The following is a 60,948-nucleotide window of genomic DNA, read 5'->3' as shown; positions in this document are numbered from 1 at the left end:
AAACTGTCCAATATACATCACAATAATAACATGCTGTCACAGATAGCATAACGTTAATTGTCTCAAATGGGGAAATACAAACCTGTGACAAATTAAAGGTGTTAAAATATGAAAATTATCTGAATTAAATACTGTGGTCATCACAGTCACAGTCAAATGAAAACTTTAGGGAGATTTCGGAGTGACTTGTTAGACAAAACACCAAATGAGTGAGTGCCTTTTGGAAAAATGGTGTTCCAATAGAGTTTCTGACCGGGATACTTTGGGCAGACTTTTATTTGCCGGTCAGTCAGTCCACCACTTTGGTCTCGACTCACTTAGGTTTCTTGACCACTACTGGATGACTTGCCATGAAGTTTTGTACAGACATTTGTGTTCCCCAGAGGATGAATCCTACTGACTTTGATGACCCCCTAACATTTCCGCCACCATCATCATGAGGTCAGATCTTTGATTTGATCTTTGGTTTGTGACCAAATACCCACAAAACTGACTGCAATTCCCGTCAGCCTCAGCTGTACTTTGTGTTAAACACTGATATAAATATTAGCATGCTTTTTGTGACATTTGTTCACTTTTAACTACTTTGATTGTTTAGCTGTTGTCCAAAAGGTTTAAATTTAGGGTCATTTTGTCAGCCATATTGTTGTATTTAGCAATAACATGCCAATGTCATTATGGCAATGAAGAAACATTAGATCCTCTAACGCTGTCCAATACAACACTACCACAGAGTACAGCTTCAGAATATACCACTGAATGGAGTCTGGTAGTTTTCACTAAAACTAAACTTTTTTAAGTAAGGTAGCATTCATCACAGGGCTGTTGCATTGCATTACATCATACAGGTGCTTCTATTTTTCAGGACCCTCGTTGTACAAGAACATATCTATAAACAATAAATATTAAATCAAGTGCAAATATAAATAAAACACTTATAAATTCACACACAAACATGACTTCATATCATATTGCAGGGATACCTTGCACACGCCATGAAACCATCAATGTGACTGCCAAACATGAAGAGGTCAGTGGACACAAAGGCATGTTTAAACCTGATCACCCTCTGCTGGGGTTCTACCAGCTAAGAGACCTTGATATTTTGGGTGCAGAATACGTGCTGTGTCAGACACAAAGTGATCTAAGACAGACTGCTTGTGGATCAGGTAAAGAGGCAGGTGTTACTGAACTCCCGTCAAGCTCACGCAGTGTGTTTCCAGTCAAACGTCGACGTACATGTGAGAGGAAAGCGAGTTAAGGATTTGTTGAGTGAAGTACAGGCGTGATTTTGATCTTTTTTATATTTCAGATCAGTTTCGTTGCAACATTTCACAAATTTCTCTTTTTCAGCCTTGTGCACTGATAGATTGCCTTATATCAGATATATCAGAATATCTAATGGCATAAATATCAGAGTACATGTGATGGCACTGGCCTGCTGTGTACGAATGGTAATAAATAAGTGATGCCACTTAACAACAAAGGAACTACCTAAATCTCTGTTAAATGAAGCAGTGAATGAAAGCAGGCAAAAATCAACAATTGGCAATTGTGCACAAGCAGGGGAAGTTGCAAAGCGCCACTGATAGCATCATATCTGCCTCATTTACATCTGCATGCAAACCGCCTGGGACCTAACAGACGACTGACTTCAACAGCTATAACTTTTTCCGTCTGTAACAGTCGGAGATTTAGTCGCTCTATCTGATGAAAATACTTGGTTATCTGTGTCATTACAATGCTGATCTCCCTCATGGATTCCCCACAGTTCTCCTGGTTGCTCACGGATTTGAAATGAGTAGTTAAGCTGGTGAAATCTCACAGAAACAAATACAGGCATGAGCTCAGGGTATGACAAGTTTGGCCTGAAGAACTGGAGGATTTCTCCACAATGACAAGCATCTTCTCAACTCAAAAATAGCACCCTGGAGGAGCAACAGGTGGTGGGTGGATCTCTGGCTATGCACACGTGATAATACGAGTGTGCGTGTGCGAGAACAGTTGCGCATAAAGGCCATATTCATTGCACATCACATTACAACGGCCAAACAACAGTCTTTACTCACACACAAACACACACATTACACCTGACAACAACCTCCACTGTCCTGCCACCAAATCACTTTTGGTTGTTCTCTTTCATCTGAATCTGCACCCAAAGGAGATCCAAAGAAAGGATCTTATTGATGTCACAAACTGCGCCCTGTGTCCGATAACCCAGATCAGATAACCACTGACATAAGTTTCAGTGCACCGCGGCTGGTTGTCTTCACCAGTGCTGGCATGACATCACAGATGTCCAGTCATTCAGAGGAAGAAAAAAATGAACTGAAGGGAGATTAGTTTCCACTTTAGTTTGAAACCAGTGGCTCGTGAGCCAAAACGAAGCTGTTGGCTTCCACATAACTCTTTCTCCTCTGGAGAGAATGACCTTGAACAGACAACTAGTACAAAGATCACAGCTGAGGTGTTCCCTTATGAAAATATTCAGCTTGATACGTGTGTGTGTGTGTGTGTGTGTGTGTGTGTGTGTGTGTGTGTGTACAGCCTGCTTCCTCTGTTGCACCAGATTGTAAAAAGCTCTTCCTGCCATTCGTGTCATGAATGACACCGAGGGGCAGTGAGCACATCTTTAGCGAGCCTCTGTCGTGTCACAATGGAAATGTAGGCGATAGTAGTCAGAAGTTCTTAATTAGTTTCATTCCACTTTCCGACTGGACCTCATTAACTTTATGATGACATCATAATACAATGTAATACATATGGCCCTGCAATAGGACAGCAACACAAACTATTACCTTGAATTGGTGGGTCTGATAGTATCAAATGATTCAACATTAGCTTTAGGAAGCTTATTATTATCATGAGTACCATAGTTGGATTGGATTGGATAGCACTGTGTTGTACAGGTGGTACCCTTTCTGACCCCTGGACATGGTTGTGAGTAACCAGGTAACCATGTTGGGCCCCTTTTAATGTGTTTCCCACTTGTACAGTTTCTACATGCTAGAATATTAGATGGCTCCAGATTTGCTGTGTGGTACTTTGACTAAACATGAACTTTGGAATATGCAAAACCGAAACACAAAACTGAGCTAACAAAGGTCTTACAACTCCCTTTTTAACAAAGGGACCCTATTTGAGGACAGACCCTAACAGCAGGACCCCTGGAGGGCCTTCATGTCAGAGGTTATTGTGCTTTTTGATGCATATTCCCAAATACATGTCCAATAAAATGATCACTAGCCAGTTCACACATTGCAAACCTATAGCCTTTTAAGACAGTAATCTGTTTCAGCTCTGCCTGTTAGTAGTTAGTAGTTACAGTGGATATAAAAAGTCTACACGTCCCTGTTAAAATGTCACGTTTTTGTGATGTAAAAAAAAATGAGACCAAGATAAATCATTTCAGAACTTTTTCCACCTTTAATGTGACCTATAACCTGCACAACTCAATTGAAAAACAAACAGAAATCTTTTGGGGGGAGGGGGGTAAAAATAAAAAAAGTGTGCACACCCTCTTATAACTGGGGATGTGGCTGTGTTCAGAAAGAACCAATCACATTCAGAATCGTGTTAAATAAGAGTCAGTACACACCTGCCATCATTTTAAGGGCCTCTGATTAACTCCAAATAAAGTTCAGCTGTTCTAGGAGTCTTTTTCTGACATTTTTTTAGCTGCATCTTACAGCAAAAGCCATGGTCCGCACAGAGCTTCTAAAGTATCAGACGGATCTCATTGTTAAAAGGTATCAGTCAGGAGGAGGGTACAAAAGAAGTTCCAAGGCATAAGATATACCATGGAACACAGTGAAGACAGTCATCATCAAGTGGAGAAAACAGTGACAGTGACATTACCAAGAACTGGATGTCCCTCCAAAATTGATGAAAAGACAAGAAGAAAACTGGTCAGGGAGGCTGTCAAGAGGCCTACAGCAACATTAAAGGAGCTGTAGGAATTTCTGGCAAGTACTGGCTGTGTAGTACATGTGACAACAATCTCCCGTATTCTTCATGTGTCTGGGCTGTGGGGTAGGTTAGCAAGACGGAAGCCTTTTCTTACGAAGAAAAACATCCAAGCCCGGCTAAATTTTGCAAAAACACTTTTGAAGTCTCCCAAAAGCATGTGGGAAAATGCGTTATGGTCTGATGAAACCAAGGTTGAACTTTTTGGTCATAGATCCAAAAGGTATGTTTGGTGCAAAAACAACACTGCACATCACCAAAAGAACACCATACCCACAGTGAAGCATGGTGGTGGCAGCATCATGCTTTGGGGCTGTTTTTCTTCCACTAGAACCGGGGCCTTGGTCAAGGTGGAGGGAATTATGAACAGTTCAAATACCAGTCAATGTTGGCACAAAACCTTCAGGCTTCTGCTAGAAAGCTGAAGAGGAACTTCATCTTTCAGCATGACAACGACCCAAAGCATACATCCAAATCAACAAAAGAATGGCTTCACCAGAAGAAGATTAAAGTTTTGGACTGGCCCAGCCAGAGCCCAGACCTGACTGCAATTGAAAATCTGTGGGGTGATCTGAAGAGGACTGTGCACAGGAGATGCCCTCACAAGCGTTTTTGCAAACCGTGGGCAAATATTGCCAAGTCAAGATGTGCCATGCTGATAGACTCCTACCCAAAAAGACTGAGTGCTGTAATAAAATCAAAAGGTGCTTCAACAAAGTATTAGTTCAAGGGTGTGCAACCACATTATTTTTGGTTTTGGTTTGTTTTTCCCTGCAATCAGAAAAAAAGACTAATGTGATTCTGTGACTTCCTGTTTATAAATCATAAAATCATATTTTTCCATTGTATCAGCAAAACATGCTACAGTATAACAAAGAGTCACTTGTGGGATATTGTGTGATTCAGTAGCCACTGTTGCATTCTGGCAGTGTGTCAGCCTCTTCCTGCTTAACATATCAAATTATATTCGGCTTTATCGAGCTCTGTTTAGCCGCGCGCGTGTGTGTGTGTGTGTGTGTGTCAGGAGGACAATGCTGCGGTTCTTCGCCTTACGCGCGTCAACGGAATCCCGTAGTGCGTCATCGTACGTCTATTTTTCTCGAACGCGCGCTGTGATTGGCCGGAGGCTGGAAATCTCCCCGCCCACCGCCGGGCCTTGTATGGAAACGTTCTCTGACGTCATGGGTTCGCTAAAGCTCAGTATAAAAGGGAGGTGGAGGTGTGAGAGGAGGGACTGGTCTTCAGCTGGGAGACACTGAGGATGACTGACGGCCGTTTGAGGAGTACAGACAGTTCAAAACACCTGTAGACTGGCCTTCAGAGGTGAGAAATATTTATGGTTTTCAATACAGTCTGAACCTTATTATTAGATGTTTATATTATAACTGCAGCGGCACCTGTGCATTAAAATAATAATAGAATTATAGTAGAAAAATGCAATCTAAAGAGCAGCTGCTTTGCACGAATATAATGTATTTTTCCATCTATTTCCATCTGCACCAAAATGAGTTTAAGTTGTAGATTACAGCTTGGAAATTAAAGTGCAACAGGAGGTCGCCCCAGTCTTTTCCATGCGCCTCATATGTTGGTACTGTGCCTCTGTCTGCAAGCCAACCCCACTTACTGTACCTTCCAGGCATGTGCAGCTGACCATACTACATAGTAATGTATGACAAGATGATTAACTGTTGCTGCAGTGTGAAGAGCAGAGTACTCATAAAATGAAGAATGCTTATTAGTTTCTGTGCAGATTTCCAACTGGGGATCAGGACTCACCCCCCCCTAACTTAACCTGGAATTACATTTAATCTTTAAAACGTAACTGAATGTAGGAGGATGTGCACGATATATATATCATAATATCAACAGATATCAAGAAAGTTCTTGCATTATTATGTTATCTTGAAGCTTAAACTACTTCACAGCAAACCTAAACCTATATATTACAGCACATGAATACCGTGTACAGTACACAGAGAGGGGTAAAACCCAGCCACTCATTTTAGCCCCAGGGAGCCCTAACTGGCCCTGGCTTGAAGGTTAGCAATAAAATTGAATGTCTGAAAAACAAGCTTGTTTGGCTCTAACATTTTTGATTACGTCTTTTTCAGTCTTGCAGCCATGACTTGCATACACCCCCAGCATGGACCTCAGCCCTATGAGAACAGCCTTGGCAGCTCAGAGCTTCAAAGCACAGACTTTATCTCCAGGCTGGCTGTCGATATGAGCAGCCCACGGCACCACGTCTCTGCTCCATCCCTGCCAAGCATCAGCTCCTTGGTGGACACTAACGTGGGCAACATTGACGCATATTCATGCCAGTTTACTGCAGCCCCTGCCCACGCCGCTCTGTCGTCAGACCAGGAGACCTCCTTCAAGGATGACCTGCAAGTTTACGGCTGCTACCCTGGAACGTTCATGCTGAGTTACCCGGACGAGGCCGTGTCCCCTGCTGGATCTGATTATTTTGGCAGCCCTGCATCAGCCTCATCTCCTTCAACCCCCGGGTTCCAGAGTCAGCATGTGTCCACCTGGGATTCAGCCTTCGGACCTTTCTCACCAAGTCCAGGATACTGGGCGGCAGAGGAGACCTCAGTGTCACACACGCCCTCTTTCTTCACTTTTGCTTCAGGGTCTGTGGAGGATATGTCTCAGTTGGCTCAACCACGCTTAGGAGAGCAGGATCCTTTCACTTTGAACCACCCTCAAGCATCTACACTGGCCTTCCCCTCGTTGGTGGCAGAGCAAGCACGAAGTCTCGATGGCACCGACCAGCTGGAGGGAAGCACATCACCCAAGTTAAAAAGTCCCAGTGGAAACGAGGGCTGTGCTGTGTGTGGGGACAACGCCTCCTGTCAGCACTATGGGGTTCGCACCTGTGAGGGATGCAAAGGGTTTTTCAAGGTAATACAATCCGACTTGTCTATGCAGCCAGTTAAACCATATCAATACAAAGGCGTGAAACATGTGTCACCATTCTGGATGTTTTGTGCCAGTCTTTGACACGTGTCTAGAGTAATTCTTCTTGTCATTTCACAGCGTACAGTACAAAAAAATTCCAAATATGTTTGCCTGGCCAACAAGGACTGTCCTGTGGACAAGAGGAGGCGGAATCGGTGCCAGTTCTGCCGTTTCCAGAAGTGTCTAGTTGTAGGCATGGTGAGGGAAGGTGAGTTCAGTACAAACCCAGATGGATGGTGGTCCAGATGTATCAGGATGCTAACGCTGAACTGAAGGTAACGGTTGATGTCTCCATTCCTGTAGTCGTGAGAACGGATAGCCTGAAAGGACGAAGAGGTCGCCTGCCGTCTAAGCCTAAAGTTGCGCAGGAGGTGACGACTACTGTGTCCCCAGTGAGCATGATCGCTTCGCTCGTGAGGGCCCACATCGACTCAAACCCCAGCATTGGGAAACTGGATTACTCGAAGGTAAAAAAAAAATTAAGAAAATAAGTTATTTGGAAATATTTGATTACCAACTGAGGCATCTGCTTGAACTTGTCTGCTGTCTGTCTGTAATTTCAGTATAATGAGAAGGAGGTCAGACTGAACCTGAAAGAGGATGCTACTGACATCAAACGGTTTTATGACTTACTCACATCCTCCATGGAGGTCATCAGGAAGTGGGCGCTGAGCATCCCTGGTTTCTCTGAGTTCTGCTCAGAAGACCAGGAACTGCTGCTGGAATCTGCATTTGTTGAACTCTTCATCTTACGTCTTGCATATCGGTGAGTGCAAGTGCAGCTTCCTACAAAACCTTTGCGATAGATTTAAGCGGTAACAATAAACCAAAACAAGATGGATTATATAGTGTAAGTGTAGTATACCTGCTGCCTTGGATAAAATCAACACATGATGTCTTTTTTCTCTTTAAGTTCCAATCCTGAAATGGACAAGCTCATCTTCTGCAATGGGGCTGTGCTTCACAAAACGCAGTGTGTCCGGGGCTTTGGGGACTGGATTGACTCCATCTTGGAGTTTTCTCAAGGCCTCCATCGCATGAAGCTAGACGTTTCCTCCTTTTCGTGTCTCACCGCCCTGGTCATAATCACTGGTAAGTTTAACACCATTAAACACATCTAACTTCAGAAGCAAAGATATCACTTTAAGTCAGAATGAGAGTTGATCTCACGCAGCCTGGACAGCAGTTTGCATAAGGAATCTGGTGGACAATACAAGGCAGTTACACAATGCAAGATTGACACAGCAGGTGTTTGACAAAATGTAACACGACCTCACGTATAGTGTAGACAAGATGTAATGTATCACGGCGGACTAAACATAACCACAATGCAGGTTCACATTTGACGCCAAGAATTGTTCCCACATAGCAGTGTCGACACCACTGACAGCACTAGTGTGTCCACTTCAGCAGTGAAGCATTCGACTTGATACAGTGAATGTTTTGTATTAAGATTTTCCAAATACAAACCAGAGTTATGGTCTTTTTTATAGCTGAATATAATCAAATTATCAAAGAGGAAATTATTGGATTAAAAATCTGATTTGTCACTGCATGGTCTCAAGGTTTGTGTTATGTGTGTTTTGTATGGGGTAAAAATAATGAAGTATAAGGCTCTGAATCTAACTTGGGTTTTTTATTTTATTTTTCTTCTGCAGACCGACATGGTCTAAAGGAGCCAGACCGTGTGGAGGACTTGCAGAACCAGCTCATCACCTGCCTGAAAGATCACGTCTCTGGCTGCGGCGCTGACTCGCTGCGGCCCAACTACCTGTCCAGGCTTCTCGGGAAGCTGCCTGAGCTCAGGACTCTGTACACTCAGGGCCTCCAGCGCATCTTTTACCTTAAATTAGAAGATCTTGTTCCTCCACCGCCGATTGTGGACAAAATCTTCATGGACACACTTCCGTTTTGAGTGTGAGATGGGAAAATGACCATCTGTGATATGAAATCTGGAGTTTACATGAGAGCCAAAGAGGGGAAAAAGGGCTACTTCTGAAGTGGATGAGTTTTTACAACTCATGTTGCAGAAGCAACATGTGCGTGGAGCAATCAGAAAATGCTCTTCCTACTTTGTGTTTCGAGGATATTGTGAACTCTGCAGGTGGAATCAGACAGCTCATGGACCAAAAGGTGACTGTTTACACACAAGTTGCCATGAATGGAAATATTTCTGATGGAGGGAAGATGATTGCACTTTCCAAACAGTTATAACTGAGTACAAATAATATCTGCACCATCATTTCTAGTGAGCATAACTCCGCTTTTTTTGTAACAATCTTTTGTTGTGATTTTGATGACTGTAAATTGCACTTAAAATATCCAACAAAGCATTATAATGATATCTTAAGCTCAAGTATTAAAATGGTCATCATTATATCTCTATTTAGATCGAATATTTCAGGTGCTTCATTCATTATTTCACAGAAACATTTTATCACTGAAATACACTTTTCAGACCCCAAATGGATGTTTGGTGAGTTCATGAACATCAGCATCCAAAGCATGAGTCACTCAAACCTTCAATTTGCTTTATATTAAATGCCACCATTTCTATTTGGTGATAGTAACGTAGGTTAAACCTACAGAACTCTTCGGTCGTATCATTCATGTATCATGAATAAACATTGAGCAGCTAAAGATACTGTTTATCATCCAGTACAGTCTTATACACTGGTCTTGTATGTAAATTATTTTGAATCTGTTTTAAACCTGCTGGTGATTTTGACACATGAACTGCACTCTGCAGCCTGGGGAAAATGTAATTTTGTTTTGGCCCTGTTATTTTTACGTACTAAGAAGTTATATTTTACTGCAGCTAAACATGAAATAAAATTTAGAAATGCATATTCCAACTGCTTCTGTCATCTGTCACTTATAAAGGAGTATAATAAGTTTTAAACCATGATTTGCGTGACTGCAAATTGGGATTTAGCTGAGAAATTAAAAAATGTTTTCATATCATGTTAAAATTACAATATACAGTATAATTGTTTTTTGTGCGAGTAAGTCATGACGCATCATTTAGTTTGTGTGTAATAAAGTATATTCATCAATTTGACAAAAGACACACAAAGACACATTTCATTGTAATTGTAAATGATAAAGATTATTGTAAATGATAAAGATTATTCAAAGATTCAAAGCGTTTATTATCATGTGTACAGTGCAGAAACGGGTTTCCCTGTACAATGAAAATCTTACTTTGCCATCCACACTGAATGCCAAAGAGTAAAAAAGAAGAGGATAAAATATAAAATATAAATATAAACTACTATAAACTATAATATAAACTACTATTGCTATATATAGACTCAGTCTTTAGTTATAAAGACTGATAGAAATCTTTCTTATTTCATATTGAGTACGTAAGTCAACTGTTAATTCTTCTGTTGTGTGGCAGTGCTGAGTAACCTGCTGTGCCAGTTGCCTGTAAGCCTGAGTCAAGTGTAATTTCTTCTTTTGGCATCGGGTCAGAACATACTGCCGAAAAATGTACCCTCGTCCACCTCCCTCCCAGTTATGTGCCAGTCTCTTTTTAGAAGCTGATGGAATTCCCCGTCCGGTCTCAAGTGTCCCAGACTACTTCATCATTGTATAGTGCCACACTCTCACATGCACGTCAGAACATGAATGTACACCTTTTACTGCTTGAGGTAAATGTTATGGGACACTGCTACAAGTCAGGATAATAAAAGATTATTTATAGATGATAGGTTTTAGGTTATTATTCAAGTGCAGCTGTTAGTGGCACGTGGGTCTCTATCATTCACGATAACGGTACAAAATGGGAAAAGTAATCCATTTACCATCACCTATATGTATATATGTCAGCTGAGAAGACATTGCAGTAGAGAAATGTTAAAGATGTGTTTGAGTAATTTGAAGACTGTCTTCAGCACAGACAAATATTGACAAATTGACATTTGTCGACTGTAAAATGTTCCGGTTGGTGCAGATAAGATGAGATAAGATAATCCTTTATTGATCCCCATGGGGGAAATTCAGGTGTTGCAACAGCCAAGATACAAGTATACAGAGTTAAAAATACAAAATTAAAATCGCAATAGAAAAAGTACACACATTAAAAAGAAAGTGACAATTATGACAGTGACGTCATATGTAAGTAGCAGCAGGTTTGAAGAAAATATATCTTCATCACAGTTCTGAAATAACCAAACTTAAGGGATTTTTTGTTACCATTTTTTATATATAATATTGAAATCAGCCACAAAAGTACCAATCAGACTCTGTTTGCCACTTGGTTCACTTCATTGGCTGAGCCTGACATTGTGTTCGTGTTAGACGATTTGTTGAAATATCATAAAAAAAGGAGCGCCTTGGTAACTGAGCATTGTTGGTTCAACTCCAACCAACATTTGTCTGTTGGTGCCAAATATGCAGCAAGTATACAACACATTCTGTCTACCAAATAAAGACACTCTTTCTAAACGCTTGCTTTAAAGATCAGTTAGAACATTACTTCTTACTAGGCATTAGGTTGCCAGGCTGTGAACAAGCCGTTATAAAGTAATGTATTACAACTGATAAAGCCTTTATCAAGTCCATTTGTGTTCAAATAGTGTTTATTTAAAACTTCAAACATCCAGTATGATCCAATATAATTACCAAGCAGTACACTGGACTACTATGAGTCACTAAATGCACATCCATCTTCAGCTGCAGTCAGATTATGTAAACTGGGGGTGCAAGCCAACAGCGCATTGCTCTATTATGGAAAGCCGAAAGGGTCTCAATTCACTACAATTTCACTAGTGTTTTATGTATTTATAAACATCACCCGACATTTAGAAACACTGGCCTAAACGCCATCACGCTTTGTGGAAATGTTGGCTGCTGGCCAGTGTTATTTAAATGCCTGGTTGTGTTGACAGCCTGTCTCTGTAGTGTAATAGTTATGACAGCTGCCTTTTGTGCTAATGGTTCAAATGGTTCATTGGTTTTTTACTTTGATTTTGATTCAGGTTTATTTAACAACTAAATACTTAAAGTTCTAAACTTTCACACGGTTTGTTTTTTGTGGTATGAATTGATTGAATACTCGCAGTAAGATTTATATCGTTATTGTGGAAAAGATTTATCTTTTATTTCAGTGACAGTCTCTTACACTGTCGTTGTCCTATCTTGATTGGGTCTTGAACCAGTAAGGACATTAAAGGTAAAGCAAATGTCTTATCCATTACATTACACACCCAGGCATTTAAATGATAGTGGATGGAAGCCGGCATTTACATAACACCTGATGGAGTTTAGTACGGCATTTATGTTTGCATGAAATTCTGAGGAAATTGTGGTGAAATTTGATCCTGTAGGCTTTCCTTAATCTTATTTGAGTTCCTGTATATTTATTACACTTGGACTGAAGTGATTCCGATCTGTTTGTATAGACTCTTGGATCTGGAGGTAACTTAGAGCAAAATTATCTAAGGCAGCAACTCTTGAGTAATATCTATTAAAAATTCTCTGTCTGGTGTTGTAATGCAACTTAATATACAAGTTGAAGGACTTGATAAACTTTAATATAAAAGACTTAGGCAGCAAGAACAGCTGGGCCAAGTCAGCATCATCCTGACTGCAGAATATATGTGGGTGATGGTACATTGACAACAATAACATGGGAAGGGTAGCTCTCTTATGATCTACCCATCATGCCACAGTGGAAATTGGGGAAACTGAGAGCAACTTGAATGCAGTTTGTGTGAGTGGAGTATGACAAGCCGGTAATAAAAGAGGATCATGAGCTTCAGACAGAGTTACAGGATGAAAGGCCAGCTCCAGGGCACAAACTGTCCAGTAGATATTGTGCAGGACTCTTATGTCAGTGAGAATATGAGAATGTCACATTTATAAAAAACGATCGACAGAGAGGCTTTGGTTTCACTTGCAGGCGACAAGCTCGGGGTACGTGCCTAAAACTTGTTTGCAGAGCGTCCAGCAGCCAGCATGAGTGTGATGAGTTTCATGAGTCACATCTCAATGAGAGCAGCAATTCAACAGTAATAAGTCTGACCTCATGGTGGTGCTAGAGAAAAAGTCAGCGAATCACCTGGAAGTCATTAGGATTCATCCTCTGGGAACCATGAATGTCTGTACAAAATTTCATGGCAATTCCATCCAAAAAATTCAGCCTGGACCACAGTGGTGGACTGACATTGTCGGCATAGTTGGCTAAAATAATTTTTATTAGATATTATCTGAGCCATCTAAAGTGTCTTGACATTGTTTCGTGTTTTGTCACAACAAACAGTCTCCGCACACAGCAAAATAACAGAATGTGACTGAAGTGATTACGTGGATCAAATCAGCCCGTTTAAATAGGAGAGGGGAACAAGTATCTCTTGTGACTGACAATATAAGTTATTTTCTCAGCTCTAATAGGCTGAAAGTGGCTCTCCCACTGAAAGTGTCTTGTATTGGCCACTCAGTCTGGAACAGGATGCACTAAAGCTATTTAGTTTCATTTTATGTTGCTTGGCAGAAGAGTAAATGTGGATTTGGTATTAGATTTCTATCCAAAAAGGGGGAAGAGACTTTAAATCACTGATGTTTTGTTACTAACCAATAGCCACAACGATACTATTTCAGACTTCACTTTACTAAATAAGTATTTTCATACTAAACATATAATCATCAGGAAAAAACAGGATTATTGTTATATTTTAAACTACCCAACAGTATACAAAGTTTAAATTAGCTCCACATGGACAAGCTACGACATTTCAATACTACTTATTGGTATTGCTGGTTTTATTATCACCTTCCGTTTCATTTTATTATGTTTTAATATTATTTTACATTTGCTTGTGTTTCTTTTAGATCTTAATACTTTTTTATTTCATGTGGAAAGCACTTCAAGTTATTCTGTTGAAATAAACTTGCTATGCCTTGGCAAGACAAAGCACGACCTGATTTCATCACTGGACAGTGAAAAACAGAAAAATACATCCGTCTCATGTACTTAAACAGATTAAGGAGCTTCAGGAGCTACTGATTTAAATCTGATGAGACCAGCAGACTGAGCACTGAAGATTACCTAATTTCTGATGATTTTACCACGCGGAGAGACTTCAATCAGGAAACCTTCTTCCAAAAAAGGTTCTCATGAAGAGATATCAGAGATAAACACTCACAGTATTTAGGAATCAGGGACATCTGAAGAGTTGTTAATGTAGTGCATATCTTTTCATACAATGACATGGAGGTGTGGATTCTGTTTAGCACCATCACCTTGGGTTTTAAAGGGGGCGATGTGACATTTAAGTCTATCACAAGTTCAAAAGTTAAAACTAAGCACGAGCTTCTCCATGTCACTCAACAAACACTGTATGTATATAGATGTACAGCACACCCAAGAGGAGGCAGTGGTTCGATAGACACGACTCCTGTATGGACCCGAGGTCCTGCACGTACTCTACTCTGAGGAGCCATATCTCATCCTTACAGATAGTGACAGGGCGGCACAGGCCCCGTCTGAACACTTCCAATAATAGCCACAACTAAAATAGACAGTCATCACATGAAATCAATAATGCCACTTAGATATGACAGAGTGTGCTGGCTGGCCGCCTACGCACTGGGATTACCACTCATCAACCTTGGCTCACTCCTATAGCTTTCATCTGGAGCATTTTCTCACCATAAAAACTATTATCAGCTGCCTAATGTGGTGCTTTGTGCATGAAAAGTGTCCATGTTAAAGGTGTTTGATAGATGGAGGAGCTACTTGAACCACAAATAGATAATCAAATCAAAGGAACTGAGCTTCAGAAGGACTGGGAAGTAGGTAGAGATGGTGTTTGTCAGTGCTTGGGTCGCTTCTGGAGTAAGAAATTGGTGAATACTGCCAACCAGTGGCCATGTAGTGACAGTTACCATGTTTATACAGCTGCTTCCATGTCATGGAAGGCCATCCTAAATATGGACTATTCTCCACTATAATTCATTATTAAACATTTTTAAAGTGTGAGTTCAAACACCCAGTTAATTAGATATATGAAAAGTAATACAATGCAGGCATATATTTCTATTGTGAGGATATGCAATATCTGTTCCTCTTTTTTATATTTCACTCTTTGTTGACCAAGTGTGAGAATAAAGTGATACCTCACGTTAGTATCAGCGTCCGTCTGTACGGCATTATGGCTACTGTACTTGCATACTGACAGCAGCAGGTTTACACTTTCACCACTTTGGTGCTTTGGTCTGAAAAGCAATAAATATGCATTTGAAAGAAAATGTCTTTTTAGCAAAAGCTAAACAAAGTAATCTACACTCCCTGTGTTAAACTGTGAAATGACAGAAGGCTGGCAACAACACTGGTGCATGTTATTCACAAGTTATGATGAAACTATAAGAATTGACTATACATTCCCTTCACAACCACTTTCTCTTTTTGTCCTAAAGAGACAAAAAGAGTGTCCTTCTATTGTCACTGGGGCTAAATAGAATTTATCTTCCAAAATAAATTGAGGGGAAAACTCATCCCCATCCCAAATTGACAAACTTCTGCTATCAGCCACACAAACTTTGAAACAAACAAGTTTAATAGACAAACAAGTTTAATAAAAAAAACAAGCATGACCAGTTAAGAACATATTTAAAAAGAAATCTCCAAACATGCACATATAAAAATCTGGCCCACATTAAGCTTGTGCATACACAAAAAGCACAAACTATGGCTTACATGCTGGACCATGGGAGGGTATTTGGTGGTCTAAAGCTTGGACCGAGACTATTGGTGGGTCTGGTATCCGGTCTGCAGAGAGACAAGACAGCATGACCATTAAAAAGGACGAAGAAAATATAATAAAACGAGTGACAAAAGCTGAAGCCAGCCACTTACTTTTGATTCAAGACTGTGTTTACGCCCCACACAAACGGAGGAGCAGCATCGTCGGCCTCTGCAAGACAAAACATACCTTGAATATGTCAAAAATCAAGCACCGATTGTTTCTTTAAAGGGAATAACAGAAATTTTGTGAATCTGATATCTCTAATGTCTGTATAAATTTGCAGCAGCAAATGTTCATCTTAAATACTGGAACAAGCTAACAGATTACATTTAAAAAAAAAAAAAAAAAAAAAGGTGAAAAATCCACCTTCCCACACCTCTAAAAGCTCACCAACAGGTTACATCTCATTTGTCCAATACACAAAAATCAAAGTGAAAATAAGTTATGGTTAATAATGATACCTTTGTCCCAGTCCTCAGTCATGTCTGGGTTTATCCAAGTACTGACTGGGACCTGCCATTTACAGGGTCCATTGGTGCTTCCTCCTATCAACAGAGGATAATTCAGACTCAGACAGACACACTAAGCACATGTTGACTCTGCAGGGCAAAGAAAGACCAAATGATAATCTTACCATCTTCAGTGTCCACAGAAATTCTGTCCTCGCAGGTTTCAGTGTGGAGTGTCAGCTCATGCTTGGGGACCAGGTGGCGAGCGTTAAAAGGGCACGTTTTTAGCTCACTGGCCAGTTTTGGATGATTCTACATCAATGGGAGTCAAGTTTAGGAACAGTCAAACTTACCGTGTTAAGGCAAATAACCAGACAGTGAAATCTCAGCAACGGGCAGCCCTGTAAACTGAGCACTCTATATGAACAGCTACCAAATAAACCCTGTGGTGATATTTGTTTAGTCAACTTCCATTTAAGGGCAGGAAGATACTTTCTCAACATGATAAGGAGCTGATGGACGGCAATGATGGCAAAGGCAAAAAATGTACCAGGCATAAACTCAGTTCCCGTTTATTAGGTACACTTAACTAGAAGTAATGCAATATACAATAATAATGATACAGTCCTGCAATTAATCCTTCCTTCATGAAGGCTACGATGTTACGCTTTAGTTCAAACTATTTAACAGAGGTGTAGGTTTAATTCTGAGCATTGTGGGGGCTGCAGTTGTACTGCATTACACCACACACACACACGATTTAGCCTTCCCCAATTGATATAAACAACATGGACGACATTAAATGGCAGGATTTATTCCAGGGCCGCTTTGTTAAACTAGTAGTTTTAAATGAGTGTAGTTAATGTACATTTTAATAAAATAAGTTATGCAAGTAAATTAAGTAAATGCACAAACACCACTATGAGAAATGTTTTTTTGGTTTAACAATACAGAAGACACACCCCCTTGTACTCTGATCCAATGTGAATCTATTTTTCCCCATACCTGCAAGAAATAAGTGCTCGACTCACCTTCCGGCACTTTATAAGATGGTAGGGGAAGCGACAGGCACGAATCTGATGGTTCTGGTCAAAGGGGCACTGCAGAAGTTTGTCTGGGTCACAATTTCCTTTGTTGTCTTAAGTGAGAGAAGAACAAATGACTATATTCCCTCTTAACATTTATCTAGACCAAAATAGAAGACAATTCAAGCTTACGGAAATGCAAATAAATATATCTAAAGCATTACCATATTCCTCTGCCACCTGTGCCCTCCCAGCAGTGGCAATCTTGCGAGGATCACTGGAGTTTCCAAATCTGATTTTGGTCGTCATTACTGGAGGGCAGAGAGGGGAAAAAATGTAGACGAAAGATAACAACAAATACTGACAGGTTGCTAGATGCGCAAGCAGCATTCAAAAGCTGCAGAACCACTACAACCAATCAGATGATTGACCTGCAGGATTCTGTCCAAGTCTGCAGGTAACAACAGGTGAACACAATTATCCATCACTTCAAAGTCTTTGCTGACTGGGGGAGATTTGTTTCGATCATAATACAAAACACCATAAATGTCAGACTTAAATGCAACCCATTCCTCCTTCAGATTTAAAAATAAAATAAAATAAAAAATCAATTATGAAGTATTTTTAAAAAGGTTTCAGAATATGGCCTTGGAGACATCCATGAGAAAACTCAAGTATTAGCAGCTCGTGGAAATGAAGACACCCTCTAAAGACAGCTTAGGCAGCCATTCATCCGCACCTGAAGGCCACATGTCTGTTTGATTTGCCTCCTGAAAGACTTGAACAGCAGCACTTACTTACTTACTTCACTGTCCACCGCAGCCAGGCCCTCAGTTTCTACCAGCGCGAGGCCCAAGGGTCACCTGGACGGTATTAAGACCAATAATTTACTTTAAACTGCAGCTCTATTTAACTTTTAACTTGGAAAATAAAAGGCAAACTCTCAACACTGGCTGGGCTACAATTAGCTTATCCTGCAGCAGGGCACCTGAAAGCCGCGCGGGCCGGAACCATTGACTAGCTTAAATCTGGCAACTCGCCAAACTAGCTAAGAAAACGATACTTCAGATTTCTTGAGACAACAAAAAAACATTTCACATTTCAAAACCTAAAATCTTAACCTTTGCGAAGGTTTAAACAAGACACTTAAATGAAATCTGTAAAATAGTGGCGTCGCTAGGATTTATTTTTCTTAACCTTTGTCTCTTCTCGGTGTCCAGTGATCGACAGACTTCGGTAAACTTCGGAGCGCAGCCCCTCACTTGATTTGTCGTCTTGTGCGAAACACGTGACTTCCTGTCTAAACTAAAAATAAAAAAAATCCACCAACTCTGTGAAATAACTACTAAATTCAAATAAACCCCAAAGTTTTAGCTCACAAAATGTGCCAGGATGCAGTAATAATCCCTACCAGTTTTATAGGTCTATTATCATATCACTGGATCATTGATATTGATGTATCAATATGTAAGTGGGACTTTAATGTTATTCAGATTTTTTTCTGTCTAACTGGAATTCATGTGATCTAAACTCAATAAATAACTGTTCACAAATAGCAGATGCTGTAGTATATCAAGGTGGAGATAATTTTAACAGTACTTCATATACCGTTGGGTAATTCAATCTGTAAATTAAAGTGGTGTGAAAAAGTATTTGCCCCCTTACAGATTTCTTCTGCTTTTGCTTTTTTGTCACACTTACATGTTTCAGATCATCAAACCAATTTTAATATCAGACAAAGATGACCTGAGTAAACACAAAAAGCAGTTTTTAAATGATTTATTAAGGGAAAAAAGCTATCCAAACCAACCTGGCCCTATGTGAAAAAGTAATTGCCCCCTGAACCTAATAACTGATTGTGCCACCCTTGGCGGCAACAACTGCAACCAAGCATTTGCAATAACTGGCGATGAGTCTTTCACATCGCTGTGGGGGAATTTTGGCCCATTCTTCTTTGCAGAATTGTCTTAATTCAGCCGCATTGGAGGGTTTTCGAGCATGAATGGCCTGTTTAAGGTCATGCCACAGCATCTCAATTGGATTTAAGTCCGGACTTTGACTAGGTCACTCCAAAACCTTCACTTTGGTTTTTTTTGAGCTATTCGGAGGTGGACTTGCTGGTGTGCTTCGGATCATTGTCCTGCTGCATAACCCAAGTGTGCTTGTGCTTAAGGTCATGAACTGATGGCCGGACATTCTCCTTCAGGATTTTCTGGTAGAGAGCAGAATTCATGGTTCCATCAATTACGGCAAGTTGTCCAGGTCCTGAAGCAGCAAAGCAGCCCCAGACCATCACACTACCACCACCATGTTTGACTGTCGGTATGATGTTAGTTTTACGCCAGATGTAACGGGACGCACACCTCCCAAAAAGTTCCACTTTTGTCTCGTCAGTCCACAGAATATTTTCCCAAAAGTGTGGGGGATCATCAAGATGTTTTTTAGCAAGTGTGAGATGTGCCTTTGTGTTCTTTTTGGTCAGCAGTGGTTTTCACCTTGGAACTCCCATGGAGGCCATTTTTGCCCAGTCTCTTTCTTATTGTTGAATCATGGACATTGACCTTAACTGAGGCAAGTGAGACCTGCAGTGCTTTAGATGTTGTTTGGGGTTCTTTTGTGACCTCCTGCATGAGACGTTGATGCACTCTTGGAGTAATTTTGGTATGCCGGTAGTCCTGGGAAGGTTCACCACTGCTCCATGTTTTCTCCATTCGGGGATAATGGCTCTTACTGTTGTTCGCTGGAGTCCCAAAGCCTTAGAAATGGCTTTGTAACCCTTTCCAGACTGATAGATGTCAATAACTTTGTTTCTTGTCTGTTCTTGAATTGTTTTAGATCGGGGCATGATGTGTTACATTTTAAGATCTTTCAGCCTACTTCATGTTGTCTATTTAAGTGATTTCTTGTTTCTACAGCTCTGGCAGTAATCAGGCCTGGGTGTGGCTAGTGAAATTGAACTAAGCTTTCAAAAATGTGGTTAATCACAGTTAATTCATGATTTAACAAGGAGGGGGCAATTACTTTTTCACATAGGGCCAGGTTGGTTTGGATAGCTTTTTTCCCTTAATAAATGAAATCATCATTTAAAAACTGCTTTTTGTGTTTAGTCAGGTCATCTTTGTCTGATATTAAAATTGGTTTGATGATCTGAAACATGTAAGTGTGACAATAAAGCAAAAACAGAAGAATTCTGTAAGGGGGCAAATACTTTTTCACACCACTGTATATCTTTAAAACTGGTCATATAAAACTACTTCTCCACTATCTCTGAAATGTAGTAGAAGAATAAAGTAAAATGAAATAGAAATACTACAGTGAAGCAGATGTATCTTTCATTTACTCACATCTTTACTTATGTGAGGAAGAAAATGAGGAACGGCGACCTGACCTGACGGACACTATGGCTACTGTTTTTTGCCATTTCAGCAAACATAGCAGTCAATAATGTAACTCATAGTGACTAAGTGAGTGCTTGTCATGCTTCTAATACTGTGTTCACACTACAAGTAACAAAGCCACAAAATGGCCATGTATGGCCAGCTACATTGATGCTGAGTCACTCTTGAAGTGTTGCTCAAGCACTGTGGTTGTCGTTATTATGGGCTTGTGCAACTATTAATTAACAATCATCTTTAATAGCTAATAAACTATGCTAGCTATTAGTGCATAGCTAGCATAGTGTCAGCTAGCTGAATAACACATGACCAGAACTTGCCACTGTGATTTAAACATGTATGTTACACACATGAACGTTACTGATGCACTCTGCCATGCTGCATTTAGTGCTGGTAAATAAAACTGTAGGGTTAAATAGCACAGTGAGCTGGCTAATGGCATTGGTGAAACAAAAACATATGATTGAGTTTGTTTGATTAATAACAATAATAACAATCATCATAACAATATTAAAAGAAAACAACTGGTGATGCTGCAGAGTCAGAACCCGAATGCTGGTGTTCCATTCTCTCTGCTTCCTGATTGAGTTGAACTGAGAATCTGCAGGCTGACAGAATTCTGTCTTCACTTCTGAACCAACCTTCAGAGAGGTAAGACCACTTTTCACCGTCTAAAGCTACTCTTTACTTGGCTTGTTTTGTGTTGGAGAGAGAGTACGTGTATTTTACCTACATTATTCTGTGAAGTACGTTGCTGTCTTTAGTGGTTACACTCTAAAAATCATAAGGTATAGCTGAACATATGTTGCTGTGATCACAGGATACAAATACTCTTTTTTTTTCTAGCACAACTCAAATTTTAAGTTGTAAACTTTGCTGCTTAAGTTGTAAAACTGCTTTACTTGTTTCCTAAAGTGCAGTTGCACACAATGGGCTGCATTTGGAGTGTTTCTCTGCACTAAAAGCAATTTCATACTGTACTGAACAGTTTGCAGTCCTTGCACATCTTTTACAGATGTTTAAGTATTATAACCAGATTTCATAGCAGTGGAAGTTCAGTATCATCTGTTGTATTGACTGCACTAGTTACAACAATACTATGTTTATGAATATGATTTAAGATGTGTAATAAATCAGGTACACTTGTAAATCTGGAGTACTTGATTTCAATTTCTCAGCATCCAGCAGCAGTGATATTTCTGGTAGAACTTTATTGGACTAAAAAGTGTAATTAAGAGCAGAAAGATGCTGATCGGTTCATTTTAGTTCAGTTTGTGAAAGTTTAGTGAAGAAAGAATTTTCAACTTGAAAAAAAACAGTCTGACTGTCAGTGAACTGATTGTTGTGTACCTCTGTGTCTGCAGTACAACCACGTCAGTACGCGAACTGAACTTTGAGAAAATACTTTGATCCAAGACTAAAGTCAAGTCCTTTACAAGGCCTCAGTCTCCTGAAGACACAGGCTCTTCCTTCTCCGGACAGAAGTCCAAACGAAGGTGTGATAGCCCTTCGTCTTCTGAGGACAACCAGCCTTCTACCAACATGAAGGCGGCCGGAAGTGGGAGGACGGAGGAACCCTCTTTACACTATGAGACACTCTGTTGTGATATTGGGCTATACAAATTGAATTGAATTGAATTGAATTGAATTGAATTGAATTTACCTGGAGAGGTCCTCTCCTCCACATCCTTGGTGCTGGAACTGTCTCATGCTCTAGCAGATATCGACTCTTGTCGGGAGGAGGAGTCACAGCAGAGTGACAGTGACAGAGCTCACTCTCCTTCTCTTCTTAGATGATGATGATGGGACAGAGACGAGGAGCCCTGCCGGACTGACTGTCCAGAAGTGGGCCTACAGAATGGAGGAGATAAATGAAGAGAGAGAGAAACAAGAGAGGGAGGAGAAGGAAAGACAGGAGAGGGAGGAGAAAGAGAGAGAAAAGCAAGAGTGGCTGGAAAGAGAGAGGGAGAAGTGGGAAAAGATGGAGAGAGAAATGCAGGATAAGGAGGTGAAGAAAAGGCAGAGGTACGAGAGAAAGGAAAAGAAAGACGGGAGAAGGAGGAGAAGGAGAGAGTGAAAAGAGAGGAGAAGGAAATCCAGAGGAGGGAGGACAAGGAGAGAGAACAAAAGGAGAGGGAGGAGGAGGAGAAGCATAAGAGGGAGGAGAAGGAGAGAGACAAGTGTGGAAGGAGATAGATGAATTTGAGAGGGAGACGAAGGAGAGAAATCGACAGTGGAAGGAGGAGAGGAAGAGAGAAAAATCTCAGGAGAAGGAGAGAGAAAAAAGGGAGAAGAAGGAGAGACAAAGACAGGAGAAGGAGGAGAGAGAGAGAAAAAAAGGGAAGAGAAGGAAATCCAGAGGAGGGAGAAGAAGGAGAGAGACAAACAAGTGTTGAAGGAGAGAGAGGGAGAAGAAGGAGAGGGAAAGACAGAAGAAGGAGAAAAAGGAAGAGAAACAGGGAAGAGAAAAACATGGGAGAAGAGGGAGAGAGAAAAAAAGGAGAAGGAGGAGAAAGAGAGAGAAAAATGGGAGGAGAAGGAGAGAAAAAAAAGGGAAAAGAAGGAAATCCAGAGGAGGGAGAAGAAGGAGAGAGAACAACAGGAGAGGGAGGAGAAGGAGAAGCACAAGAGGGAGAAGAAGAGAGAACCTAAGAGCCTCTTCATACCTGGAAGTGACATTCACAAGACATCCAGGTTGTGTTGCCATCCACTATCAACTTCTATATTTGACTTTTATCACATTACTGGATATAAAGGGCTCTATTTTGTTGGAGAGAGGAGCCCAGTGCATCATGGGGAGTCCCCCGGCAGTCTAAGCCTATAGCAGCATAACTAGGGGCTGGTCCAAAGCCTGGTCCAGCCCTAAACTATAAGCTTTATCAAGAAGGAAGGTTTTTAGCCTACTCTTAAATGTAGAGAGGGTGTCTGCTCCCCGAACCCAAACTGGAAGGAGATTCCACAGGAGAGAAGCCTGATAGCTGAAAGCTCTGGCTCCATCACTTTAGGAACCACCAGTAGGCCTGTATTCTGGGAGCACAGTGCTCTAGTGGGGTAGTACCGTACTATGAGTTCTTTAAGATATGATGGAGCCTGACCATTAAGAGCCTTGTAGGTAAGGAGAAGGATTTTAAACTCTATTCTGGATTTTACTGGAAGCCAATGTAGAGTAGTCAGTACAGGAGAAATGTGGTCTCTTCTCTTAGTTCTCGTCAGAACACGAGCAGCAGCGTTCTGGACCAGCTGGAGAGTCTTTAAGGACTTATTGGGGCAGCCTGATAGTAAGGAGTTGCAATAGTCCAACCTAGACGTGACAAATGTGTGGCCAAATTTTTCTGCATCATTCATAGACAAGATGGGCCTGATTTTAGCAATATTACGTAGACGGAAAAAGGCGATTCTGCAAATATGTTTTATGTGGGTAACAAAGATAACTCCCAGATTCCTCACAGTGGTGCTGGAGGCCAGAGTAATGCCATCCAGAGCAGCTATATTGTTGGAAAATGTGTCTCTAAGCTGTTTAGCCAACCACAATAATTTTGGTTTTGTCAGAGTTTAGCAGCAGAAATTTGCTGCTCATCCAGGACTTTATGTCCTTAAGGCAGACTTGGAGTTTAGTTAACTGATTGGATTCATCTGGCTTTATTGATAAGTATAACTGGGTATCATCTGCATAACAGTGGAAATTACCCAGAGGGAGCATATATAAGGTAAATAATATCGGTCCAGAACCGCTCAGAACCTTGTGGAACTTCATGTCTATTCATTAACATGTACAAAACGAAATCGATCTGATAAAAAGGACTTAAACCAACTTAATGTGGCTCCTTTTATGCCAATGAAGTGTTCCAGTCTCTGTAATAGGATGTGATGGTCAATGGTATCAAAAGCAGCACCTAGATCTAACAAGACAAGGGTTACGCCCCAGTCTAGGGGTTCTGGAGCGTAGCATGAAGGATCTCAACTTCCCCAAGTCCCAAATGGTCACAGACACAATCTACGGAAAATGATCAGGTTTATTTAAACCATATAAATCATAATCACAAGTTGTTATATGAAACAAACAGAACTGACTTGGCTTCAGGGTGGACCAAGGCCAAAATAACAAATAATAATCCTATCTAGAAATTAACCAAAATCTGACCTAGCAGGGAAAACAAAAGGACAGAGACATGACTTCCTAGACTACTAAACACAGGAGAAAAATGTTCCAAACGAAAAGTGGCATCCATTGAAGATGACTTGGATGACAGCATCTTGTATCAGCAGCGTGGACGCAGCGGAACTGTCCAATGAAATCGATACTAGGGATGCGTCACAGCCTGGGGGCGTGGCTTCGGCGGCACGAGTAATTACGGTAAATGAACTCCCTTTTTTCCTCTCCTGTGTTCGAGCGTCATTACGGTAACTACGCGGAACTTCACGGTGTCAAACATGGCGCTGTCCTGCTCCAGCCTGTGTAGCCATTTGTCTTTGATCCGACTGTGTGGTCTCAGGACAAACAGAATAACACATGGTCTTTACTCCCCGCATGTGTCCCATCAGTCCAGGTATGTCTAAATGTCTGTGTGGGTCATTCGTCCACGATTTCTCACTTTATTTTACCTGCATCTCCCTTGCTATGCTAGCTGCACATCAACCGCATGATGTGTTTGATGAGAGATATTTATGATGCTAAGGGAACTGTTCACTTTATATTTGATTTATGGTACTTTGTACTGTCATTGGCACACGTCCAGCTCATGACCACCAAGTTATTGTAGTCTTTACTGTGTCCTGACAGCAGGGCATGGAGCTGTAGAGATGATTTCCACTATTTCAATCGACGTGAAATCCTCACCGATGCTCTTCCAGCTGGACAGAATGAAGTTATTCATGTTGGCCTCTTCTCCTTCACAGCTTGGCCCTGTGTAGACACTACTCCTCCTCCAAGGTTAGACGAGGTATTGGTCGATATGTCGCCTCCAAACTCGAGATCGCACATAGTAGATATGAAAGTTTCCTCAAAAGGCGATTTCCCAAGTTTTTCCAGCTCTATCACACTTTAGTGGAAGGTAAGTCCACCACTGACTCACATCTCACATTCCCAATACTGTATTAATAACGTTATATACTGCAGACAGGGGTGGAAGAAGTATTCAGACCCCCTTTACTTAAGTAAAAGTGCTAATACCTCTCCTAAGTCCTGCATTCAAAACCTTCCTTGAGTAAAAGTATTAAGTATTATTGGCAAAATGTACTTAAAGTATAGTAGTAAAGTAAAAGTGCTCATTATACAGTAAAATGTTCCCTGCCAGTGTTTTACTGTATATGATGTGTTTGGGTTAATATTACTGCTGCATTCATGTCTTCATGTTGCATTTTCCTGCTGTAGATGTTTAAGGTTGAGCTCATTTTAACCACTTTATATTTTGTTGGGTATTTTATTCGACAGCAATGCATCATGGTCTTTAAGATCATCACGTTTGTAGCGTCATCTGTAACCTCGTATCTCTAAAAAGCAAAAACAGCCCATTTTCAGCTTTGTGATGATGCATTTTCCAGCTGATCTCAGAGGGTTTGATTTAGTTTAGGATTTTTTAGTTTAGCATGGCAGACACACTTCCGTCAGATTGTGTGAATGTGAACGAGAGGCATATTGTGAGGTGTTAAAAAAACACTTAGATAAAGACAACTAGATAAATGCAGCCCACATTATTATTTCCATAAACTTAATTTCTTTAGCGTTGCATCATTCCAGGATTCAAGTTACTGTACCAAGATGTGAAAGAGGCGAGCAAGATAAAAGCAAAGATGTCTCAAGGAATACCGTTTGAGGACTTACCCTACAGGGAAATGGCAAAATTCAGACAGGTGAGTCTCCTAAGTCAGTGCGTCTGTCCATACATACACACACACACACACACACACACACACACACATTAGAGCTGGGAGGTTACTCTCTCCAATAACAATAATGTCTGGCTTTAGCTGAGTGAGATCCCAAATATTATCATGTTTAAAACCAGATATTGAGTCTAAAATGACTTGGTGATAATAGTAGACTATTTAAGCGTATTAAGATGAACTTCTGAACCTTAAAGGTATAAAGGAAGATTCTTATAGCAGAAATTGGAAATGTGTGGTTTTTATTACAGTACAAAGGAAGATTTAAATATTTCAGTGGGAGATTGTGAAACCAGTAAAAGATTTGCACCAAATTACTTAACACACATTCGTCGTGTCTAGTGAAACTGAAGAGAAAGCTTTGGGGAGATATTGTATCTTTTACCACATAAAGATAAAGATTTGTGCAATAAAAGCACAGTATGCTGGAGCTTTTCCTTTCTCTTGCAAATGAACGTTTCCTCCTCTGCACCTGCCTACAAGAAACTGAAGGTGTGCATGAGTCTTTAAAGTCAATTATGCACCTAGAATTAAAATGGATAATTAAAAAAGAAAGTGCCAAAAATATTATTATTAATCATTAGTAGTCAGGATAATCAGATTGTAATTAAATGACGATAGTGGTATTGTCATGTGGCAAGTCGAAAATTAGGCATAGAAATCCTATTTTAGTGACAAAGCTCTTATGGCATCATATGAAGATATAATAATACATTTCACAGTGGTGTTTTGATGTTTTAAAACGAGTACAGGGAGTGTCTGTTAAACACAGGAATGAGGAGTGCACCTTGGCTACAGATTTGTTCATTACTGGTTCAGCCCCATTAAATCAGATGTTTGAGGTTGAGCAGCAGATTTCATAGTAGGAGGGATGATGTACAGTAGGTGGTATCCATGTGAGTGAGTACTTTCATTTAATCCCTTGCCATTGGTTAATGTCAGGTTTCCAATCTCTTATTAGCTTTACTTACTTTGCGTCTCTTTTGCAGTTTCGCAGAAACATCATCAAGGCTACTCCGCTGATGATGATGTCTATTCCTCCCTTTGCCAACTACCTGGTTTTTGTCTTGATGTGAGTTACTTTGAAATAACCACCTTTTGATTCCAGTTGGCACCTGTTGATTCATAATCGACAAAGTATTCTGAAATGATCGATGGTAATCTTAACACTACATTTTGTTCTACAATGTGCTGGATCTCCGTTCCTACCCTGTCCCCGGGTCTCTCCCCTCTCTGCCACTATCCTCCCCTGTTCACTGCCAGGTACTTTTTCCCCCGCCAGTTCCTGATCCCTCATTTCTGGACTCCCGCGCAGCACGTAGAGTTTCAGGGACTGTACCACTCCCTCAGGGCCCAGCACTACTGGCCAGTGCTCAAAGGGCTGGAGAAGACGAACCGTCAGATCAAAGACAGTCAGCTGCACGGTCGCCTCAAGGACCTGTGCGCCAAAGTAAGATCAGAAAGTTTTAATGGATACTGTATCATGATAAGGAAATATCTGTTTGAAAACTATGTGGCAGGGCGCAGAACAGATGCAGAATAGGTTGCATATTTTCCATTTACACATACTGACTTTCTGTGCCGTTAGTACCAGATATAAATTTCACTCTTCTATTGCAAATATACTGGAACACATTATTGACGCATATAAATGGCAAAACATGAATAATAACCTGAAAGACACCAGAGGGCTCATCTATCAACCATATCTGATCTGACACATGATCAAAATGTGGTTTGATAATGCTGTATAACTGGCAAGATTATATTTCACAGAAGTTCACAATATGCCTGAAATTAGAGCATGGTGATCCTTTTTCTCAAACTTTTCATGTTTGCATATATAAAAAAAAAAACAAAGTTCATTCTACATCTACAAAGCAATATCAGTTAAGTTCAAGATGTTATTCAAGCTTTTTATCCAACTGTCATGCATGGAAGTTATGTTACAGACTTTGATGCTACTGTGACTTCCTGCTGGCTTTTGATTGGTCAGCACTACAGATGTTCCCTAGCAACCGCTTTACACATTACTAAACTTAGTGATGGGCTTACCAATAGCCGATGATCCATCCACCATGACCTCCGGTGTGACAGACGACTCTTAATGACACTTCGAATGCCACAACACTTACTGATTCTATTTACCAGTAACCTAGAAATAGTCATTTAATAGTCATGTATAAACAGTTGAATCCATTATTCCATTAAAGCAGGATAAACAGACTTTGTGTGCATTTTCAGGTGCAAAGTGGAGCAAACCCTAAAGTGTCTGAAATCCTTGCCGTTCGGAGCCTGTTTTCTGGACCCCCTCTGGGTATAAAGAGGATTAGTGTGGATCAAATGGTCAGTAAAAACACTCCACTCTTCACGCATTCAGTTGACATGAAATGCAAAAGGTTTGGTGAACCTGGACACCAGCAGCATATCTCTTCTGTCTGTCTCCGTGGCCAACCAGAGACACATCAGCCCCCTGCTCTTCCTGACGCCTCGCCTCCCGGGTTTCCTGATTCGCCGGCGGCTAAACAGCCATGCCCTGGAGCTGCTCCAGCTGGACCGGGCCCTCAGCAGGCTGGGGCCTCACCAGCTGAGTGACTCCGAACTCAGAGAGGTCAGTCACTCTGCATGACTTGGCAAATTTGCTATTCACTTGCCAAACCTGATTTGTGTGATGAACACTGTGTATTCTTTGGGAAGCTGCGTTATAAATGCACAATATTTTTCTCTTTTCAGGCTTGTTATGTAAGGGGCCTCAATTCTTACAGTCTTAGCATTAACCAGTGCCGTGAGTGGCTATCCCAGTGGCTTCAGGTGTCCTCCTCTCTGAAAGGTAGTTTTTATTTGGATGTGCAGGACTTTCTTTTTATTTTGGGACTTCAACCATATCCTGCTGATATGTCTGTTTTGTCTGATATTTAAAGGAACAGCTCATGAGAAGATTGATACCACTCTAATGTCTGTACAGTTAAGCTTAGCATAAAGAAACGGAAAAGCAGTTGACACGTCTGTCTACTCTAAAGTCAAATGCTATTTTTCACGCCTGTGCTGTTACTTTTGTTTCTGCAGACTCGGAGATGTCGCTGCTGTTGCACAGCATCGTGTTTCTCTCTGCAAACTACCCGAATGGTCCCGGCCGACACTGACAGGAAGCCTGAAGCAGCCTGCTTTAGAGATTACGTTCTTTTTCGTGCACTGGGCAGCATAACTTCCTGAGAGTTGTCAGCGTCTGCTTTTTGCCAAGGAAAAAACATTTTAAAACTGTCCTTGGCAAGATTTTGAGGTTTAATAAAGAAAAAACACACCAAAAACTGACTTAGCCCAAAACTCAAAGTTTGCAGTAAAGCAAAGCATCCCATTAATTGTAGATGCCTTCTGTCCTGTTTGCCATTTAATGTTTCCATGAACCTCTCATCTGAATGGACAGACTCCCCCAGTACACACACAGTTAAGGATTTCTTTTGTAAAGTAGAATGAATCTATTGTGTCTTTTATCCGGGGAGTGATATGGGATTCTCCCTTTATAAATTAGCATGATTGGACAGGTGTATTTTGACTTGAACCATTCTTCTCGAATGGGGCTTAATTTCATTACAATGCACTGAACTATAATAAGTGGTGATGTTGAAATAATATCGTGATTACTTGTCACCGCATCTGAAGGCTTTTGCCACAGTGAAGTGTGGACTTGTTTACTTCTAAGCTGACACATCAGTACGCAGTTACAAACACAAGCAGGGAAACAAAGAGGATATTGTTTAGTAAAAGTTCAGCAGTACTAGTGTGTGTGTGTGTGTGCACACACTATTAATAATTTGCTCATGGTTCAGACACATTCCATTCATGAAAACACGGATCCAATGTCTTTGTGTGTCAAACACTTCCACATGCTGTATCTTCTCATACACTAACCTCACTTTGTGATCTGCCCTCACTTCCTCACTATGAATAATGCTGGTCATGGTAAAATTGTGGATGACCTGTAAAAGGGGAAACGGTCTAGAGGGCAGGAAATATCTTTTTTCAAAAGTTTCTTTTTTGGTCAATATCAAAAGTCAGTAATTAGAAAAAGGCACTTTTTAAAGGAACAAATATGTGCATGGATCCTAATTAATTAGAGAGAAAAAAAAGCCCAATTAATATTTGCAAAGACATTCAAGCTTGTTTGTATGGTGAGAAGCCGAACTGTTTATGTGGGTGCAGCACAGCACTTAAAAGCTGCCTGAAAAGAGTTGTGAAGGCACTTTATTTGACTTACTTTATTGTTTACTTGATGTTTTCTTGCTTTGGAGGCTTAAAATGACATGAACGTATCATGGTCAGGCCACACTCTAGCACAGAAGTTTTATTCAAGCCTTTTGCCTACTTGGGGTTGAAGGTAGGAGGAACTGCACATATCTTGTGCTGCTGTTTGATGTTGTAAAATGTAGGAAATGTCATTTGTTTCCTGTGCCTTGTGCAAGAACTGGCACAATATTTCTGAAAATGTGTTCTGCTATTTGCTCAACATGTTTTAAATGTGGTGTTGCTGTGCCAATATTCTGTATGTTGCAATGGAACTGTGTCTGAAATAAAAACCTTTATGGTGCATTTATTTTCCTATGTATTCATCCTTCAAGCAAATTCAGAGGTAATTTTTAAAGAGTCTTTAATAAAAACAGAAACTGGGAACCAGAAAAACAATCTTAAGTCTCTTCATAGAACAAGAACAAGTAAAATGTTAGAATTCCTCTCAACCAACAAGACTATACACTGACAAGAAAGTGGACATGAATCTTTTCTACCATTTAAAATTCCTACGCACGTAAGTTATCAAAGCAGAAACATTGGTTACCTATGAAAATATAATCCAAAATCAGTTCTGTGCATTACATCTGAAGTATTTTTTATGTGTTTAGGATCCCCATCAGTTATCACCCCGCTGTAACAACCATTTGTCCACGTGTCCTGGAAGTATAAGCTGAACAAATTAAAATTTCCAAGTGGAGCTCCCAATAAGCGTGACCTGACTAGCCACCTCCTTCTCCAGTGTGAAGCTGCATCACATGACTTCGTATCCGCTGCGGATGCCTCTCATCAACATGCAGGCAAACACAATGCCCATTATCTGGAAGGAAAACAGTTGCACATTAATTTCTATTCTGTAACACGAATGCCAAGTTGAGAAGTCTTTAAAAGACAGATGCAACATAAAACCAAATCAAATTTAAAATGCAATTAATTAACAGGGATTCTTCCTAATAATGAAATAATTCTAGAGAGTCCAGGTGTATAAGAGTTGATGTCTGGTCAGATTATGTTCTTGATGCAACATGGTTATTTTTAGTGATGTTTCATACCTGCAGGAAAGCAATAACTAGAGCTGCAACTATCACCCACTGGATGTTTTTCTTCAGAAAAGCCTCCACAGCATCATGACAACCCTAAAACGAGAGAAAAGAGAAAAGTTTGATACATTCACAGGTCGAGTTAATATTTGAGAGAGACGCTGCCTCACAGAAAACCACTGACGACTTCTTGCTGGCTTTACTTCTTCACTGTCCTACACACTCTGATGCTGTATGTGTAATAAATAATAATAGTTATTTCAAAATCAAGCACTTTTTTCCCTTCAAGTCTTTTTTTCTTCGGATCTTATTAAAACCCAATAGGTATTGAAGTGGTGACCCTTCACTTTGACACTAAGCGCATTTAAAGAAGGAGTTACTACATCAAATAGGGAAATATATCACGTTTTATTTGTTATATGGACAAATGTTTTCCGTTTGTTTGCCAAAACTTTATGGTCGGATACCACCAAATGGTCCACTTTACATGCACCTGTGTGCTCATTTTCACAGCACACACATACTGTTGAGGACATTTAGACTGACTGTGTCACTATTCATTGTTTGTCATGGGGGGAGTTTACCTTCTGGTACACTTTGGCAGGGTTCGCCATGGTCCCGATTCCACAGTTTGCGGTGACGTTCACACAGCATGAGTCAGGCACAGAGTTTCCGTCAGGTTTGAAGCCTCTCCAGTCAGAAGAACTGTTCACACCGCAGCATTTGAGCTGCAATGAGTCAAAAGGAAAACACTTAATAAAGACATACCAGCGAAAAGGGTTGGTGATGGTCACATGACCACAGCACAGTAAAAGGATATAACTTAAGTCAACAGATGGTGCCAAGAAAAACAATGTTATGTCCCGACCAACAGGATACAGCAGCGTTATGTGAAGGTGTTGTCAGACTAAGTAAACAGTGAGCGGGAGAGTTTACACTGAACTCACATCCATCTGCAGTTTGTCCACAGAGCGTCTGAATTCAGTTGTGCCGTTTTTGTAACTGTGAATCATTTCAGTGAGACTATCCTGGACGACAGTTGAGAGCTAGATGGGAGACACAACACGGAGGGCATGTTAAACTGCACTGCCTGAAGGGTCTCATATTGCACACAAAACTGTGGAAATCTACGCTCACCTTGTTTCTGAAGATGTATCCAGCAATTGCTGCTGCGATCTCAACAATGATGACCAGCGAGATAAGGATGGCAAACTGAGACAAGAAGAAAAAATTAAATGATATTGAAATGAATGTCATTACTATTATATTCTAAGATACATTACGCATGTTTTACAAACATTCAACCCTTCTGCTGCTGTGCGGTATAACAGACACACTGTATGAATTACCGTGGTGACCATGCAGTAGTTCTCCTTCCAGGCACCACAGCAGCCAAAGAAGGCGATGAAGAAAATCACCACGCCGATTCCGATGAGGACGATGGGAGCTCCTGAGGCCGACGCATCACGGATCATGAATGTGTTGTGCAGAGCCATTTGAACCAGGATCCCCACAACAATCAACGCTAGGCCACATAACTGCAGAGAAGGGGGGGGGGGGGGGGGGTAATGTAATATACGCATGATTCATTTGAGCCTACAGTGGAAATGTTTTATTTGATTATCTGGTAACACAACGGGAGTAAAGGCTGTCATAATTTGAGTTTTATAAACAACTGGTTACCTAATGTCCCCACTACTAAATAATTACTGTAATGTTGAAATTCAAATGTCACTGAAATGTATTACATTGAAATATATGACTCTGTATATGACTCCATTGGTCTCAATTCATGTGATCTGAATTCCCCTTTTAAAAATTTCCATCATTGCATAATTTCAAGCTTAGCCATCTCAAAATTCTCTCAAAAACATCTCACATCTCCAAAGTGGTGGACTGAAAGACGATTAGGGCTTCAGTCTTGACTGAGTTTAACAAGTAGACGTTAAAGATCCAAATCCTTCCATATGAACACGTCACACAAAGAAATGAGGTAGCACTACTTCTAATGAGACTGAGGGAAGTTGCAACAGTATTCAGTTCCCCCAAGCGGTCGTTAAATGACCAGATGCAAAAATGTGATATTCATGTGTCACTGTTTTGGGTGGGGTGATGAGAGAAGTTCATTAGATCTTTTGCAAACACGCTGTGGGTGATCTGTTTGGACATGATTAGCTGGGATCAACGAGATCTAAAGCAAACACTCCAGTGAACTGGGCATCCTTCATTTTGACTTTATCAAAGGCGAGCAGGCGGTCCACTCGGTCTACATAACTGTGGTGGGATTCAATCTGAGGACAGGAATAACTAGAGAAGAAACAACTAGTCCAGCAATCAGTTAGTCAATCAGCAGAGGAATAATCGACAATCTTGGATTGATTGTTCCGGTTACTTTTCAATCAGAAAGTACATTTCCTGGATCCTTCTACTCAAGTGTGAGGGTTTAAAGTTCCTGTTGTTTTAACCTTTTTATTGTTAAACTAAATATATTTAGCTATTTTATGACATTTCATGGGTGAAACGATTTATACGACTTCCAGATCAATCAATGAGGACAATAATTGTCAGTTACAGCCAATCACTCAGCTCTACTGTGACTGAGCTTTTTTTTTTTTTACTTTATTGGACCTTAAACAGACCTTCAAGGAGTAACTCTGAGTGCAGCAGCAACACGAAACATCAAACTTAAGAAGCTCTCATAATGAAAGGACTCTCCTTATCTCAACAGACACAACTGTAAAAAGTAATAACATGTTATAAGAAGGCTTAATGTCTGCTGACAGGCTATATAAATGTCTTGAAATAGCAACTTAATTGATGACACATCACTGAGGGTGACCAGGGACGACATCACTGCTCAAGTGATACATGAATTTAGAACAAGGAGTGGAAAAACTGGCCGCAATGTGAGAATTACTGTAAACAGATTAAAACATCACTCAACTGACTCAGACTGTGGATATTATTTGTGACTTCACTATATAGTTGTTTTGCAATGAGCTTTACATACTGGACTGATAAAAAAGAGCTTTAATTTACATTTATTTTCATTATTGTTAGGACATTATTACATTATCAATATTCTAATTTTTCTCATTAATCTTTCATTCAATATCTTTTCTTCAAAAAAGTGCGAATAATACCCTTCAACAAGTTCACAGAGCCCAAGTTCAACTTGCTTGTTTAGTTTGACCAACAGTTCAAAACCCATAATGTTAATTTTAATATCGTATAAGAAATCCAGCAAATATTTACATTTGAAAAGCTGGGATTAGTGATAGTCTGTCTTAAAAATGATTTAAAAGGATTCATTGAGTATTCAAATTATCAGCTCGTTGATAAGTCAATCAAATGCAACCTGATAATGCCTATGTAATCATTCCTGAGTCAGACTGAGATCATTTATTAGCCCTGTTATCACTCTTAATAATCATGACACCACACAAACACAAACACATCCTGACAGGGATGAATAGAGACACGAATGCACCTTTGGGCGACAAGTCCGTTATAGTTCTTTCTATTTGTATTTTCTCTAAGACAATTCTCTGTATCATTTTTTCTCCAACACCTATTAAAAAAGGTGTGTCGTCTTGTCGCTGTAAAGACATGAAGTCCCTGAAACAACAGCGCCCAGCAAAACTACTCCTCACTGTTTTCAAGTAAAATGAACAGAAATGTGCGTGTCAGGACAAAAAGCTCTATATTTACACAGGAAGCCTGAATGTCAGAGGAGCCTTAATCCGCCCGCTCTGTTATGTTATCCATGTTGAGCCCTTGCTGCAGCCGATGACCTCTTCTTGTTGGCACCACCAATGTAAATATTTGAGCGTGACTCAAATAGGTGGCTAATGTTTGACGTGGGAAAACACCAAGGAGTGAACACAGCAAGCAATGAGCAAAGATGGCCGCATCAGTCCCGGAGTGGAATAGAACAAAAGAGAACACCCACCATAGAGTAAAGTGATAAAATAAGTGTTTTTCCAGGTTGCCGGTTTATTTGTTTCTTTAGTTTGACCTTAATTTCTTTAAGAAAAATGTGCAGAGCTGGTTGGGGCAGCTCAGTGGTGCAGTGGTCATCACCGTCGCCTCACAGCAACACGTTCACCTTTCTGTGTGAAGTTCTCCCCACGTTCTTATGCGCTTACTAACTGGTGACTCTAAACTGCCCACGAGCGTGAGTGGTTCTTTGTGTCTATGTGTCGGCCCTGTGATTGACTGGCACCCAGTCCAGGGTGTACCCCACCCTCCCGCACAGCTGGGATTGGCTCTTGTGCCCAGGACCCTTAAGGATTAGTGGTATAGACAATGGATGCATGACATTAGTTGACTGATTATTTATCGGTGACCATTTTGATACGCGATTGATCGATTCAGTCAAGCAGTTTCCAAGTGAAAATAACAAGAATTCACATTTCCAGCTTCTTCATTGTGAATGTTGTTGTTTTTTTGTTCTACTGTAATAAACTGAATATCTTTGGACTGTTGGTCGGATGAAACAAGACATTTGACGCACATATGTTGAACTATATATTGACTAATCTCACAGAAATATTAATCAATAAGTTTACATGTTGCGTTAACCGCTCCTATTCAGTGTTTGTATGCAGTATATTGACATTTAATAACTGGATTATAACACACTAAATTCGTACTATCTCTCACTATATTCACTCTATATCACAGTTGTGTTTTACTGTATTGTCATCCATTACCTGTTTATACACCAGCCTCCACTTATGGGTGCTTCCCATATAGATACAATAAACACTTACATCTGCTTACAACTACTTTATAATGTATTAAATGATCATATCATGCTTATAAATGCCAAATAGAAGTTGTCGTAGTAAAGTGTTGCCATCAATCCTGAAAATAATTGTTAGTTGCAGTCTTAAAAACTCTGCCGTAGAGACAGAATGAATGTATCTTTGTCATTTTGTACTTCCTCCTGTCCTTGATGAAATGATTATCATATTTGTCCTCTGCGCCACAGCGTTCACTATGCAAACAGCCTGTTTAAAGCTTTAGGTGGCATTGTGTCAGTGAACGAGGAGGGAAAAAAAAGAAAACACGTTGTTCTGGACCAGTCACATGACACAGTTACACTTTGAAATCTGGTCATAAGATTCACATTCCATCATCGCCACCTATTTCCTCACAGCTCGCACACACGCACAAAATGAAGACACAGTGAGCAGGTTACATCCAGGAAATGTGAATTGGATGTCCTCATGCTGGTGTTCCTTCACGCCTTCATAGGTTTGCTACTGAACAATCATGTGAGCTATACCAAGGTCAAGAGGGGGGCATTATAGGTTGTGCTAGTGTGTCATCCGTCATCAGCTGATTTTACAGATGATTACATACTGTGGGTTAACAAGACCAGAGTTCCTGCTCAAAGTCACCTGGCTGGCAAAAAGGAGTGTCACAAAAGTAGTCCAGTGCAGACTGCCAAAAAGATCATCTTGATAACACAAATCACACTAGACAACATAACCTGGTCGTATTTCCTGTTTACTCGCTTGTTGCTGTCTTCATTGTGGCTACCAAACCAAACATGTAGGTAGAGGAGGTTAGCTGCTACTCACCCAGAAAATGAAGTTGAAAAAGAAAAGGAGGAACTTGACACATTTCATTCCTCCCTCTACACCCATGGCTGACGAAGATCTGTTTCCTGGAGCAGAGACATAAACTTTGTTACATTTCATTCACTTGTGCAAGGCAGAGTTATATGAAGCTGTAATATGAGAAGCAGCAGCAGCATCACGGAAGATCTGACTCATTTTTTCATCGTGTCACTGCAAAGCGCCTTGAACCCACACATTTTATTTGCCAGTGAACCTCTCATGATCCCGCTATTTGAATGTAGTGACCAGGCCCCTGGTAAACACACATAATGTAATCAAAAGCTAAATTTACAGCTACTTCACTTTAACGGTAAACAAGCCCCCCAAATAAGGGCAGGGTCGCTCTTTCAATTCAGGTCAACAGTGCAGGCGTGTACAACGCATCGTCTGGGCCCTGAACGGAGCCAAACTGCCGTTTGGAAGAAGAAGAAGTTGAGCCCCGGCTCCCTCCACCCTCGCTCCGGCCCCGACCCCCTACACCCCGGCTCCAGCCGGCCAACACCCGGCTCCGGGCCGTTAATCACCGCTAGCAACAATACCAGCTTTGTCAGAGCCCAAATCACATCAACACAGGGCGCCCTCTCTCTATCTTATTGGATTTGTTAAAAGTTTGCCCACCGAATTAGTCTGAGATAAACACTAACAGAAGCGTTTCTTTCACGACTGAAACCTGCTCCATTTTGGAGAAACACACCATTAACCAGCGGACCGCGAAGATTTCCAAACATGAGCATAAAGTAAAAAGGTCTTTGAACTCTACCTTTGAGAGGAAAGTCCTTACACTCCTGCGACGACGGCGGCGAGCAGAAATTAGTGACCAGCTTGTACGGTGTCTGGTCCCTCCCTCCCCCGGATGCGGTGACTCCTCTCCACCTCCTCAGTGACTCCTCTCCACCTCCTCAGTGACTCCTCTCCACCTCCTCAGTGACTCCTCCATTTTACTGACCCATAACTTCATGTGCTGCCTTCACGGTCTCCCCGTTAGGCTCCCACAGACGGTCCCAGAGCAAGTTGCATTTTATGTGTGGAACATAATCAGTGACAGACAATTGCGTTCAAAGTTTTACTTTAGTAAAATAGACATTATTTGATGCACTTTTATATTTTTGCACCTGTCGCATCTTTTAAATCTATCCTATTCTGTACTGTATCTTATTTATTTTTTCCTTTATAAATTATGCCGCTTCATTTGTTCCAGTATTTTGGTGGTGGAGCAGGTTGAGGTGGAGCTATTTGAAACCACTTTATATGAATATGTGTTTGGTAAATTAATCTACAACAAAGTCTTACATCGTATAAGATGTTCATGTTTTTTGTATGTGCAATTGTAATCTGCAAAGTGATGAGGCAGAAATTCAATTTTATTTAAAATAAATGTTGATTGAAAATATTATTTTAAAGGTAAAATTGAATATTAATGCATTTAAGTTAGTGAACAATCATTTGACACCCACGTGTTTTATATTTTCTTATTTTTGGTTGGAGGTCATCCCAAAATGTAAAAAAATAAAATAAAAAACAACTGAAAAGGGTGTTTTTTTTCTGTGGTATATCAAAAGCAAAAGTAGAGTCAATGCTATCACTAACACCCAGATGAATCTCCACTCCATGTTTTCATATGATACATGTTTATCGCAGCTTAACCTCACAGCCCATAATAGTGAAACATACAACAGTACAGAGATGCACTGTGAAATATTATGAACACCTTCTCCTAAAACAGAATCATTATTAATGGTGATCATTTTTGACAAGCTAAGTATCATTACTCTCCAGTGATCAATTGAGACGTGTTGATATGGGTTATGGGAATTTACCCTCTATAGTGTTTTCTTATTCTTCTCATTCTTGATGTTGTGCTCTGAAATAGAAGTGCAGACATCTGATTCGCGGTGCATTTTTTCTCACACTAATGCTGTTAAGATGAATGCAGCGGACCAAATCGTTGACCTCAGTTGGTTTCACGGTAACATGCAGGCCTATTGTACGACCAGTGTATCAAAAAGCAAACACCTGAGTGATCCACATCCCAGAGGAGACCATAATGGACTGATAACACCAGCTTGGTTTACTCTAATAATCATAACACTACTTCTGCCTTCATTTTGCTCAGCAACTGAATTTAGTCTCTGTGTAAATAAAAAAACAACATATTTGTTTGATTGGTTCAGGAACAAGTATTGCTGGTATGGTTAGATAACTGAGCCACATTTATCCGTTTCACTTTCACCACTCTGACACTCAAACCTGATTCTAATCGGTTATATACAGCACATTAGTCTGCATAACTGGTGCAGGCAGATTTGGAAGTTTTCACCTTGTGTAAACCGTGGGACCACAATGATGAAGTGCTGAAATGCAGCATCATGCGGTTCAGACATTTGGCCAAATGCAGTGCTGTAGGACACGTAGGCCTTAGTGCAGTGGTGAATAACCAGCATGCTTATGTTTAGCAGGTATAATGTAGCATTTGTTTTTCATTTTTTAAAGCCTTTAGATACTACAGGGCCCTAAATCTAATCTTTACAGCTCTGTCTTGTGGTGTATTGTGTTTGATTTCCTAAACTGTAATGTAGTACTGATTTATCTTAATTTTGATTTCCTCATGTAAAGCATGTAGATTAAAAAAATATTCCATGTATTTTGTTGACACATAATAATTGCGTTAAATGTTCGATCATTATTGCACATTATTACAAGGGTAAAATATGATAAATCAATAACTTACAACACTATATTTTAACTCTCTGAGTACATGTTTGGACCCATGTTAAAACATTAGGACTCTCCCAAGTACTGTGTTGTATTTATTATAGATATGCTTTTTTACAGCAGATGTTCCCATCAGGTGCAATATAAGGACCCTGGAACTGGGACCCCCACGCTGACTACAGTGATAATCAATTATATGAACGACAGTCTGTGCTTTTCATGATATGACATGGTGAAATATGTGCTGCTGGTGTGTGCCCCTCTTCAGTGTGGCTTGGAGTAGGCCTACAGTTTATAATCAGGACTGTGGCGATGTGCAGACAGTTTCAGCCTGCGTGGACATGTCCGTCACAGCAGCTGCTGGAGATAGACCATATCTGGGCATGCACGGACAATTATATGCTACTCCGGCACCTTATTTTCTTTTTTTCGTTTTTGCTGTGCTTTATTTTTTCATTGTGTGTCAGTGGGTGCATTGGGGTGGGAGCTTGTGTGTAGTTGTCTCTTGGTAGTGGTCTCTGTGTGAGCAGGTACAGCTGCTCACACAGCTAAAGGTTTTTGTCAATGAAAATGCAGTTTGATTCAGTCCAAATTTTGTAAGTTAAAACTAGTTTAAATTGACACAAAAATCCAAATTAGATTTTTTTAGACTACCACCAATTTACCCAGTAATAACTTTTGATGGCTCCCCCATTACACTTGTGTCCTGAACAAACAAGCAGGGCACTTAAGTCTTGTTTCACATGTAAAACTAAGAGCGGGCTTGTAGCTGCCACCTAGTGGTGTCAGATCATAGAGATGTGTCTCCTCACTGTTCCTCTTTCTTACCAGAGGAATTTCTCTTACCTTTTAATTTACTATGGGCCTTAATGCTTATTCCTCCCACTGTGTTTTTAGGGGACAAATCCAAATGTAAACCTTCACATGTAAGAGTAGCTAATCCTTGAGCAGCATCCGTATCTCTCCTCATACTCACTTACTCCACCAATGTCAAACTACTGGTGCTCCTCAGTTTCCAACTTGGCCCCACTATGTTATTTGATTAAATTACCGCAATCATAAAATGATGTACATATGGTGGGCTGAAAAAGACAAGTGCATAGGTTTTAATGTCTTAAAGGGAACATGTGAGTATCATGGAACGATCAACAGAGACATTAAAGACAAATATTTAAAGCATAACAAATGTCTTCTCTTTTCATTGCTTTATTGTTCTTCAGTCCATGTTATGTTTCCCTACAACATATATGTATATCTACCCAAAATAATTTAATACATAGGCATTCATGAGATAAATAACACTTTCAGTTTTGTCTCTGAATCCTGAAAGCACCCGTTTTCAGGGTAGATTAAATGTGTAATTTTAAATGAATCATCTCTGGTTTTGTGGTGACAGCATTTCTTGTTAAAACTGCAGACTGGCTTCAAATCTGGAGTTCAGCAATAACTTGGCAGAGGAGGCATAGACCCCTGGCAAAGTCTCCTAGGATGACTATTTTTTGTCGTTTGATGATACAAAGTTACAACTGCGGATTCACATCAAACATAACATTTCCACACTAGAAGGTTTTGCATCAAAGACAAATTCTTTAGGAGTAACTGGAGATATTATTTTATTGTATCTTATTATTATTTATTTTTTTAAAGTTTTATCAAGTAGTTATGCCAAATCATGCAACAGTATGTAATTTTTAACAAAGTTATCAATGAACAATGTGTTATTTTTAATCTAATATCTTTATTATGCCAAATTAAACATTATAAAAGACGTTGAAGTGACATTGAACGCACACCAACGATGACGACATCCAGTGTGAGTTTGTGATTGGCTGAGTCGCCTGTAACTCAACCGAGCTGCCAGAGGCGGAAGGGGCGGGACGTGTCTCTCTCATCATGGCGGGATGCATGAAAATTATAAACGGTTTAATCTCCACAAGTGCTAAATTAATGGTTTTTACAGCACTGCTCGCTTGTTTACCTCACACCTCCCACCAGGATACGGGTAAGAAGCGGCGTTACGCAGCAATAACAGAGACTTTAACTCACATTAAACCTGTTTTAACGTTACCATTGACCAGGCTAACTCATGTTAGCTTGTGTTTAGTATTTGAAACTGTACAGAAGTTACTTAGTGCTGAACCTTTGTGCCTCCACTCTCATAGTCACCGAGGGATGTTATCCCGCTCTGTGTCTGTATGAAGGAGAAAGGAGTGTTTGTGAAATCATTTACTTTTTGCTGAGCACGCATCTGTGAAACCTTAACGTTGCTCGAGCTTAACAAGCCCGCCCCTCCCTCAGGTTAAAAACAGTGCGCCAGTAAACAATAAAACATGTTGTATGGTTGCAGAAACTTGCACGATATGAAGCTCGGCGAGAAGGGAGCAATCAGGAAGTGAATACAGTAATACTGATAGCTGTCTAATATGTTTCTACCCAATATAATCACCATGCATCTGTTAAGCGGGCAATATGCGTACAATGCAGTATCTTTATATACAGGCCAAATGTTTAATATCCGATTAGACGTGTTCATGTGCAGGTAGAAAACTAAGTGCTGTTTTTAACTGAGATCTAAAACCCCTAAGCAAAGACAGGGGCTGCAAATCAGGTAGACACCCTTTATATACATTACATCTGTTCCACTGTTTGTCTATATAATGATGTTCATCTGTATAGTCCCTGTTGAATGAAAAATAAATAACTGTACATGTGTAACAAACATGCCGAAATTATGTAAAATAATGCACCAAATGTCTGAAATAGTTCCCAGCTAGTGTACTACTTAATCCTGGTTAAAACAACTGCTGCAACCTGCTTTAGGAAACTGCTGAGCCCATTTTGAAATAAAATTTTTATTTGTCACCCATTTTTGCCACAGACAAGGCAGGGTAGTCAGGAAGTATTAAGGGACGGATTAATGTGGTGTTAGTATTGGTCTTTTCATGGGACTATTTCATGGATTATACAATAACAGCAGCTTTTTTTCTTCAAATACCTTACTGAAGTGACAATCGACATCTTTAAGACTTGTTGTTCACGTTTCTCTTCCATACATGCCTCTGCTTATCAAAACCAGGTAACAAGCATCCAATAATTGATCTCCAGGATGGAGAGGAGTATGCCATGTCAGGGTCCAACAGGTTCTGTTACAAAAACACCATAGTGCCAACCTGGAGGCAAACATGGACAAGAATTCGGGTAAGTTACATGAAAGGTGCCCAGTCGAATCAAGACCTGTTTTAAGTACCTGTTTTATGCACTTTATTTATCATAAGATATTTACATAATGTTCAAGAAACACTGGTATTATCACAGCTTTTCTGTCCCTCAGTCTAAGTATCTGGGGACCGAATTCTAACAAATCTGTTGTGATCTGTTGCATCAAGAAATAAATGGAAGCCTCTGCATTGAATTTGTGAAAGATATACTGTCAGTGGTTATTGTTAACACGGGTTATGTCTTACAGCATTTAATTCACACAACCTCAGTTGAGTAAGTGCGTAATAACTAAATATTTCTGGCAGGTCAAGGTGTGGAGTTCAAACGTGTTCAAGGTGGTAACTGTGGAAGGTGAGGAGGAACTGCAGGAGCTGGACCGCTTCAGTGTCTGGAGCTGGCTTCAGAGCTTGTTACGTGAGAGGCACAATGAAACCACCATTAACATCAGTCTGTTCAGCAAGAAGACGTGCTTCAAGATCGATCCTGCAGACAAAACTCAGTACACTGTGAAGCCCCTTCGTAGTAAGTGGGAAAACAAATGAACACAACTCATTTGCTGCTTATTGGCTGATATCACGTGACCAACACAGTGTTCCTTTTTTTTTCCTTGCAGAGTTTGACATCTATCTGTTTTTGGTGTTCCTCTTTGGAGTTCTGTTGTTCATCTTTGCAGACTCACTCAGCAGGTAATTTTTCCTAAGTTCCATCGACAGGATTTAACTTGATTACGATGTGATTTCATTAACACTTTTCCTCCTACATAAAGGAGTCAAGTTTTCTTCTACTCTGCTGGTATGAGCACAGGCCTGATCGCCTCTCTCATCATCGTGTTTTTCATTTTGGCACGCTTTTTACCAAAGGTGAGGAACGTCATTGTCCTCAAATATCCATGATTTTATTGGTAAAATCACTTTCGTCTCAGACTTAATTATTGTACCCTTTGTGTTTACTGCAGAAAAGCCCTTTTTATGTGTTGATTGTTGGAGGCTGGTCATTTTCTTTGTACGCCATCCAGCTTGTCTTCAGGAACCTCAGCATAATTCTACGAGAGCACTGGCACGTCGCATTAGGTACAAACAACTCCATAAACACAAGCTTTATGTAGATACAGACTTTCTGGAATTGGGAACATCAGACCAAAGCAGAACTCTTAGTGTTTTCACACCTGCATCCTGCAGAATACGCTAACTGTTTCTAGTAGCAGCTAGCCGGAGAATGAACCGAGGCCCATGTTAACTTAGCAATAACAACAACATAGCAATGTTTCTGTCACAGAAATATGCGCTAGTCCAGAACACAGGACCTCCATCATGTATTAACTTTGTTGCTCCCACCACAGACACATCTGACCAATAAGCAGAGTGAATATTCTCACATCATTTGTAGTGATGCATTTTGGTTCACTTGGATTTTTCTCTGTGTGAAGCGAAACCAAACCAAGGGGAAAACACTCCAGGTTCACAAACTCACCAACTGATTTGGACGGGAGCAAACGATGTAGCATATTTAATAGCTGTATTTAGACCACTGAGCGTGTAAGATAAGCATCTCCTGTATTTGTAACCTTGAGACTGTAAACATACACAGGATGGGCTGTAGGCTAGAAATACCGGTGTAAACCAAAACTGGCACTCTTACAGAGACTGTAAATAATGTTGCAAATTCAGTATGCAGGCTTTATGTTTCAGCGCTCTGTGTTCGGATAGTTCTTATCAAACACTGTGTGAGTCAATGTCTCTGTTTTTATCAGGTTATGTAGCAGTGGTGGGATTCATCAGTTTTGCTGTGTGTTACCGTTACGGTCCTCTGGTGGAAGAGAAGAGCATCAACATCTTGTCGTGGACGCTGCAGCTGTTTAGCCTGCTCCTGATTTATTTGGGGATTCAAATTCAGCAAGTTGCCTTCGCCATCATTGTGGCGGCTTTGTTCTCCAAAAATCTGGAGTACCCAGTCTGTCTGGCAGTTGCTGCATGGAGGTGTGTGTGCTTACAGTACTGACAGAAGGTGGCGTAAGAGTACAGTGCAATTATTGTTATTCAATACAAAGAGAACTGTTTGTTGTATTCATAACAGTTTTGATGCAAAAGAATCTGATCACTGTCATGTTTTTAAGAGTCAGTTGCTCTTGTCTTGCATGATGTCTGCTTATTTCTGCCTTTTACATTTATCCAAGTTCATTGTTTTTTATGGAGCACTTGCTGTGTTGTGCAGGAAGCTCAGACGGTATGTTCATTGGAAGCCGGAGCCACGCCGCCTGTTGACTGAAGAGGAGTATCAGAAGCAGGGGGAGGAGGAGACTCGGCGTGCACTGGACGAGCTGAGGAAGTACTGCAACAGCCCAGAGTTCAGCCCATGGAAGGCAGTGTCCAGGATTCAGTCTCCGAAGAGGTCTCTATTGTGATGTTCTGTTTTTCTAAAACGTGACGTCTTTTAACGCATGATTTAATCCCAGTCTCCAGCCTTGGTGTAACTAAAATAGACACTCTTGATTTACACAGACACTTGCATCTGGGACATAATATCTCAGTAGAATATCACCATGAGGAGATAAAGTGATTCAATACATTGCAAGCATAGAATTGCTAACTTTAAGGATTAATCTGTCACTGAAAAGCAAAAACTAATAAAACTGATTACATGTTGGTTAAGAATTGTTTGATAGTTAAAATAATTAAATTAATATTGTATTAATACTATTTCCAGTAGTGTGGCTCACTCGTGGGAGCTGAGATAAGGTGAATATATCTTATTTTAGTCATTAATAATGAGGTAATATATGTATATATATTACTATAGTATATACTATATTAATATATGTCTTTTGGGTTTTTTTTTTTTTATGATTAGCTATTCCTAACAAGCTGTGTCATTTTTTATTTAAGGTATATAAATATGATGTCCAAATACAAATCATATTTTACCAACAGGGTCACATTCAGAAACACTTGATGTCTTTCACTGATGTGGTGCCAAATGTCCCCCTGAAGCTGTAAAGGAGCTGTAAATTGTTTGTGTAGCATGTCGGTACTCCTAAATACTAGCACATGGTTTGTATACTGTATAACACTGATGCTGCTGCTGATATTGTAGCTTTAATCCACAGGTTTGCGGATTTCATCGAAGGGTCACCTCACCTGATGCCAAACGAGGTGTCTGTCCACGTGCAGGAATATGGTTTCGGAGGATCCTTTTTTGAGGATGAATTTTTTGACACAGACGATGAGGAAGACAATTTTAAACCTATGATGAAACCAGAGTGAGACGGCATGGTTTGGAGACGTATGGAAATACAAACAGTTATCTCTACATTTCAGAAAGGTGGCCAGAGTACAGCTCTCCATGGCTCCTGTGCAAACGTCCAGGCCAGACTTCGAGTGATTACCACGGAGGCCGGCTTAAGAAAAGCCTGGGTTGTCATTTCGGTCACGAGAGCCACCTCCTGTCCTGGAAAAATCACTGCCAGTCACTGGCAGAACACTGTGGTCAGATCTGTTATCAGCATAAAAATTTGATGTAGTTTCAAATAATGTGCATTATAGCCAGATCTCTTCATTTCAACACAAAGTCTTCTATTACAAAAATAGTGTTTGAGACCAGTTGGAGGTCAAAGCAGTTGAATTTTTACTGTGTGATGGTAGTTTGTGTTGTGTTGTCTTTAGTCATAGCTTTGTTTTTTTTTGTTTTCCAAAACATCTTGTGTTCAGAGCCTTTAGGCTCTAAATGGGCTCACTGCAATGACAGCATCCATGTTACATGTCCAGTGCATCGTGTGATAAGTCCTCTCCCCTCTGAACAGCAGCGTGATGCGGAGGTAGACATTATTCAAGCTTTGTGTGCACGGAGGAAACGTTCGTTTTTCACTGTTTTCATTTTAATGGACATAAAGTAAAAGTGGTCCAAAGAATTTTGAATAAAAAATATATAAAGAAGCTCTGACATGCATTATTGTATTAGTTTGTATGATGCTGATTACATGTTATTACATGACTTGGGTAATAATTTAAGACATTAGCCAGGTTTTATTTTTCATAGTGGTGACATTTAAAGCCTTTATTACAATTGCTCAAGTACTGTACACAAGTACAATTTTGAGGTACTTGTACTTTACTTGAGTAATTAAATTTTATACTTTCTACTTATACTTCACTACATCTAAGAGGGAACTATTGCACTTTTTTACTCCCAATACATTTACCCGATGATGGCTACTACTTACTTTGCAAATCAAGGATTTACATACAAAATATACAATCAACTATAAGATGTGATGAATTATTATAAAGGGATCATTTTATCTCAAAGGTGCAGCTACTTTTTCTTAAGTGAAATATCTGAATGTCTTCCACCACAATATTTCTTTGTAGATTTTCTGTTGTACTGATGATTTAAGATACTGTATTTTGAGTCTTACTGTATTCCTTTTTGCATCTACAGCTGCAACTAATATATATTTTAACTTTCTATTCAGAAAAATGCCCATTCAAAGTTCCCACAGTCCAACATGTCTTAAAAAACTTTTTGTCCAAAAATCTGTATTATTTTTGTCCAATCACCAACTAAAGATATTCAGTTTACAACTTCATTTAACTGATAAAAAGCTAATGCTTGCATCTAAAATACTGAAAACGGCTAATATTGGTGATCTGAGTTTGATTAATGACTTATCATTATCAATATTGCCTTCATTGCATTCATTTGACTGATCAACTAGTTGTTTTGCTGCTATTTACATCTGAGTAGGTGGTATTACAGAGACTAATTAAATAAATGACCAATAAGAGGAAGATAAACATAAACCTGTGAAATTCCCACTTCATAAACAGAAGGGGCTGAACGATCAAGGTGCAAAGTGCAGCATTTGTGCATTGTGCTGCATTTGTTTGAAACTACCCCATTTAACCGTCTGAATCTGCATATTTGGGAAATGAATCAGTCAGCAATATGAAAGACCTCTTGTTATTCCTTTATCTAGAATCCCTGCTGAAATGCCTCTTAACTTAAAAAAACCCTAAGTGATTGTTACTCTCATGTCTTAAAATCTTCTGTGAAAATGTGAGTATTTTCTGAGTACTCTCAGGCAGTTCTATCAGTCAATCAATCAATCTTTATTTACATAGCGCCAATTCATAACAGCGTTATCTCAAGACGCTTTACATAAAGAGCAGGAATCCCCACATGAACAAGCACCAGATATTATATTGAGCAACAGTGGCAGGAAAAATTCCCCTTTAACAGGAAGAAACCTGGAACAGACCCAGGCTCAATGTGAGCGGCTTCTGTCAGGGTCCGTGTTCGGTGGAGGTTGGACAGATAGAGAGAGAGAGAGAGACAGACAGAGAGAGAGAGACAACATAAACAGCAACCAACATACTAACAATAGGAGTGTGACAAAAAAATATGGTAACAATGAAAAACATGACGAGTGGCTGACGATCCGCAGTAGTGATTCATGAAGCCAGAGAACCACAGCAGCAGGACCAGGACCAGGATCCACAGGAGCCCGAGAGATGAGAAAAGCACAGAAAGGCTCTGGGGAAGATAGCAAGTTAGTGGCAGACATTAGGTGGACATGAGACATAATGATGGAGAGGAAGAGGAGGATAGAGGAGCCCAGTGCATCATAGGAGTCCCCCGGCAGTCTAAGCCTATAGCAGCATAACTAGGGGCTGGTCCAAGGCCTGAGCCTGATGCTATATATATCCTGTTAGTAAAGACTGATTGATCATATCCAGTAAGGACGTGCTAATTAAGGGCAGGACTTCCTTAAGTAGCCCAGTAGGAATGGGGTCTAGGAGACCTGTTGGCGGTTTGGATGAGGAGATTATTGAAGCCAATTCAGGAAGATCAATTGGAGAAAAACAGTCCAAGTGCACATCAGGTCTAGCAGCTGTTTCCATGGTTCCTAAGTTTGAAGTTGGATCAGACCCTGTTGAAGGCAGGAGGTGATGAATTTTGTCTCTAATAGTTAGAATTTTATCATTAAAGAAGCTCATGAAGTCGTTACTGCTGAGCTCTAAAGGAACACAAGGATCAATAGAGTTCTGGCTCTTTGTCAGCCTGGCTATTGTGCTGAACAGAAATCTAGGGTTGCTTTTATTTTCTTCTATTAATGAGGAGTAGTAGCATTACAGAGGGCTGTTCTATAGGTTTTTAGACTGTCTTGCCAAATTAAACGGGAGTCTTCCAATTTGGTGGCACGCCATATCCTTTCAAGTTTCCGCGAATATTGCTTAAGCTCGTGTGTCTGGGAATTATACCAGGGAGCTTGTCCCTTTTCTTTAATTATCTTCTTTTTTAGAGGGGCGATAGAGTCTAGTGTCATTCGCAATGAACCTGCAGCACTATCGACCAGATAATCAATTTGGGAGGGGCTAAGATTAGCATAGCGGTCATCCATAGCACAGGGACACACAGGCTGAAATACTGAAGGAATCACCTCCTTAAATTTGGCAACAGCACTATCAGATAAGCATCTAGTGAGGACCTCTCTGTCATATAGTGCATAGTCCAGTAACAAGAAATCAAATGTTATTAGGTAATGGTCCGATACCATTCTACCATTTGCTTCGAGGTAGAAATTTCTGACCTTTCTCATATCTGCATGTCACCTCTGACATCTAGTTTGAAATATCTTTCCATGCGACCGTGTTTCAAAAGTTACACTCAAAACAAATGATGATTGGCATACACTTGAATTGCATGTGTCACACTCTGAGTGCTGTGCACTGAGAGCCCTCAGTTTTAAATACACAACATACTTCTAGTCAGTCAGTTGAAAGTGAGTTGAAAGTGGAAGCAGAACTGGGAAATAACTGCAGAGGATCCCCACAATTGCTGTTCAAGTGAGATAGCGTTATCTTAAATCAGGTAGCTTTCAGTGTATGTTGGGGGGGGGGGGGAAGCACTGTATTTAATCTTTCTCTCCCACTCTTCAGTTTCCATGAGCCGATGACATTTAGACCAACAGCCCTCTGCATCCCACCACTGGCTTCTTTACATCATTCTTGCAGCATTTGATGGCAGGGAAGACCCCAGTAACACTGGTGCAAATGTTTACACTTGATTACACAACATGCGGAGTGGCTGATAGAGCTAGCATTATTTGCATGTTTCCCAGGCTCAGCTTGGCATAAACAACAGTGTAATCACATTCATATGCTGCTGCATTTCCTATGTATTACTTCCCCAAAACATGTTAGTACTGAGAAACCACACTGCAATGCAAACGTGACTCCATCTCATGTAGAAAGGGGGGGGGGAATCCCTTGGATATATGAGCATATTGCAAACCATGTGGCTTCATGTAAAGCATCTGGAGTTCCCCAAGGCTTACAAACTGGCCCACATTTGATCTGAATTGATTCCTACATACCACCACACATAGGGATTTATCAGTTTTTCTACTTGACCATGTCGAGAAAAGATGTAGCTCTCACTGCACATTTTATAAATAGGGAAGACAGCTTTTAAAGCAAACAGTAAATTACATGATCGTGTGTATCATAGCAAAACTACGACAGCAGTGTTTATTATGGATATGTTAATGCATGCTGCATGAAAATCCTTCATAGTAAATCAAGAAAAAAGCATGAATGAAAATGGAAACTTGCAACACTGCCACAATGAATTCACAGTGAACTCATTCACATTTATAGCAACAGCAAGACACAATCTTTACAGACGTGCAGCCAGTGCAGTTTGTAAAAGAAAAGCTATATCTGAGCCAGAGGGTGATGGCATTTTTAAAATAATGAATGAATATTACATTCAAATGCAGTGCAGTTCAAATTTGCTCTTTCTTGACGCCAAGAGCAAAGCATCTGGCTCTTGACAAACATGCATCAGGAATGTCGGTAAAGAAAACAATTACTTTCATGAAACAGCAGCAGTGCATTTACATTTTTTATATTTTTTTTCAGGCTGCAAGGGGCAGCACAAACTGCATCTTTCATACATTGCTCCACACAGTCTGTACAGTTAAGACAAATCGAACTGGTTCTCGTCTCCTCGACCTCTACACATAAAACAATTCAGCAGAAACAGAAAACTACAAGTCCAGTATTGGTGGTTAAAATCCAGTGTTCTGTCAGTTCTGTCAGTATTTGTTGATCCCAAATATCCGTACTCCATGAAACTGAGGCAGCTTTGGGAGGAGGACACTAAGGAGGGAGCCCGTGTTGATTAGGAAATGTGTGGGATCGTATTTTGTGTAGAAACTGGCAAGAATATACCTGCAGAGAGAAGAATGGCGTCAATGTAGCTAAGATCAACATTTTTATTGAAGTTTTAACACCCAAACCCTACATGACTAACAGTGATGCTCAAATATGTTACAAAAATGAAAATACACTCAGCACAGCTAACCATCAACTAACCAACCAGGCAGAGTTTCTATTCTGCAGTGCTTTTCACCTGAATAATAAAGATTTTGTATGTAATGTAATGTAATGTATTCTTCTGTGACTGTTCTCTAAATCTGCGGCAGGGAAAGAATAAAAGTAACGTTGATTTATACATTTTTTTTAAAAACCTCAGAGTCCTACTCTGACCTTTCCTCCTATTGACTGAAGTCTGTAGGAGCTATCCCCTTGGGATCATGAATGTCTGTATAAAATGTCATGTCAATCCATCCAGTAGTTGATGAGATATTTCAGTCTGGCAGCCACATGAGAGCAGAACACTTGACAGGTCAATTAGTCTAAAATTGTTCCTGGATATTTGAAAAAGAGGGTCAGAAGAGTCCCATCGGCCTCAATGAGAGCGTCAAAAAAAAGGTATCCGTTCTACCCAACTCCTTACACATTGACCTCCATGCTGACGTAGCTATCATAACGAAAGAGAAACTGTCCAGCACAGCGGACGACTTACTCAGGCAGCAAATATACTTACAGAACAATTGGTGAGATAGTGAGGAATTTGCGCGAAGATGTGAACTGGACACCGTAGTCCATCTGTTCCCAGTGTGTGAGCAGACGAGCTTTGCCTTGGTCTGGTGTCTCAAAGGGAGTGCCCTTCACCGTGTGTAGAAACAGGTACATCACCTGCAGAGGACAAAGACAGATTCACAACCACTATTAGCCACTAGGACAAAGATTTCTGTCCAGTTTATACGAGAAGTTATCCTCAGAAGTTAAGAAGTACTGCTGGATCATTAGTGAGGAACCTTGTCAATCTCCTCCAACAACAGCAAGGAGGATATTTAACAAACTCTCTATTACTCTATTTACATGCAGGCTTTGAGCAAACTTAATCATTTATAGAAGCAGCTGTTGGAATACAGCAGCTCAAAACTATATTTTACTGCTGATGATAAAACCAGAGAACAGAGCATTTCACATCATTTTACAGCAACTCATCAAATCACAATACTGGAGCGTACCAAAATGTTAACGTGAGTCTTACATGAGTCACATTTTGGGAAACATTCCTATTTGCTTTCTTGCTGCAAGTTGAGAGGATCAATATCACTCTCTTATCTGTACAATAAATGTGACGCTGGGCTCATTAGATGTTAGCTTAGCATTCGTCAGTCAAAAGAACTTCTTCAGCTCGTCATTTTTTTTTTGCACTTCAGTTCTTGTGCAGATTAAACAAATAAAATATGTGTTAAATAACTTTAGAGGTGCTGGTGGGTGGTTAATTTGTCCGTGTGCTAAACTAAGCTAAGCTAGCCGTGTCCTGTCTGAAGCTTCATATTTCAAAGCCTTCTTTGAAAACGTGCACGCAGTGCAGGGCCGACAAGTGTCCAAGTTCATCAACATTAAAAACATGTCACACAGCCTCAGACGACACCCTGATGAAGTAAAGATCAAAAATATTTGCAGCATGGTGCACAGGAGACGAGCTGCGTGATGTGTTTTAACTTTGATGTAGTTTCATATTTCACAGATTCTGTGTGCAGAATGGTCTAACACACCCAGAGATGATCTTGAGGATAAATATCACCGTATAACCAGCATCTATCTGGGGCAGTTTGTATTCAGTTCCCATTGGGCTTCATCATCATTTTAACTGACCAGGTTGTGGATGACATTGGTGAGGGTCCAGACGAGCGGCACAGTGATGAAGGGAATGCTGAGCAGGACGATGTGCAACACGACGGTCAGCAGCAGGTAGGTGAGCCATATTCCTCTGCTGTTCATCACCCTCGTGTTGGGGTTCACCTCGCTGTGAGCTACGCCCACATTCATCCTGACCACACAGAGACACACAGTGTAAGAGTACAGGATGCCGAGTGATGTGATGTTCCAAGGGGCTCCTTTCAATCCCCTGTGACTCTCGACTATCCAGCCTCTAAAACACTGGATTGAGTCCTCCACCTGAGAGGAGAAAACCCCACAGTTTAAGAAATTGCTGATAGTGATGAGCTTGATCTGCTGAAGTTAAGTTGTTAAAAATCAACATCCTCTGAATGCAGAACTATGCTAATGGAACACAAGTCACACTGCAGTTCATTTTCATGTTTGTACTTTCACTTTGTCTGTATTCAGAAACCATGTCTATACACCGTCACACTAGTTACAGTGTTTCCCCTAGCTTTACAGCTTTGGGGGAGGGGGAGTGTCTGCTGGAGGGAGTGTGCTCACCTGTGTGTGCGTGCATCGGGACAGAGGAGAATTGTAAACGCGTGACAGAGACAGAAATGACATGCTGTCGTGTAAATAAGATAAATAACATAAAGCTATTTAGTTTGTTTAATAAAAGAACAAGGTATAGACCTGTTCTATATGAAAGGTGACCTCAAATGACTTGTGTTGTGATCTGGCGCTATATAGAAAATAAAATTAACTTGAGCCTCAAGGGGGGCGGAGCGCCCCTCTAACATAATGGTGGGGGAAGCACTGAGTCTGAAGAAAAAACCTAGGGCTGCAACTAACCATGGTTTTTGTTTAAATTATTATTTTATTGGTTAATGTATTTATAGGTGGCAAGTTATTGCTTTGTCCAAGCAAAGGTCAATCTTCTATTCATCAGGTCATCGTTTGGTCAATAAAATGTTTTCATTCACAGTTTCCTAAATCCTGAGCTGATGTCATCAAATGTCGTGTTTTACAGTCTGAAACTCAAAGATATTCAATTTACTATCACATGAGACAAAGAAAAGCAAGATTGCATTTTTGCTTTGCTTCAAAACTGATTGATTGTGAATATAATGACTAATTGATTCATCAATTACTTTGACAAGGATTAATCTGAGCTTGATACACAAAAATACACACGTTTACTTCACGGTTTCTTTATACTTTTGATTTTTCTCTTATTTTAGTTCTTTTCACTATGAATTAAACTTAATCTGTTTTATTTTGCACATTTCCACGTGTTGTAACTGATTAGACAAAACACCAAATATTTACTACACATTTACTTCATCTCATTGCTCATTTAATATTTTGGTGTTTGAGGCTGGACGTCAAACAAAACAGGCAATTTGAAGACATTGCTTTGTGCTCTGGGACCCTGCAATAGACATTTTGATTGATTTATAGAGTAAAGTGAAATAATCTCATCGTGATATCACCCCTGGAGAAAAGACTCCGCCCGACTGGAGTTACTCTGGATGTCTAAACAAGCGCTTCCTCTCGCAGGAGTCTCTGAACTGCATCACTGAGCTACATGTAGCCACAACAGTCACACACCAGCCGGAGCAAAGCTATCAGAAAACTAGCATTAGCGTTAAATTGTGGAATATTCTACGAGAACACGACAGTAAATATCCGCACAATGCCCAGACTTTTAACTTTGGCTAATTAGTTAATGTTAAATAACATATAACGTTAGCGAGCTAGCTAACAGTTGAGCTGCTATCTACAGGTTGACATGCTAACGTTAGCTCAAAGTTACGCTAATCTGACGTGCCGGCTGCAGACTACACCTTCACACTGAGAGGGCTAAAAGTCTCGGTTCAACTGTGATAAATGAGCCTCTCCCATGAGGTGTTTCCAGGTTTAAAACTTTACATTTCAACGGAGCAAACTTTACCTTCCTGTGTTGTCGTAGCTCACCAGGAAATTCCTTGTTTTTTCTCTGACCCCGCCTTCGCTAGGTTTGGGCTGGCTCCTCTGCTGACATCTGTCAGAAGTCGGGCCGTGTCCTCCTGCGCTCTCAGGTGAGGGGGAGACACCGCACAAGGCTCAGCAGAGAGCACCTGTCCTCCAGGAGACCACCAGGACCTCCCCCCAGTAAATGTGAGCCACAGTTTAAAGTCACTGTTAATTCCCATGTAGCCACCAAATGTCAGACTTTTCCTTTGAGGTTTCACTGTGTCTCACTGTGCTGTTAGTTTACAGGTTCACACCTGCTCCTCAACACCTGCACATTTAACAAACTGGAATCAGGCAACTTTTACTGTTTTTCCACAACAATAATACTCAAACTGATTAATTGACCATCAACATGGTTGGTGACTAATAGTCGATTTATCGATTAAATGATAAATCATTGCAGATCTATATATCTACACTATATTCATTGGTGGAATGTAACACAAGGCATTTACGTAATTACTATGCTAAAGTACAAATTTCAGGTACTAATGCTTTAGTATTTTCTGTTCATGCCACTCTATACAACTATGTATAACTTTAGTCTGTAGTTACTGTACAAATTAAGATTTTTGACCTTCAAAACATACAAAAAAACCTATAATGTCTGATGTTGATGTGTTGTAAATTAAACTACCCAACAGTATATACATTCACAGCTGACACAATCAGTCAATTACTCAATTCATCAACTGACGCACTAGTAATTGGCAACAATCATTTTAATCACGTTAAATTGACCAAATCGTGGTTCCAGTATAAGAAAAGTGAGGATTTGCTGCTTTTCCTCGTAATTATTTGTAACAGTTTTGAGGTTTGCACTGTTGGTTGAACAAAGCAAACACTGTGAAGGTGTCACTTTGGATTCTCTGGGTACTTGTGAAGGCGTTTATTAATTTTCACAAAACCAACAATCAATCGATTTATTATTTGTGATTTATAATCACAACATAAATCCATAATAAAAAATCATTAGTTGCAGTCTTATACAGAAAATTCAGCTACTACAACAGTAAAATCCTGCTTGGACGTTAATGCATGAGTAATAATAATCAGCTGCTATTTTTCTGATTAAATGCAGGCTTTTGCTTGTAATGAAGCATTTTTACAGTGTGATGTTTGTACCACCACTGTCCATATCAACACATCTATGAAGACAAATATTTTTCTTCAGAAACTTGATGAAATGGAATTTCCAACGTTCAGTAACACCATTTAATACAAAAAAGTGCATTGTAACGATTCACGTCATGTTCAGAGTCTCAAGGGCAGCACCATTTTGGGCATATAGTGGTTGGTATAAATGTGGTCCGAAACCAATGGTGGAAAGTACTTGTGTCTGGTTTTCAAGTGTTTTCTGTGTAGTCTAAGTCAGACGTAGCTTCCCTTTGTGCCACAGAGCTCCATTGTTGTTGTCGTTGATGTTTGCTCCAGGGCCCCCTAACAGGTTAATCTGGCTGTGCCTCTGCTCCACAACATTTCATTTTATTTGATGTCTGCAGATACTCCGTACTTTGCAGGTTCTGATTTTATATACAAAGAATATGATCAGTTTGTCAGATAAAGTCATTTTGGATTAGGCAAACAATGCACTAATGCAGCAGGAATTAAAACAAAAACACGGGCTGACAGCATGTGCGGGACGTCCTGAGGAACTTTTGCTTGCTGAGTCAGCCATTTATTGTAACACATTTGCGTATGGACATTCATCTTTATACAGTATATTTAGGGACCTTGAGTTAAGATTGTTTTGTCAAATGCTGTTTCCAAAATCTATCCGATAAAATAAGATTTAACTAGCCAACAGTATATAAAGTGAATAAAATGAGCACCTACAACATTGAAAGGCTTCTTACACATTAATACATCAGTAATAATCCAATAATATAACATCCAGCATATGATAATATAACATTCTACATAATGAGTACATTTACTTTTGATACTATCAGTACAATTAGCTGATAATACACATACATTTACAATGTGGCATTTCTAATTTTACTGTTAGTTTTGTTTGAATACTACCACTGCTTATGACTGCACAGGCCATAATGGTTGTAACCTGAGTTTATTTCTACACATAGATGAATATCAGCGGGATAACTGCACATGCAATAGATCATTTTATAGATGAACTGAACAGGAGTGGACAATATGGACAAAAATCACAATATATTAATTTTATTTCACACTATCGAAATACGGTATATATTACGACATAACACTATTGAAAACTCAACTGGGAAAGTAACCAGATGGGAACAGATTGTTTCTGGCCTCCCCAGTAAAATAAATACCTGACAAATCTAGACATCACGCCATCAAAGTAATGCAACAGTCCTGTTAAGCCAGTAATGCCATTGAGCAGAACTTCTAATTGATTTACAGCACTGCACTGCTGGCAGCAGCTTTTTTTCTTTTGGCTCTCTACACGTTTTCGTTTTGAAAAGGGCAGTTCATGGTCGACAGAGAAAGAGTTTGGAGCCAGTTTGATTCTGTGCAGATCATTACTGTAGCTGCTCAAACAAAACAAGGTTGGCAGACTTCACTGCAACATCATCTCACAGTAAACACACTAAACAAAAAAAATAGCACTAGAAGTGGTTCTTTGGCTCGTAATCATAGGAGAACCACTTTTGGTGCTATATAGTACCTGTCCCATCTACCTTTACCCAGCTGAACTAAACTAAGCTGAAGAACCAGTAGAGAACCTCTAAAAACCATATAGGGGCTTAACATGTTCTTTGTATGCAGTGGTGCTATATGACACCTCTACCACCCCAAAGAACCCAGAGAACCCATTTTTTGGTGAGTGTTACCACTGCAGAAACCTATGATGATCCTGCAGTGGCAGCTTATAATTCCGAGCCGTGACTCTCGCAGTAAACATTAAACTAAATCACAGGAATTAATGAATTGAACCAAACTGAAGACATGAGTTTGAAGGTAAGGCTGACGCAGCGTGGAGGAATATCTGAGACGGTGTGAACGGTTGATGCACGAATGGAATGAAAAAAAAAAACCCACACGTGTGGTGTTACCGGAATGCTGAGCAGATTACCGGTACCTTGAGCGATGTGCTGATAAGTGTTATTGTTAGATAAGGAAGTGATGCAAAATTAGATAAAGTTCGAGCTGTGATGATTACATGTGCTGGGCCTCCTCTCTTGCTGACTCGGTCATTTATTGAAACACATTTGCACCACATGGACGTCTTATATTTATCTGGAAATATTTATATAAAGTTGAGGTTGTTTTGCCAAAAAGTGACTTACTGTAACATGTTCCTGCTCACATCATCCTCACACAAACAAGCTTTGTGCAGTGATACTGTCATGCACATCACTTGTCATGCTCTCAACATGATAAACCTTTCTCATATTAAAGATCCTTATTGTGACATTATCCTCAGGTTAATTACTAGCCTACATTTACTTCACCACTGCTAAAGATCAAAAACAAATGTAGGACCTAAGATTCTTTCATACAGGTTGTTTTTTTTCTTTACATCCTCACAGAGCCAGTAGTGCGCCCTATATGCTTACCTTAATATTATTGCTCTTGGATTTTCACCTCCATGCTGAGGGCTGCTTTTGCTTGATTATATTCTAGATTATATTTTAACCCTCAGAGACAGGATCCCTGTAGGCAGGACACGATGACAGGTTGAACGAACTCTAGATATGAAATCATTCAGAGAACAAACCCCCTGTTGAGCAATTTGATACCTTTACACTGAGCTCACTGCTACTTCCTCTTCCCCTTTAAATGCATCGCCTTCCTTTTTTTTGCACTGTGGATTACTACTGGGTTAACATTGCATCATTGGAGCGTGAGCACATGTGGGATGAGAGACACACTGACGAGGAGGAAGTATGCAGGAAGTTGTGGATCTCCAGAGAGCAGCAGGAGTGTTTCAGGAAAGCACAACTTCCTCCTTATCTCAGCATATTTGTCTGGGTGTTGTTTAAAGACAAGAGGGGTTCTCAGTACAGGTAACTTACTAACTTTCCTTAATGAGGAAATGATTATTTTCAGTGGAAGAAACAATCGCCATAAAAACATACGATTACATCAGTGATGAACCACAGCACATATGATGATGAAAATTGTTTATTTATTCTGCATACAAAGGACATAGAAATGAACACAAAAACATAAGCTGATTTCAATAAATATCAATAAATAAATACAATAAATATGATTTGAATAAATATGTTAGATAATAATTCCATTGGAAATACGTTCCATGTATACATGGGAGAGACAAGAGTGGAAACACTTGTAGATCCATCATCAGCCTCTGAGGGCTGTACTAGAGATTTTGATCAATGTGATCAAACAAAGGATGCTTATACATTTCACAGCTGCAGGTCAGCGAGCACTGCAAGCTCGTCATGCTCTAAAGGCACTTCTGAGCTGAGCCTTGTGAGTGATGAGCCGGATCCCCAACAGCAAAGACGCGAGCAGTGAAGATGGAGAAGGAGAAGAGCCTGTCCATGGTGTAGTGGCACAGCAGAGCCTCCTCCCAGCGTTCGACGGGCTGAATCTCTTCTTTACTGATGTGGGACTCCTGTGGAAGCAGTAAAAAAAACATGAAACTTTTGTCCAATTTAAATCTGGGCCATGATCCAACAAAGCTTAATAAAGATTTTATAAATCCTGCACAGATTTCTGAGACTGAATGTTTACCTCTAAAAGCTTGTTGGACTTTATTTATTTTTCTGAGTCGACCAAAACGTACCTCCCGGTGATGCTTGTTCGTCACACATTTGCTCATGTCCTCGTGCAGTTTCTGCAACGCTGGCTTCACTTGATGGGCAAACTCTGAGCAGCTTTGAAATCCAGCAACCCTCTCCACTGTAAATTTGTATCTCGTCAGGACATCCAGCATCTTCCCAATACATAGCTGTGGAAGGAGACAGGACAAGGGAACTCAGAAATCACATCCCAATCATGTTTCCCTTTTGCCCGTTTGGTTTCTTCTGTCTCTGATATTAAAGGCATTTAATAACATTAAAATGATACTTCTTGGTTTTGGTGCTTACCGCAGAGTTCTGTTTGAGGGTCTCGGGGTCACACATGTCTTTCGCCTCCATCCACACAAGTGGGGTGGAGAAATCTGACACGACTTTGGATCCATTTCGTGCCTACAGACCATTTGAGACAAACATGCTCAGTGCACTGTGGCATAATGTGAAAATAACAAACATGTCAAGCGATACATGCTCGGTGTACACAGCTAGATGTCAATCAGATAAGTCAGTAGTGTTTAAGTGGAGTTAATTTTACACCAATGACAGTTTCAAGCCGTCTGTAAGTGAACAAAATCTGGCCAGTCAGCACTTAAGATGAATATTACTGGTAGCAAACTCTTCAAAATGTGCCTACAGACATGCTTCATATTAGATGTGGCAATAAATAAATAAATAATACAAGCTTGACACTCATATAAAACAGTTTTAAGTGAATGTGAAGGTGTATTTTTAATTGATAATCAATGATAAAAAATAAAAAAAAACACAAACACCCACCTCTACTGAGACAGTTTTGGCAATGTGATTAAGCCTCATGGAGCTGCTCC

General features: G+C 40.2%; 6 protein-coding genes and 1 long non-coding RNA gene across 8 annotated transcripts; 4 read left to right on the top strand and 3 right to left on the bottom strand.

The window, feature by feature from the left end:
• Window positions 1-5,212: 5,212 nt before the first annotated feature.
• On the top strand, window positions 5,213-9,771 carry nr4a1 (nuclear receptor subfamily 4, group A, member 1). The gene is made up of 7 exons (XM_070839359.1): window positions 5,213-5,292; window positions 6,081-6,873; window positions 7,009-7,138; window positions 7,234-7,397; window positions 7,494-7,696; window positions 7,844-8,022; window positions 8,589-9,771. The coding sequence occupies exons 2-7, from the start codon at window positions 6,091-6,093 to the stop codon at window positions 8,843-8,845; spliced, it is 1,716 nt and encodes a 571-aa protein (XP_070695460.1). The 5' UTR covers window positions 5,213-5,292; window positions 6,081-6,090; the 3' UTR covers window positions 8,846-9,771.
• Window positions 9,772-15,630: 5,859 nt separating this feature from the next.
• gtsf1 (gametocyte specific factor 1) lies at window positions 15,631-18,002 on the bottom strand. The gene is made up of 7 exons (XM_070840304.1): window positions 17,963-18,002; window positions 17,382-17,468; window positions 17,164-17,270; window positions 16,318-16,444; window positions 16,145-16,228; window positions 15,794-15,851; window positions 15,631-15,706 (listed from the first exon to the last, which is right to left on the bottom strand). Exons 2-7 carry the CDS (start codon window positions 17,464-17,466, stop codon window positions 15,631-15,633), a joined length of 537 nt encoding a protein of 178 aa, XP_070696405.1. The 5' UTR covers window positions 17,467-17,468; window positions 17,963-18,002.
• A 6,976-nt stretch (window positions 18,003-24,978) lies between these two features.
• Window positions 24,979-31,016, top strand: letmd1 (LETM1 domain containing 1). Its single transcript, XM_070839324.1, has 9 exons — window positions 24,979-25,099; window positions 25,449-25,603; window positions 26,290-26,402; window positions 27,425-27,507; window positions 27,699-27,885; window positions 28,680-28,781; window positions 28,894-29,046; window positions 29,169-29,265; window positions 29,502-31,016. The coding sequence occupies exons 1-9, from the start codon at window positions 24,984-24,986 to the stop codon at window positions 29,576-29,578; spliced, it is 1,083 nt and encodes a 360-aa protein (XP_070695425.1). The 5' UTR covers window positions 24,979-24,983; the 3' UTR covers window positions 29,579-31,016.
• A 47-nt stretch (window positions 31,017-31,063) lies between these two features.
• cd63 (CD63 molecule) lies at window positions 31,064-38,277 on the bottom strand. The gene is made up of 8 exons (XM_070839326.1): window positions 38,150-38,277; window positions 37,351-37,436; window positions 33,109-33,297; window positions 32,897-32,971; window positions 32,707-32,805; window positions 32,344-32,487; window positions 31,772-31,855; window positions 31,064-31,539 (listed from the first exon to the last, which is right to left on the bottom strand). Exons 2-8 carry the CDS (start codon window positions 37,414-37,416, stop codon window positions 31,474-31,476), a joined length of 723 nt encoding a protein of 240 aa, XP_070695427.1. The 5' UTR covers window positions 37,417-37,436; window positions 38,150-38,277; the 3' UTR covers window positions 31,064-31,473.
• Window positions 38,278-41,994: 3,717 nt separating this feature from the next.
• nemp1 (nuclear envelope integral membrane protein 1) lies at window positions 41,995-47,215 on the top strand. Of its 2 annotated transcripts, none has more exons than XM_070839837.1 (9): window positions 41,995-42,103; window positions 43,178-43,299; window positions 43,626-43,842; window positions 43,934-44,006; window positions 44,087-44,180; window positions 44,276-44,390; window positions 45,071-45,296; window positions 45,532-45,708; window positions 46,424-47,215. In XM_070839837.1, the coding sequence occupies exons 1-9, from the start codon at window positions 41,995-41,997 to the stop codon at window positions 46,578-46,580; spliced, it is 1,290 nt and encodes a 429-aa protein (XP_070695938.1). In that variant the 3' UTR covers window positions 46,581-47,215. The 2 variants fall into 2 exon arrangements, with proteins under 2 accessions (XP_070695938.1, XP_070695939.1); XM_070839838.1 differs by lacking the exon at window positions 41,995-42,103 and adding an exon at window positions 42,620-42,709.
• A 3,605-nt stretch (window positions 47,216-50,820) lies between these two features.
• ormdl2 (ORMDL sphingolipid biosynthesis regulator 2) lies at window positions 50,821-55,393 on the bottom strand. Its single transcript, XM_070839585.1, has 4 exons — window positions 55,300-55,393; window positions 53,337-53,511; window positions 52,210-52,361; window positions 50,821-51,551 (listed from the first exon to the last, which is right to left on the bottom strand). The coding sequence occupies exons 2-4, from the start codon at window positions 53,508-53,510 to the stop codon at window positions 51,416-51,418; spliced, it is 462 nt and encodes a 153-aa protein (XP_070695686.1). The 5' UTR covers window position 53,511; window positions 55,300-55,393; the 3' UTR covers window positions 50,821-51,415.
• LOC139209748 (uncharacterized) lies at window positions 54,619-59,998 on the top strand. The gene is made up of 3 exons (XR_011585227.1): window positions 54,619-55,253; window positions 55,364-55,505; window positions 59,732-59,998. It is a non-coding gene; the product is annotated as an uncharacterized lncRNA (long non-coding RNA).
• Window positions 59,999-60,948: the final 950 nt, after the last annotated feature.

This window comes from Pempheris klunzingeri, chromosome 11 (assembly GCF_042242105.1).
Source record: "Pempheris klunzingeri isolate RE-2024b chromosome 11, fPemKlu1.hap1, whole genome shotgun sequence".
NCBI classification, from domain to species: Eukaryota; Metazoa; Chordata; class Actinopteri; order Acropomatiformes; family Pempheridae; genus Pempheris; species Pempheris klunzingeri.
The sequence above is the reverse complement of the archived record's forward strand: the minus strand, read 5'-3'. Positions and strand labels throughout refer to the sequence as shown.

Bases quoted from the DNA above. Each gene is read 5' to 3' on its own strand.
- letmd1 (XM_070839324.1), top strand. From the start codon at position 24,984: ATGGCGCTGTCCTGCTCCAGCCTGTGTAGCCATTTGTCTTTGATCCGA. The intron at 27,508-27,698 runs GTGAGTTACTTT...GTTCACTGCCAG, and splicing joins TACCTGGTTTTTGTCTTGAT to GTACTTTTTCCCCCGCCAGT. The intron at 29,266-29,501 runs GTAGTTTTTATT...TTGTTTCTGCAG, and splicing joins GGTGTCCTCCTCTCTGAAAG to ACTCGGAGATGTCGCTGCTG.
- cd63 (XM_070839326.1), bottom strand. From the start codon at position 37,416: ATGGGTGTAGAGGGAGGAATGAAATGTGTCAAGTTCCTCCTTTTCTTT. The intron at 32,972-33,108 runs GTAATTCATACA...TTCTTGTCTCAG, and splicing joins ACTACTGCATGGTCACCACG to TTTGCCATCCTTATCTCGCT. The intron at 31,540-31,771 runs GTATGAAACATC...TTTTCCTTCCAG, and splicing joins TAGTTATTGCTTTCCTGCAG to ATAATGGGCATTGTGTTTGC.
- ormdl2 (XM_070839585.1), bottom strand. From the start codon at position 53,510: ATGAATGTGGGCGTAGCTCACAGCGAGGTGAACCCCAACACGAGGGTG. The intron at 52,362-53,336 runs GTCAGTTAAAAT...TGTCCTCTGCAG, and splicing joins CCAATGTCATCCACAACCTG to GTGATGTACCTGTTTCTACA. The intron at 51,552-52,209 runs GTAAGTATATTT...TTCTCTCTGCAG, and splicing joins ACTATCTCACCAATTGTTCT to GTATATTCTTGCCAGTTTCT.
- nr4a1 (XM_070839359.1), top strand. From the start codon at position 6,091: ATGACTTGCATACACCCCCAGCATGGACCTCAGCCCTATGAGAACAGC. The intron at 6,874-7,008 runs GTAATACAATCC...GTCATTTCACAG, and splicing joins GATGCAAAGGGTTTTTCAAG to CGTACAGTACAAAAAAATTC. The intron at 7,139-7,233 runs GTGAGTTCAGTA...CCATTCCTGTAG, and splicing joins TGTAGGCATGGTGAGGGAAG to TCGTGAGAACGGATAGCCTG.
- gtsf1 (XM_070840304.1), bottom strand. From the start codon at position 17,466: ATGACGACCAAAATCAGATTTGGAAACTCCAGTGATCCTCGCAAGATT. The intron at 16,445-17,163 runs GTGAGTCGAGCA...CCATTGATGTAG, and splicing joins ATCTTATAAAGTGCCGGAAG to AATCATCCAAAACTGGCCAG. The intron at 16,229-16,317 runs GTAAGATTATCA...CTCTGTTGATAG, and splicing joins TTCTGTGGACACTGAAGATG to GAGGAAGCACCAATGGACCC.
- nemp1 (XM_070839837.1), top strand. From the start codon at position 41,995: ATGGCGGGATGCATGAAAATTATAAACGGTTTAATCTCCACAAGTGCT. The intron at 42,104-43,177 runs GTAAGAAGCGGC...TATCAAAACCAG, and splicing joins CACCTCCCACCAGGATACGG to GTAACAAGCATCCAATAATT. The intron at 43,300-43,625 runs GTAAGTTACATG...TATTTCTGGCAG, and splicing joins AAACATGGACAAGAATTCGG to GTCAAGGTGTGGAGTTCAAA.